General features: G+C 35.7%; 2 protein-coding genes, 1 long non-coding RNA gene and 2 pseudogenes across 9 annotated transcripts; 1 reads left to right on the top strand and 4 right to left on the bottom strand.

Annotated features, from left to right (window-relative positions):
• The window catches only part of LOC120127767, a 15570-nt pseudogene extending 9185 nt beyond the window's left edge, over positions 1-6385 (bottom strand).
• Positions 6386-27854: 21469 nt separating this feature from the next.
• Positions 27855-29733, top strand: LOC120127940 (annotated as a pseudogene).
• LOC120127941 lies at positions 29639-29848 on the bottom strand. The gene is made up of 2 exons (XR_005516581.1): positions 29781-29848; positions 29639-29744 (listed from the first exon to the last, which is right to left on the bottom strand). It is a non-coding gene; the product is annotated as an uncharacterized LOC120127941 (long non-coding RNA).
• A 363-nt stretch (positions 29849-30211) lies between these two features.
• LOC120127766 lies at positions 30212-43661 on the bottom strand. The gene is made up of 5 exons (XM_039145598.1): positions 43338-43661; positions 43086-43184; positions 33699-33911; positions 32943-33120; positions 30212-30315 (listed from the first exon to the last, which is right to left on the bottom strand). The coding sequence occupies exons 1-5, from the start codon at positions 43659-43661 to the stop codon at positions 30242-30244; spliced, it is 888 nt and encodes a 295-aa protein (XP_039001529.1). The 3' UTR covers positions 30212-30241.
• Positions 43662-47945: 4284 nt separating this feature from the next.
• Positions 47946-62579, bottom strand: LOC120127876 (alpha,alpha-trehalose-phosphate synthase [UDP-forming] 1-like). 7 transcript variants are annotated; one of them, XM_039145682.1, is made up of 19 exons: positions 62436-62579; positions 59580-59656; positions 56174-56573; positions 55984-56081; positions 55504-55892; positions 54809-54923; positions 54532-54633; positions 53721-53871; positions 52734-52822; positions 51746-51794; positions 51018-51118; positions 50630-50817; positions 50138-50255; positions 49647-49823; positions 49443-49565; positions 49274-49361; positions 49042-49172; positions 48831-48929; positions 47946-48668 (listed from the first exon to the last, which is right to left on the bottom strand). In XM_039145682.1, the coding sequence occupies exons 3-19, from the start codon at positions 56562-56564 to the stop codon at positions 48273-48275; spliced, it is 2805 nt and encodes a 934-aa protein (XP_039001613.1). In that variant the 5' UTR covers positions 56565-56573; positions 59580-59656; positions 62436-62579; the 3' UTR covers positions 47946-48272. The 7 variants fall into 7 exon arrangements, with proteins under 7 accessions (XP_039001613.1, XP_039001616.1, XP_039001615.1 ...); XM_039145685.1 differs by lacking the exon at positions 59580-59656; XM_039145684.1 differs by lacking the exon at positions 62436-62579 and having other exon boundaries at positions 59580-59714.
• Positions 62580-72089: the final 9510 nt, after the last annotated feature.

Raw genomic sequence — 72089 nt, 5'->3', positions numbered from 1 at the left:
TAGAAGATACATCGGGCTCTTCACGAGCCATTAGAGAAACCACCTTTGTTGGTTCTTCTTTCTTCTTTCTTCTTTCCATGGATTTCCTCAAGCTTATTCCAAAGCTCCTTGGCACTTGAACATGAAGAAACCTTCATAGATTTCATGACCAAATGCATAAAACAACATGTGCATGGCCTTGGCATTAAGTTGAGCTTTCTTCCGTTCTTTGTCACTCTTCTTCTTCTCCTTATTCTTTGGAGAAGAGTAGTCGTTCTCGATTATCTCCCATGTATCAAGATCATTGGATTGGACGAATACCTTCATTAATTTCTTTCAATGACTATAGTTGACTCCATTGAAGTGTGGAGGCTTGTCCGTTGGTAGGGAGTCTTTCATGTGGAACGAGCCGGACGTGGAAGCCATCTTCTCGGTTGTGTCGGGAATTGGTAGAGCTTCTTTGAGGATCGTCTCAAGGTGGTTAAACCTTTTTAACGAGTTAGGCTCTGATGTCAATTGTTGAGTTAATCGATTGACGGAATTGGCCAAGAGGGGGGTGAATTGGCAATAAATATTTTGGTGGAAGCTTTTGTAGAAAATTGAAAATAATTGTACATCGATTTAGAGTGGTTCGACTTTCTCAACCAAAGTCTACATCCACTACCTTAGCTATCCACACTAAGAATTTTCCACAAATTCACTAATTTGTCTTTCTTTTGAGGACAAAGAGTAACCTTACAAACCCTCAAGAATTATACCCCAAATTCTTGAGAACACTCTCTCCCAAAGAGAACAATACAAATTTGCAAACTTACAAGGAAATCCTCACAAGGTAGATTGTTTGCACAATTCTAGAACAAAGAAAAGAACACTAAAAATGAATACAATTGAGCACAATAAGTGTTCTTGAAAGCAAGATGAATATTGAATGAAAAAATAGGCTTAAAATGCTCAAACTTGAGGTTTGATGCTTTCTCTTTGATTCTCTCTTGATTATAGTTGCTTGGTATTTCTTGTTGTTGATCAATGGCTTCTAAGCTTGCTTAAATACACCTTGAATCACTTCTGAACGTTGGGGATCATTAATGAAGATAATATAGCCGTTTTAGTGTGAAAACAATTAATTAAAATAGTTGGGAGTGTCAGTGCATCGATGCATACCCATGGTGCATCGGTGCATCAGTGTAAAATTCAAATATTTTGACCGTTGGATCCTTAGTGCATCGGTGCACTAAGAGTGCACCGATGTATCAAGTGCATTCGATGTTTCAAAATAGCCAGAGTGCATCGATGCATGGCTGGTGCATCGATGCATCAAATGCATTCGATGTTTTCATAAAATCCTCAGTGCATCGGTGCATGTTATGTGCATTGATGCATGACATGCAATCAATGTTCAATTTAATTCATGGTGCATCGATGCATGGATCGGTGCATCGGTGCATCACTCTGAAAAATTGATTTTAAGCTTGATTTTGGTTCAAAATACTTTGTGAAAATTGTTTCAAAAATACATTAAGTATAAAACACAATTTTACACATTTAGTAAGGTTTGAAATTTATCTTGGAGTAATAATTTGATATTCAATTAATTAAATCGAATATACTTAGAAAATTATTTGTAAAATCTTAAAATTCATTTAAATTTAATTTGTTATATCGAAACACAAAATGTTTTCAACATTACCATTAATCAAAACCATCACAGGTGAGAGATTTCAGAAGCTAGCTAAAAAAGACGCTTAATTTAGTGGGGAGATTTATTTGCTGAGTGCTGAAGTTGAAGAAAGTGTAACTCCTCTACAACTACAGAACTTATTGGAAGAGCCAAAAGGAATGCCTCCTAGAAGAAAACATGATCATGCAATTGTCCTCAAACAAGGAACACAACCAGTAAATCTTAGACCTTATAGATTTGCTCATCATCATAAGGCTGAAGTTGAGAAGAAAATTGCTGAAATATTGTCCTCTTCTATTATTCAAGTGAGTAAAATTCCTTTTGCTTCTCCATGTTTACTTATTATAAAGAAATATGGAAGTTGGAGATTTTGTGTGGATTATAGGACACTTAATTCTGCTACAGAAAAAAATAAGTTTCCTATTTCTATAGTGGAGGATTTGTTAGATGAATTGAATGGGGCTGCTTTCTTTTCAAAAATTGACTTGAGGTCTGGATATTGGCAAATTAGAATTAAAGATGAAGATATTCCTAAAACTGCTTTTAGGACTCACCAAGGTCATTATGAATTTTAAGTAATGCCTTTTGGCCTTACTAATGCTCCAGCTACTTTTCAAGCTTTGATTAATGATTTGTTTGGAGTCTATATAAGGAAGTTTGTCCTTGTATTTTTTGATGATATCTTGGTCTATAGTCCTAGTTTGACAGAGCATAAACAACACTTAAGAACTGTGTTGGAGATTTTGTGGAAAAACAGGTTATATGTCAAAAGAAGTAAGTGTTTCTTTGGACAACAGCAAGTGGAATATTTGGGGCATTTGATTTCAGCCTATGGTGTAGCAATTGATCCTGCTAAGATTAAAGCCATGAAACAGTGGCCTTTACCTAAAAATCTGAAAGCTTTGAGAGGATTTTTGGGTTTAACAAGGTACTACAGAAAATTCATAAGAGGATATGGGGAGTTGAGTAAGCCCTTAACAAATATGTTGAAAAAGAATGGGTTTCATTGGTTTCAAGAAGCTATATCAGCTTTTGAAAAATTAAAGGAAGTTATGTGCAGTGCTCCAGTTTTGGCTTTGCCTAATTTTGAGCAGAAATTGTTTTTGGAAACTAATGCTAGTTTCAAAGGTATTGGGGCTGTTCTTTCTCAAGCTGGGATACCTATAGCTTATTTGAGTATAGCTTTGGGCCCTAAACATACAGATATTTCTATTTATGAGAAGGAATATTTGGTTATTTTGATGACAGTTTCTCATTGGAGACATTATTTGGAGAGTGGTACTTTTGTCATTAAAACAGATCATGAGCCTTTGAAACATTTACTAGACCAGAAGCTGACTACAACTATACAAAAGAAAGGACTTACAATGTTATTGGGGCTGGACTATACTATTCAGTACAGGAAAGATAAGTCTAATAAAGCTGCAGATGCACTCTCTAGGCAACAGACAGATTCTGGAGAATTTCTACAGTTGGGGGTTACACTTATAACTCCTACTTGGGTATATGACATTGAAAAAAGTTATGAAGCTGATGACCTAGCTCAAGAAAAAAAATTCCTATTCTGGTTCTTCAACCAGACAGTATGGAAGATTGGAAGTTAACTAAAGGAGTTTTATATTTTAGACACAGAATTTATGTTGGCAGTACAGGAGACCTTAGACAGAAGATAGTTGTGGCTTTACATGATTCCCCACAAAGAGGACACTCAGGTATTCAAGCTACCTACTAGAGAATTAAATCTTATTTTTTCTGGCCAAGAATGAAGATTATGACTCAAGAACATATTAAGCAGTGTGATATTTGTCAAAGGACTAAAATTGAGCATATTCCTAAGCCTGGGTTATTACAACCTATTCCAGTTCCAAATAATGCTTGGGAGGTAATAACAATGGACTTTATTGAAGGGTTACCACCTTCAACAAAGTACAAGTGTATCCTGGTGGTGATTGACAAATTTACTAAATATGCTCATTTTTTGCCTTTATCTCATCCCTACACAGTGGTAGAGGTTGCTAAAGTGTATCTCGATCAGGTTTATAAATTGCATGGCCCTCCTAAGGTTGCTATTTCTGACAGAGATAGGTCTTTCACCAGTTTATTTTGGCAAGAATTACTAAAGCAACTGGGGATAACTACTTATTTTAGTACTGCCTATCATCCAGAAACAGATGGTCAGACAGAAAGACTCAACCAGTGTTTGGAGCAGTATCTAAGGAGTATGTGTTTTCTAAAGCCAAGTTCTTGGTCAAAGTGGCTACCACAGGCTGAGTTGTGGTATAACACTAATTATCATACAGCTTTACAAATGACCCCATTTGAAGCATTATATGGGTATAAACCTCCTAATTTAAATTGGTCAGGAGAGTCAAGGGTAGATGTAGTACAGGACATGATGCAACATAGGGATCAATTGAATCTATTTCTACGAGATCAACTACTCAAGGCAAGCAATCGAATGAAGCAAATGGTGGATAAAAATCGCACTGACAGAGAATTTCAGGTAGGAGATGAGGTTTACCTGAAACTTCAACCGTATCGACAGACATCTTTGGAGTTGAGGAAGAATCTGAAACTTGCTGCTCGGTTTTTTTGTCCTTACAAGATACAAAAGAGAATCGGTCAAGTTTCATATAAACTTGAACTACCACCAGAGTCAAAGTTACATCCGGTGTTTCATGTCAGTTTACTTAAGAAAAAAGTAGGGACACGGGAGTTTACCTCGATAAATCCTTCGGAGGTTACATCGGACAGCCAACTAAAAGTTTACCCAGCCATGGTTTTGAATCGACGAGTGGTACAACGGCAAAATCAGGCAGTCCAACAGTTTCTTATCCAGTGGATGAACATAGCTTCCACTGATGCCACTTGGGAGGATGCCACAGTATTGAAGAATCAGTTTCTCGATTTTGATTCTTGGGGACAAGGATCGTCTGATGGAGGGGGTATTGTTACGATAGAAGGTATGTTAAGGTTTGAAGGCATGGATTTAGGGAAAGTATCAAAGAGAGGAATTGAGGATAAAGCAGCAGAATTTAGGGAGGATCGTGTGAATTTAGGGATTAGAAAGGGGTTAGTGATTGATAAGTCATCTGATGAATTGGGAATTGAAGGAAGACAAGTGGGTAGATTAAAATAGTGGGCTTAGCCAGACTTAACTAATTTAAGTTACATATGGGCTTAAACGTGGGTCTTGAGTCTGCTAAAATTCAGGACAGAGGGTAGGAGGGTAATTCAGTACCTAGACAGTTATTTTGTTAGCCAGCTGGTATGTGTTTATATATAATTGTACCAGAACCCTTAAGGGGTATCTTATGAATGAAATTGCAAGTTTTCTGTATCTATTTCTCTCTAATTTTCTGAAATCCCTAAAAAAATTCTTCTATTTGATCCTAAAACATAACACATCCCCATGAATCGGAAGAACCTTCCCCCTCATTGCTAAGAGGATAAACTTCGGAATTAGTTTATCGGGGAACTGGTTCCGACCATAAACATTGTTTCGCCGAGTTGTAATCACAGACAATCCATACGATCTACCATATGCCATAACAAGCATTTCAGCACCGGCTTTTGCAACAGAGTATGGGTTTGAGGGGAGAAGTTGGGAAGCCTCATAGCTCCCCACAACAGCATCCTCATATGTTTCCCCGTAAACCTCGTCAGTGCTCACATGAATGAACCCCCTGATCTGGCCAGTGACTTTACAAGCTTCAAGTAAGGCTTGAGTGCCATAGATATTGTTCTTGGTGAACTCAAAGCTATTCCCGAACGAGTTATCGACATGAGTTTGGGCCGCAAAGTGCATTATCATGTCGATAGACTTGGTGAAGATGAGGTAATTAACAAGATCAACACTGCCAATGTCCCCTTCCACAAACTTAAAGTTTGGATATGACCTGGATGTGTTGAGGTTTTTCAAGTTTGAGCAATAATCAAGCTTATCCAGAATGACAATTTTGTAATCCGGATAGTTTCGAACGAGTCGGTTCGCAATATGTATCCAATAAATCCAGCAGCCCCAGTAATCAGGATGTTCCTAGGCTTGTAAGTAGCCATACCAAAACCAATACTACAAATGAAAACAAGAAATATGCAACCAAAGTTCAGAAACTATGGAAAATACAATAAACATCAGCATCAACATGTGGATTTAAACAAATACACGAAAAGTAATCATTCAACACACTTGTTGCAATCAAAATCCTGGAGATTACGGATTTAATAGTGTTTAAACAATAAAGCTGTCATTTTCCTTCCCTCAAGTCGTTAAAGGTTTTCGAGAGAAAACATAAAACCGACGTCAACCATAAATTCGATACAAATGTTTTACATCTCCATCTATGATACAATTGACTCACTCGAGTCAATGTTCAATGAACATAGAAATGGTCCATGAGTTCATCTAGGGATTGACCTTTGATTTTATGATAGGTGAACTTATCAAATTTTAAGGGTGACAACATATAATCCATAGAAAATATAAAAACTATCTAAAATATATGATAATTTAAAATTTTTAAGAACAACTAATTGTCGCCTCGGTTTATCCATGAGTTTATCAACAAGTACTACCCCAATACCAGATCATTAAATTGCATCAATTAATTATAAAAAAAACCATAATCTTCCAACAAATGACACCGAAGAATGCGAAACCTTTTAACTGACAGGAAGTATATATCTATAAAAAGAAAATACCTGAGAGGGAAAGTGAAACAGACAGATATAGAGATGGATGATGAAAATTGTAGGATCAACAAATATTGTTACTAAACAACCACCGATAAAATTTAAAATGAAATTATAAATAAAAAATTAATATATTTAACCTAAAAATTATAAAAATTTATTATTTTAATTCGTTATACGATTAATAAACACTTAAAACATTCCATACGTTGTTGATCGCATCCTACATGAGTTTTCGTTATCAGTACTTGAACCACTAGAATAAAATACTCCATCGTATACAGCTGAAATTCTTTAAAATTAAATTCGAGATTTAAGTCAGAATTAAACTAATAATAAATTAAAATATTAAAAATTTAAAGTTTCATAATTTGTATTTTCAATTACAAGTCATGGTCTTTTTCAATTGTATTTTCTTTAACACAATTTGTAGTACATTATCTAGCTACTTGTATACTAATTTGACTTTTCCATTTCAGTTTACAAACTTGTAGTCAGAAAGATGTGGAGGGACAAAGCTGTTGGTCTAGATCAAATTTCTATCACTGTGAGGTTGGCCCTAGGAGAAGAGGTAGTTAAGTGGTTGACCAACATCTTTAATATTATTCTAGAGACTGGCAAGATACCAGAAGAGTGGAGAGAGTCTACGGTGATACCAATTTATAAGAATAAAGGAGATCTCCAACGTTGTGACAACTACAGATGTATTAAACTACTCAGCCATACCATGAAGCTATGGGAAAGGGTGATAGAGGCTAGGTTGAGACATGTTACTAGGGTTTCAGAAAACCAATTTGGCTTTATGCCAAGCAGGTCCACTACGAAGGCGATTCATCTACTTCGACGGCTTATGGAGAAATATAGGGAAAAAATATAGATCTTCACATGACGTTCGTTGACCTTGAGAAGGCGTATGATAGCATTCCACGCGATACGATCTGGAAGACCTTGAAAACGAGACGGATCCCATCTGCTTATATTTGGGCGATTCGTGATGTGTACTGTAGATCTACTACATATGTTTGGACCACGGTTGGCGACACCGAGGCATTCCCGGTGGAAATCGAACTCCACCAGGGATCGGCTCTTAGCCCTTACATATTCGCCTTGATTGTGGACGACATCTATTGTGCGACACCAGACAGTGTTCCATGGTGCATGCTTTTCGCTGACGACATTGTCCTAGTTGCTGAAACAAAAACTGAACTGAATAGTAGATTGGCTACATGAAATACTGTTTTGGAAGAAAAATGTCTAAGGATCAATATTGAAAAGACAGAAGTATGCATAGAATGACACATTCTCCCCTAAAAGGATTGTTTCAAGTACCTAGGGTCTATGATACATAAAGATGGGGTGTAGATGATGACGTTACACACCGTATAAAGGCGAGATAGATAAAGTGGAGGGTTGCTACTAGAGTTTTGTGTGACAAGAATATGCCTCTAAAACTTAAATGGCAATAAGACCAACGTTGTTGTATGGATCAGAATGTTAGGCAATCAAGAAGGATCACTTAAGAAGGATGGAGGCCGCAGAAATGAGAATGCTTCGATGGACATGTGGTAGGATTCTGTGGGACATGACACCAAGCTATGCTATTAGGATGTTCTTAGGGGTGGTGCCTGTATCCGAAAAATTGAGGGAGGAAAGACTACGGTGGTTTGGGCATGTCCTTAGGCGACAACCGTCGGATACGGTCAGGAGAGTAGAGTCCATTACAGTCGCCAGTGCCAGAAGGAGAGGACGACCAAGGCGGAAGTGAAAGGACTGTTTGAGATCTAATTTGAAGGATTTAACCCTTACCGAGGACATAACCTCTGATAGGAAGGTATGAAAATTTAAGACCAGAGTAGTGGAGTAATGCGTGTCACATCCATAAGGTGTATCATCTCTGTCTTCTTTTAATGTTTTTGTAGTAATTTTCATGACTTCGACTTTTATACGTTTCTGTCATTGGATTTTATGAAAGCTTAGAATTATGGTCTCGGAATAATATTATCTTAGATTTAAGTTTTAACTCATTTAACTTTATTCCTCATTGTAGCTAGTTATTCGTTGACTTCTGCTTATCCTTCTCTTTATGTTTCTCTTTTTAAATTTAGTTAGATCTTACGTTTCTCTCAACCTGACAACCTAACGTTGCCTCCCCTTATTTCATTGTATATGAGAATAGAATTTTGTTGTTTTTCACGCTCGCATGTTATTTAGAACCATATATATTAGAGCTACACGTATATGCGGAGTCTCTGCAATTTCCCTCTCCTTCAAAGCTGTTTCTCTTCTCCTCTGAAATATCGTTATATATTTCTACGTTTTTATCTTTCTCCGTCAGGAGTTTGATTGATTTCTCTTCATAATGTAAGTCAAAGTCTTCTCATTTTTCTTTTTTCTTCCAGTTTAATTTGGTGGAAGATCAAATGTGATCGATCCAAGCCATTTTAGGATCTGGGTATCTCTTAATTTTTGTTAGATCTGTTCTAAAATGTGAGAAATTTCATGTCTTGTTTTTCTCTTTTATCTGTTACTTTGGCTGCGTTTTTTTGTTTTGTTTATTAATTGGATCCGGATCTCTTTCTGCTAATATATGAATGAAATAGGATTTAAAAGATCTGGATTTTTTTATTTTACATTTGATCGGGTAATTGAGATGGATCTTGTTGCTGAAGTAATTAACTTATGGATCACTTCATTCGTTGCTTGTTTAGCTACGATTGCAATAGTGAAATGACAATTTTAGAATGTTTTCTGCTAATATAACGTGATTTGTTTGCATTGGATGGCCTGATCCACCTATTTGCTGTCAGATCTGTTTTTAAGGTCGCTTATTTCTTCTTCCTTATATTGTTTATATAGAATGAGATCCGATGGAATATTCTGTACATATAGAATTTTGTTAACTCTACCTGATGGTGATCTACTGTTAATTTTTGTCTTTATTTTCTTTTGTATTTTTACATTATTACATTAGGTTTGGTAATTGAATTCTATGTTTAGATTTTTATGCATTTGTTTATGCAAGTTGGTGTTAATTTTGTTAGGCATACTTTTGCAGAATTGGTTCAACTATGGCTAACTATACCCCTAAGAACATCCTCATAACTGGGGCTGCTGGTTTTATTGCGTTTTGCAGAATTGGTTCAACAATGGCTAACTATACCCCTAAGAACATCCTCATAACTGGGGCTGCTGGTTTTATTGCGTCGCATGTTTCTAATCGCCTCATACGAAACTACCCAGACTACAAGATTGTTGTGCTCGACAAGCTTGATTACTGCTCGAACTTGAAAAACCTCCTTCCCTCCAAGTCATCTCCAAACTTTAAGTTTGTGAAGGGGGATATCGGCAGTGCTGACCTTGTCAACTACCTCCTCATCACCGAATCTATTGACACAATAAATGTAACCCCCTAGATCCGGCCTATGCGTTTCGACTAAGTCTAGTGGATCACATTATGATTATTAAAGACATTTTCCGAAATCGTTATTCTATCAATATAAAATCACATTATAAATAACATGAAATTATAAACAAATTATACTATCAAAATCCAACTCGTAAATATAGTACCAATAAATAATAATTTAATTTAAAACATGTCTTCAAATTCAAAATCACAATAAACCGAGCAGTACTAGCAAAAGAGTCATCATTATAAAATCCGATATTTAAAATAAGGTCCATGTCACCAAAATAAATCAACTTGCAAGATAAAAACATTACAATCTGATTCACTTCAAGATATATGTTGATCCTCCAAGTGCTCGAACCGAGGTATCTAACCAACAGTATCTGAAAGGGGGAAAACATTTTCAAAAGGTGAGCTAGGCTCAGTGTGTCCCAACATTTCCATAAAATGTCAATAGGTACAAATCATAGTCCAGTAATCTTACAAATTCGTAAAAAAAAAGTTTAACTTTTGAAAATCATAGTTTAAACCCTTTTCTGGTACACCATCAGTAGTTCTCAAAATTATTTTCCATATAGCTTACTTTATGCACATAGCAAAAAGAAAGCCGACTTAAGGATAGGCTCTGAAGCTTGTATCCTTAAGCCCAAGTCAATAAGTCCATATAGCTTACCCAAAGCACATAGCAAAGGAAAGCCGACCTAATGAAACATCTTGGGGCCCTTAAGAGTCACATTAGGCCCATTTAGCTTGATCAGAGCTATTCCATCGTAATTCAATTCCAAAATTCAATTGTACCGTGACATAAATTCCATAAATCCAAAAACATGGTAATCATATACCATTTCAAAACAAAAATTAGATAGCAGCCAGATTCCATAAATTGTCACATTAAATTGGTGCATCCATAAAACAATAACCAATGAATTCGGTGTACCACATATTAAAACCAATGAAACAGTTCAGTAATAAGTAGGGAACACACCTCGATAATAGGTTCAAATAGCAAATCTACTGATTGCTGGTTTCACCACGCTCTGCTACAGTTTTCAAACCTATTTAAAAATAACACTATATTACCTATGAGTAATATAAATAGATCCCTAAAATCATAAAATTTACGGTCTTACGGGTGAATACTGGCACACGTGGTTTAACTGATATAGAAGAGCTGGGTCGAGCTGTCGAACGATCCGGAAAGTCTCTTGTACCTTCAAACAATAGTAATTGATCAGCCTCAAATCTTATTTAATTGTTCAAAGCTAGAATTCTTAAATATTTAAGCATTTTTCGGTTTTGACTATCAATTTGGGGTATTTCGAGTCCGAAATTGGCCAAACGAATTGCGGAAACGGAATCAGGACGTTGAAAAATATAAAGTATGATTTTTCGAAAATTCAAATTCTTGGTCAAAGTCAAAGTCAACCACTTTGACCGTCGATTTGGAGTCCTTCGGGTTTGAATTTGACAAAACGGACAGCGGAAACGGATTTGGCACGTCGAAAACTATCAGGATAGGTATACTCGGAAAAGATTAACGGTCGTTTAATGCTCGGTCAAAGCCATTTTAAGTTTTGGTCAAAGAAAGTCAACGGTCAACGGTCAACGGTTGGGTCAGGTCGGGTCAACGGTCGGGTCGGGTCAGACCGGTCAAACCGATTCAGACCGGTCAAACCGGTCAGAACCGGTTGAAAACCGGTTAAACCGGTTTCCAGCAGCCACTCGCCCTGCGGCGGCGCGTGTGGCGTCCTTCGGGGCCTTAAAAATCCCGGAAAATTTTCTAAAAATTATTTTGAGCGATTTCGAGATACTTACAACGATCGGTTCAAATTTTTGAACGGCGGAGAGCTCGATTTCAAATCGGCCGAATCTTTGACTACACCACCTCCTCACGCGCCGCCGTCTACGGCGGACAAGGTTGACACTGGTGAACTCGGAACGGCACAAGGAACACGATGGTGCGGGAGGTGTCGTAAACGGAGCAACGATCAGCGGTGAATTTAAGATTTTCTCGGCGATAGAGCTAACAAAACTGTCGCTACTTTGACTGGAAATTCCCGACGTTTGGCCGCGTTTCGCTTCAATTAATTTAAAGGGTTTGTTCCTCGCTCGATGATGAACACAACGGTGGTTTCAAAACAACGATCGGAATTCGGACGGCGTTTGGATCGGACTTGAAAGTGGAGGTGTGAGAGGAAGAAAATTGAAGGAATAGCATTTGTGATTTCTGATTGTAAATCAGAAATCACACTTAAATCATCAAGCCTACCGACAGTTTTAGGGGAAATTCAAGGCTTGGTCCCTGAATTTCCTTTACTTCGAAAATGGCATACAAGTTTCCATAAATTTTAATTTAGTCACTTAATTTCACCCATTTTCACAATTTACCTCCAATTTCAATTAATATTATTTTGTAAATATTCGGGTTGTTACAATTCTCCCCCTCTACAAGAAATTTCGTCCTCGAAATTTACCTTATGAGAATAGTTGAGGAAACTGAGCCTCCATTGACTCCAATATCTCCCAAGTAGCTTCTGAGGGGCCTCGATTACTCCATTGAACTTTGACCATTGGAATTCGCCTATTCCGAAGAACTCGTTCATCTCTCTCTAAAATCTGAATTGGCTCCTCTTCATATGACAAATCCGGTCTCAGCTCTACCTCTTCAACCTGAATAATGTGACTTGGATCTAGACGGTATCTCCTCAACATTGATACATGAAATACATCATGAATACGACTTAGCTCAAACGGCAACTCAAGCTGATATGCAAGAGGTCCTACCCTCTTCAAGATACGAAATGGTCCAATAAATCTTGGACTGAATTTACCCTTACGCCCGAATCTCAATACTTTCTTCCAGGGTGAAACTTTAAAAAAGACCTGATCTCCAACCTCAAACTGTATATCCTTCCTCCTTTGATCTGCATAAGATTTCTGCCTATTAAATGCCTCTTTCAGACGGTCACGGATTAATCTGACTGTGTCCTCCGTCTCTCGCACTAACTCAGGTCCCAACGTTTTCCTATCACGCAACTCAGTCCAACAGATCGGAGTGCGACATTTACGCCCATAGAGCGCTTCATAGGGTGTCATACGAATGCTGGTCTGATAACTGTTATTGTAAGCAAATTCAGCCAACGGTAAAAAGTTATCCCAACTACCATGAAAATCGATTACGCAACCCCGCAACATATCCTCCAGAATCTGAATTACTCTCTCAGATTGACCATCAGTTTGTGGATGAAAGGATGTACTATAATCCAATCTTGTTCCCAAAGCCGTATGTAACGCCTTCCAAAATCTCGAAGTAAATCTCGGATCTCGATCAGAAATAATAGACAATGGAACACCATGCAATCTGACAATCTCTGAAATATACAATCTTGCCAGCTTATCCCAGCTTATCCAAAGTATAATTTACTCGCACAGGAATGAAGTGAGATGACTTTGTAAGTCTGTCAACAATCACCCAAACTGAATCTTTTTTCGAAGGAGTCATAGGCAAGCCAGTAACAAAATCCATAGTAATACGCTCCCATTTCCATTCAGGAATCTTGATAGGCTGTAACAAACCTGATGGATGTTGATGTTCTGCCTTAACTTGCTGACAAGTCAAACACCTAGCCACAAAGTCAGATATGTCTTTCTTCATACCAATCCAATAATACCTCTCTCTCAAATTCCGGTACATCTTATCTCCTCCGGGGTGCATAGCATATGGACTACTATGAGCCTCAGTAAAGATAGTCTGCCTCAACTCAGCATCATCAGGCACACAATATCTACCTTTAAAGCATAAAACTTCATCCTGATCAATTACGTAATCTGAGGTTGTCCCCTGCTCTACTTGCTCAAAGATGGAAAGCAAGGATCTATCAAGGGGCTGCTTAGCTTTGATCTCATCAACCAAGGTCGGCTTAACTTGCAATTCTGCTAACAAAGTGCCATCGTCATATAAATTCATCTTGGCCATTAAAGACCTCAACTCCGATACCGTCTTTCGACTCAAAGCATCTGCTACAATGTTAGCTTTACCAGGGTGGTAATCAATCACGCAATCATAATCCTTTAGAAGCTCTAACCAGCGACGTTGTCTCAAATTAAGTTCCTTCTGGGTCAGAAGATACTTTAAGCTCTTATGATCTATGAAAATGTAACACTTCTCTCCATAAAGATAGTGTCTCCAAATCTTCAAGGCAAAAATTACTGCTGCCAACTCTAAATCGTGAGTAGGATAGTTACTCTCATGCGGCCGCAGCTGACGGGATGCATAAGCCACCACCTTACTTTCCTGCATTAAAACACAACCAAGTCCTGAATGTGAAGCATCACTATACACTGTAAAATCCTTCCCGGACTCTGGTTGAATCAACACCGGTGCTTGAGTCAAAACCGCCTTTAATTTCTCAAAGCTCTCCTGTTGTGCCTCGCCCCAATCAAACAGCACATTCTTCCTTAACAACTTTGTCAAAGGAGAAGCAATGATCGAGAAGCCCTCAACAAAACGTCGATAATAACCAGCCAAACCCAAGAAACTACGGATTTCAGATACGTTCTTAGGTCATTTCCAATTCATAATAGCCTCTATCTTGCTGGGATCAACCTGAACACCTCGCGCAGAAATAATATGCCCTAGAAATGACACTTCTTGAAGCCAAAACTCACACTTGCTTAGTTTGGCATATAGACGATGCTCTCTCAAAGTCCGCAGAACGATCTTCAAATGCTCGTCATGCTCTGCCTCAGTACGAGAATAGATCAGAATATCGTCAATGAAGACCGCCACAAATTGATCCAAATATGGTCGGAACACCCGATTCATCAAATCCATAAAAGCTGCAGGAGCGTTCGTCAAACCAAAAGGCATCACTAAAAATTCATAATGACCATATCTAGTGCGAATGGTCGTTTTTGCAACATCAGATCCTTTAACTTTCAATTGATAATACCCCGAACGAAGATCAATCTTAGAGAATACAATAGCTCCTCGTAATTGATCAAATAAGTCATCAATCCTGGGTAATGGGTATTTATTTTTGACCGTCATCTTGTTCAATTTCCGATAGTCAATACATAATCTTAGCGACCCATCCTTCTTTTTCACGAATAGAACTGGAGCTCCCCATGGTGAAGTACTATGTCGGATAAATCCTCGATCGAATAATTCTTGCAATTGGACTTTCAACTCCTTAAGTTCCTTTGGAGCCATACGATAAGGTGCCATAGAAATAGGTGAAGATCCCGGATAAGTCTCAATCTCGAACTCTACCTCTCAATTAGGAGGTAACCCAGGCAACTCCTCCGGAAAAACATCAGGAAACTCGCTAACTGTATGAATCTCCTCGATCGTGGACAATGCACCTTTGGTGTTCAAAATACAAGCAATGAAGGTCTCATATCCCTTCCGGATCATATGATCAATTTCCATCGCTGAAACTATATTGGAGAGATAACCACGCCGTTCACCAATTAACACAACAGTCCGACCATCTGAAGTCTTCAGAGTAGCCCGCTTGTATTCGCAATCCAGCTTTACCTTGTGTTTATTCAACTAATCCATTCCAAGAATTAGATCGAACTCCCCTAAAGGAAGTTCCATAAGATCAGCGAGAAAAATTTCTCCCTGAACCTCGAGAGGACAACGCCGAAATACTTTATTCACTAATACCGCTTGTCCTACTGGACTTGTAACTGTAACAGTATTTTCAGTGTTCTCGATCGAAATCTGAAGGTTTCGAGATACTGAGCTCGATACATAGGAGTGAGTGGAGCCATTGTCCAATAATGTAAAGTATGGGGTTGAATAAATAGTAAATGTACCTGCAATAACCTCAGGCTCATCTCTGTCATCACGACGTCTAGTTGCATAAACTAAAGCTGGCTGTCTAGCCTCAGAAGCTGTTGGCCCTCTATTTTGCTGAGGTCAGGCTCTACTGTCTGTCCTGGACGCTGATCCTCGAGTCTTTCCTTGACTACGATCTCTAATTGGGGTATGTACTGTAGTCTGCGAACGTACAGGAGTTTGGGTAGTGGTCTGCTCAAACGAAACTAACTGAGGACAATCCCTCCGATAATGACCACTAGATCCACACTGATAGCAAATACCCATCTTCTTACGACACTCTCCTGAGTGTTGTTTACCACAATACTCACAAAGGGGCCCATTATAATACGACGAGGAACCGCCTCGACTGACAGCTAAAGGCGAGGATGTTGCAGGCCTGAAACGTGTATTGCTTCTCTGAGGGGCTGAAGTACGAGTCCTCTTCTCGGACTGTGCTGATGACTCCATCGGGCCTGAAAATTTCTTAGATCGATCTTGATCAACACGCTCTCTACCAGAAGCTAAAACCTCCACCTCTTCCGCATCTTTGGCTCTGCCCACCAGCACATCAAATATCTCATCCTGATGGGTTACAACTTGCCTACGCAGCTCGTATCTGAGTCTAAGGGCAAATTTATGACATCGATCTCTCTCCGTAGGTACCATATTGAATCCATACTTCAGCAACTTCAGGAACTCGATCTCATATTCAGAAACAGTCATGTCTCCCTGAACCAGGTCTTGAAACTGTTATCGTCTCTGAGCTAAGTAGCGCTCTCCCATAAAACGGCTCCGAAAGCGATCCTTAAAGAAATTCCAGGTCAAACGATCGGTAGGAACACTACTGATCACTGACTCCCACCAAGTGTAGGCATTGCCATCTAACATCGCCACAGCACCCTGATATCTCTTAGTTGAGTCCAAACCCAACTGATCCATGCGTCTCTCTGTATCCTGGAGCCAATCCTCAGCTTCAGTAGGAGCTCCACCTATCTGTCCCCCAAAAGTTCTAACTCCATTGGCAATCAAAGTCTGCGAAATAGGAACCTCAGATACAACACCAGTAGCTCTGACTGCTCCCTGTATTAACTGCAGAAATTGTCTACCAAAATTCTCATCCAAAGCAACTCCGGTAGACTCTGACTCAATATCGGTCGCTCCTATTATCGGTGTAGTCATGCCAATACCAGCGGCAAGAGGCAGATCCGTTGGGGTCGTAGGAGCATGATCACCTATCAGAGGTGGGGGATCTACCCGTATCTCATCGATCGGATCTGCGAATCTAGCCACTCGACCTCGTCCACGGCTAGTTCGACGACCACGTCTAGCACTCATTTTGATAGATCTCAAGTTTACTACAGAAGATAAAACTTAGGGTTAGATAAGCACTTGGAGTCTCAAACATAGTTAAAATCTTAATAACTTTGTGACATGGCCTTAGTAACTCGTTTTGTAAAATATTTCAAAACCGTATTTTCAATGTGAACTCATACACAGTCCGAGGGTTAAAAACCAAAAGCTCTGATACCAATAAATGTAACCCCCTAGACCCGGCCTATGCGTTTCGACTAAGTCTAGTGGATCACATTATGATTATTAAAGACATTTTCTGAAATCGTTATTCTATCAATATAAAATCACATTATAAATAACATGAAATTATAAACAAATTATACTATCAAAATCCAACTCGTAAATATAGTACCAATAAATAATAATTTAATTTAAAACATGTCTTCAAATTCAAAATCACAATAAACCGAGCAGTACTAGCAAAAGAGTCATCATTATAAAATCCGATATTTAAAATTTAAAACATTACAATCTGATTCACTTCAAGAGATATGTTGATCCTCCAAGTGCTCGAACCGAGGTATCTAACCAACAGTATCTGAAAGGGGGAAAACATTTTCAAAAGGTGAGCTAGGCTCAGTGTAACACCCCCAACCCGTATCCGACCCGGATACGAGTCCGAAGTGTCACATTGACTTTTCAAACATTTATTCTTATAGAATAGTGAGTAATTTAAAAACTTTGATAACATTTAAATTATTCAAAACGTTTACAAAATATATCAGAGTTCATACCATTTATATCTTTAGATTACATGCCAACTACACTCTATAAACAGTACATATATTTTCTGATCTGACATTTGGTAAGGAAAACTGACCTGTCTTGCTCCGTATTACTCTTTACTCTTCTCAAAACCTACGTATGAAACAATCACACGCTAAGTCGAAGACTTAGTGAGGCATAACGACTTATAATGCACTTCATAACATATATCAATACATGCATGTTCTGTTCTATCATGTTATACCAATTCCATGCATTCTTCGTATCATATAAAATCATATCAAATTAATTACAGTAAATACATACATACACATAATTCATCATTAACAGTTTATCATGTAATCACATACTTTTATGGTTAACCTTTTCAATCAAACACTATACACACACAACATCATATCATTTCTATAACATTTATCATACCACTAACATATATTTGTTCATATCTCTGGATTAGCCCATGTACATATGTGAGAACTATCGATCTGTGAGTCTATAGAGGTTGTGCACTAATGTTGTCACCACAGCTCGTATAATTACACCGAAGTGCCGCGTAGAATTGCACCGTAGTGCCATATAATGATGTCCATAAGGACCACATAGAATTCCTTAAGAATCATATACATATGCTAGGGATCAAGTATGTGTCTCTCAAGACTTCACACATGTTCCACAGAATATATATATATCCCGAAGGACCGCGTAGAATTGCACCGTAGTGCCATATAATAATGTCCATAAGGACCATATAGAATTCCTTAAGAATCATATACATATGCTAGGGATCATATTTGTGTCTTTCAAGACTTCACACATGTTCCAAAGAATATACATATGTCCCGAAGGACCGCGTAGACCCTCGACTCTTGGCATGCCAACTATACCCCTAGCTCTCATGACACATAACATGGGCGTTATCATTTATTTCATTTCAAATATTCACATAAACTTGTAATTCGCTTTCACATATCACGTATCACATAGCTTCTTTTCATATTATCACATAGTCACGTAGTTCACTTACACGTAGATCATTTCCATATAATTCACATGTCACATATGTCATGTTTTCATATAATTTCTATCATTTCTCACCCAATCACCTTTATTCATGTAAACATACTTATCATATCTTGTTCACATAAGATCATATACTTCATGTAATATATAAAAACACCTAGAACACTTTCACGTAGCTTATAGTCATAGGTCTTATCTCATAACATATACTTGTTTTCACATATATATTTCATATCATTTCTTATACCATCACATAATTCATTTAACATACATAACATATTATGTAACATTATAATAGAAATACCTATAAGTCATATCACTTAGAGCACATATATACTTATAGTCACATTGCTTATATCTTAATCTTATGCCTTCTCTTAGACATATATATATATATATTCACATGTTCAGGTAATCCACCATTTCATCACATAATTAGGTATTCATATAACTCATTTCATTTCATATCCATCTATATATATATATATATATATATATATATTCTCAAGATTTATCCTAATATAAATCATATAGCACTCTTATAATTCATATTCATATTCATCTATGTCAGACTTATAAACACATCTCACTTCTATTATTTCTTTATATATATATAATCTAATATGTTTACTTAATTCAATTTCATATAACTCTTATAATCTTCTCATATAGCTTCATAAATTTTTATCATACAACCCATGTGTTATAGTTTTATTTAAACATATGAATCTTTCCCATCTAGCTTATCTTATATGTTCATATTATTATTTATGTTCAAATCTCCCAGTTAGTGTACTATTCTCACATCATCCTATAGATCAATATTATCTAGCTTATTTCACTTCTCATTTAATAATATAATTCTATTTTACTATGATCACATAGTTTATAACTCATATAATTCATAACCTTTCTTATGTAATCACTTATACTTTATCACTTAACACATAAAAGAACAGATCAATCCATATAATCAAGCATACATACATGCATATTCAACTCATGCCTTTAATCATGAATTCATATGTAACACTTCAAGAAATAGACTCATCGCAAGTCTTATTCCCATAGCACATCATATACTATTGAATATGCACTCACCTGGCCTCACTAGTCAATTCCAATCTCTTATCTTTCCCTTGATCGATCTTACTTGCCAAACGTTCCGGAATTGCTTTATGCGTAGAATCTACATAAATGTACATTTCGAGGCAATCATTAGATACCTACACCTTGTAATTGGATACTAGCAACTTAAACGAACTTATTAAATCCATATTCACAATTTCCTTTAGGGGGAATCGGTTCCCTACTATGGGGGTATCGATTCCCTACAGACATTCTGGAAATGTTGTTCGTCTGAAGGGGTATCGGTTCCCCTTGAATGGGTATCGATTCCCCTTGCCCAGAAATCATATTTTCAACCCGAAAATTACTTCATTTCCACTCAAACACTTCATATATCATCCCCTTTTCATTCTTAACTCTAGTACACATACTTAAACCAATCTATATTCATTTATTTCATCTTAAACCTCAAAATCCTATCTTCCATATGAGATTCAAAAATCATACCAAATTTTCAATGTGTTCTAATTCCAATTCTAACACTTCATACTTCTTAATTAGATTGATGACAAGTCAAATTCATCCCTAAAACTTCAACAACCATACCATATCAAAATTTCATCTTAAAACTCATATTGCAAATTCCTTCATAATTCCTTTATCTTATTGTTTAAATCCCATATAAGCTTTCCTTAAGCTTATTTAATACCCAAAGAATCAAAACTAAGCTTAAAACTTAAGAATTAACCAACTGAAATTAAACTTACCTTTGCCTTGCTCTCCCACGTATGAAGAAGAAGAAAGGAGCAGAGAACTCTGGATGCTTCTCAAATGTCCCACGTTTATATTACCTTAAAAAAATTATAAAAGTCTTTCTGGTCAAATGACCATAATACCCTTAATTTCCTTTAATAATTACCAAATAACCTTCAATATATATATTCAAATAATCATTGAATTCTTTCATTCTTCTACTTTAGTCACCAAATTCTAAAACTTTACAATTTGGTCACTAACCCGGTATTGCGGATGTTACAAATCTCCCCTCCTTTTAAAAAAATTCGTCCTCAAATTTTCACTGCACATCTTAATAAGAACATATCTTCTAATGTTCTTATGTTGCTTCCCTGACTTATTCTTTCTTGTCATCATCAGAAACTTACTTTTCAATCCTTTAGTCTTCCGACTATCTTTTTCGTTTATACATTCATCCTCTGTTGCTTATCATATCAACAATAACCAGTAATACCAATCCATTGTTGTCTTTTCTCTCATTCGATTATGCACTTTTCCTTTGACCTTTCTAAAATTCAATATAATGTCACTCATCATGTTGACAGTAACATCCATTTCTATATCATAAATCCATCTATTTCTTCATAACTTTCTAATTACCTTATAACCATACCAAACTTGTATTTTGTCATCATTTGACCAAAACACAACTTTAAATCTTCTTCAATGTGATTAAACATATACTTTAAGGAGTCAAACAATATTTTCACATCACCTTGCACACTTGTCTTATTTCTATATCAAAATTGTCCTCTGTACTTCCATATTTATCGTATCTGATTCTTTTAAATCAATTCCTTTCATTTTCTTTATTCCTTCTTCCTTATACCTAACTTCATTCTTTATCATTTCTTATACTTGTATTTTCCTTCCTGAAGGTTCCATGCAAATACTTATCTCTGTTTCTACATCATAGCTATCTGCTCAGAATATACAACTATATTCAAATTCACGTCATAATCAATTAACTCCACTTTATCTTTCCTCCAATCTTATAACTCTAGCACCTTTACTCTGACAGCTAGATAATAACATTCGTTCAATCTAGGGCACAAGCCCTATTATACCAATCATATACATCCTTTCCAGTCTAAATTATCTCAACATTCGCTTACTCAACTTATCAATTACACATCTATTCTCATTCATCCTGAAATTTCTTTTGCTCAAACTCAACATTCTGACTTCCTGTGTCCTATAATCTGATCATCGATATACACATTCTCAAACTCTTCTTATCAATCCTCAGCTTTACTTAAATATACAAATTCTTACTTCCTTTTCCTTTACTATACCACATTACTATGATCCAAATATGCAACTATATCCAGATCCATTGCAGATCTGGTTATCATATCCTGACAATATCTTATAATCTTATAATTCCAGTACATTTTTATCACATACTCTAGTTAGCCAACGCTAACTTTTCCGTCTTAACTGCAAACCCTTATCATATAAACGCTCTGGCTTATACACAATGTTATCCCTTCATTTCGAACTCATAAGCTCTGACTTTATACATCTTATACAATTGTCACTGATGCACTTATCCTTGAGTTCTTCAATACGTAATCATCACGTCATTAGATCTTTTTAACATTCTTATGGTGACACCCGTTCACCATCTTCTATCTTATTCACATAATAGCAAAACTACTCTACATCGTTTTTCCGATTCCAAACGATGAAAATTTTCTATCATTATTCAGATATGATTTCAGCTTTCTGAAATCAACTTTTGATCTTACTAGGCATTTCCTGAGGTGTCCGCTCTTCATCCTGCCTGGCCAGGGCAGGTGAATAGCTATCACAATCAGGAATATCACCTTTCACTTACTTCGAAATTATCACGATCGGATTTCTACTGTATTAAACTATTCTTATTCTATTAGCAAGAAAACATATTCCTTACACTATCAGATCAGAAATTTTTCAATCTATGTTGGCATGTACATCTTTTATGACACTTTGGACTTCGGTTTATGCCGAGAATCGGCTAAACCATAGCTCTGATACCATTAAATGTAACACCCCCAACCCGTATACGACCCGGATACGAGTCCGAAGTGTCACATTGACTTTTCAAACATTTATTCTTATAGAATAGTGAGTAATTTAAAAACTTTGATAACATTTAAATTATTCAAAACGTTTACAAAATATATCAGAGTTCATACCATTTATATCTTTAGATTACATGCCAACTACACTCTATAAACAGTACATATATTTTCTGATCTGACATTTGGTAAGGAAAACTGACCTGTCTTGCTCCGTATTACTCTTTACTCTTCTCAAAACCTACGTATGAAACAATCACACGCTAAGTCGAAGACTTAGTGAGGCATAACGACTTATAATGCACTTCATAACATATATCAATACATGCATGTTTTGTTCTATCATGTTATACCAATTCCATGCATTCTTCGTATCATATAAAATCATATCAAATTAATTACAGTAAATACATACATACACATAATTCATCATTAACAGTTTATCATGTAATCACATACTTTTATGGTTAACCTTTTCAATCAAACACTATACACACACAACATCATATCATTTCTATAACATTTATCATACCACTAACATATATTTGTTCATATCTCTGGATTAGCCCATGTACATATGTGAGAACTATCGATATGTGAGTCTATAGAGGTTGTCCACTAATGCTGTCACCACAGCTCGTATAATTGCACCGAAGTGCCGCGTAGAATTGCACCGTAGTGCCATATAATGATGTCCATAAGGACCACATAGAATTCCTTAAGAATCATATACATATGCTAGGGATCAAGTATGTGTCTCTCAAGACTTCACACATGTTCCACAGAATATATATATATCCCGAAGGACCGCGTAGAATTGCACCGTAGTGCCATATAATAATGTCCATAAGGACCACATAGAATTCCTTAAGAATCATATACATATGCTAGGGATCATATTTGTGTCTTTCAAGACTTCACACATGTTCCAAAGAATATACATATGTCCCGAAGGACCGCGTAGACCCTCGACTCTTGGCATGCCAACTATACCCCTAGCTCTCATGACACATAACATGGGCGTTATCATTTATTTCATTTCAAATATTCACATAAACTTGTAATTCACTTTCACATATCACGTATCACATAGCTTCTTTTCATATTATCACATAGTCACGTAGTTCACTTACACGTAAATCATTTCCATATAATTCACATGTCACATATGTCATGTTTTCATATAATTTCTATCATTTCTCACCCAATCACCTTTATTCATGTAAACATACTTATCATATCTTGTTCACATAAGATCATATACTTCATGTAATATATAAAAACACCTAGAACACTTTCACGTAGCTTATAGTCATAGGTCTTATCTCATAACATATACTTGTTTTCACATATATATTTCATATCATTTCTTATACCATCACATAATTCATTTAACATACATAACATATTATGTAACATTATAATAGAAATACCTATAAGTCATATCACTTAGAGCACATATATACTTATAGTCACATTGCTTATATCTTAATCTTATGCCTTCTCTTAGACATATATATATATATTCACATGTTCAGGTAATCCACCATTTCATCACATAATTAGGTATTCATATAACTCATTTCATTTCATATCCATATATATATATATATATATATATATATATATATATATTCTCAAGATTTATCCTAATATAAATCATATAGCACTCTTATAATTCATATTCATATTCATCTATGTCAGACTTATAAACACATCTCACTTCTATTATTTCTTTATATATATATATAATCTAATCTGTTTACTTAATTCAATTTCATATAACTCTTATAATCTTCTCATATAGCTTCATAAATTTTTATCATACAACCCATGTGTTATAGTTTTATTTAAACATATGAATCTTTCCCATCTAGCTTATCTTATATGTTCATATTATTATTTATGTTCAAATCTCCCAGTTAGTGTACTATTCTCACATCATCCTATAGATCAATATTATCTAGCTTATTTCACTTCTCATTTAATAATATAATTCTATTTTACTATGATCACATAGTTTATAACTCATATAATTCATAACCTTTCTTATGTAATCACTTATACTTTATCACTTAACACATAAAAGAATAGATCAATCCATATAATCAAGCATACATACATGCATATTCAACTCATGCCTTTAATCATGAATTCATATGTAACACTTCAAGAAATAGACTCATCGCAAGTCTTATTCCCATCGCACATCATATACTATTGAATATGCACTCACCTGGCCTCACTAGTCAATTCCGATCTCTTATCTTTCCCTTGATCGATCTTACTTGCCAAACGTTCCGGAATTGCTTTATGCGTAGAATCTACATAAATGTACATTTCGAGGCAATCATTAGATACCTACACCTTGTAATTGGATACTAGCAACTTAAACGAACTTATTAAATCCATATTCACAATTTCCTTTAGGGGGAATCGGTTCCCTACTATGGGGGTATCGATTCCCTACAGACATTCTGGAAATGTTGTTCGTTTGAAGGGGTATCGGTTCCCCTTGAATGGGTACCGATTCCCCTTGCCCAAAAATCATATTTTCAACCCGAAAATTACTTCATTTCCACTCAAACACTTCATATATCATCCCCTTTTCATTCTTAACTCTAGTACACATACTTAAACCAATCTATATTCATTTATTTCATCTTAAACCTCAAATCCTATCTTCCATATGAGATTCAAAAATCATACCAAATTTTCAATGTGTTCTAATTCCAATTCTAACACTTCATACTTCTTAATTAGATTGATGACAAGTCAAATTCATCCCTAAAACTTCAACAACCATACCATATCAAAATTTCATCTTAAAACTCATATTGCAAATTCCTTCATAATTCCTTTATCTTATTGTTTAAATCCCATATAAGCTTTCCTTAAGCTTATTTAATACCCAAAGAATCAAAACTAAGCTTAAAACTTAAGAATTAACCAACTGAAATTAAACTTACCTTTGCCTTGCTCTCCCACATATGAAGAAGAAGAAAGGAGCAGAGAACTCTGGATGCTTCTCAAATGTCCCACGTTTATATTACCTTAAAAAAAATTATAAAAATCTTTCTGGTCAAATGACCATAATACCCTTAATTTCCTTTAATAATTACCAAATAACCTTCAATATATATATTCAAATAATCATTGAATTCTTTCATTCTTCTACTTTAGTCACCAAATTCTGAAACTTTACAATTTGGTCACTAACCCGGTATTGCGGATGTTACACTCAGTGTGTCCCAACATTTCCATAAAATGTCAATAGGTACAAATCATAGTCCAGTAATCTTACAAATTCGTAAAAAAGTTTAACTTTTGAAAATCATAGTTTAAACCCTTTTCTGGTACACCATCAGTAGTTCTCAAAATTATTTTCCATATAGCTTACTTTATGCACATAGCAAAAAGAAAGCCGACTTAAGGATAGGCTCTGAAGCTTGTATCCTTAAGCCCAAGTCAATAAGTCCATATAGCTTACCCAAAGCACATAGCAAAGGAAAGCCGACCTAATGAAACATCTTGGGGCCCTCAAGAGTCACATTAGGCCCATTTAGCTTGATCAGAGCTATTCCATCGTAATTCAATTCCAAAATTCAATTGCACCGTGACATAAATTCCATAAATCCAAAAACATGGTAATCATATACCATTTCAAAACAAAAATTAGATAGCAACCATATTCCATAAATTGTCACATTAAATTGGTGCATCCATAAAACAAAAACCAATGAATTCGGTGTACCACATATTAAAACCAATGAAACAGTTCAGTAATAAGTAGGGAACACACCTCGATAATAGGTTCAAATAGCAAATCTACTGATTGCTGGTTTCACCACGCTCTGCTACAGTTTTCAAACCTATTTAACAATAACACTATATTACCTATGAGTAATATAAATAGATCCCTAAAATCATAAAATTTACGGTCTTACGGGTGAATACTGGCACACGTGGTTTAACTGATATAGAAGAGCTGGGTCGAGCTGTCGAACGATCCGGAAAGTCTCTTGTACCTTTAAACAATAATAATTGATCAGCCTCAAATCTTATTTAATTGTTCAAAGCTAGAATTCTTAAATATCTAAGCATTTTTCGGTTTTGACTATCAATTTGGGGTATTTTGAGTCCTAATTTGGCCAAACGGATTGCGGAAACGGAATCAGGACGTCGAAAAATATAAAGTATGATTTTTCGAAAATTCAAATTCTTGGTCAAAGTCAAAGTCAACCACTTTGACCGTCGATTTGGAGTCCTTCGGGTTCGAATTTGACAAAACGGACAGCGGAAACGGATTTGGCACGTCGAAAACTATCAGGATAGGTATACTCGGAAAAGATTAACGGTCGTTTAATGCTCGGTCAAAGCCATTTTAAGTTTTGGTCAAAGAAAGTCAACGGTCAACGGTCAACGGTCAACGGTCGGGTCGGGTCGGGTCAACGGTCGGGTCGGGTCGGGTCAACGGTCGGGTCGGGTCAGACCGGTCAAACCGGTTCAGACCGGTTAAACCGGTTTCCAGCAGCCACTCGCCCTGCGGCGGCGCGTGAGGCGTCCTCCGGGGCCCTAAAAATCCCGGATTTCTAAAAATTATTTTGAGCGATTTCGAGATACTTACAACGATCGGTTCAAATTTTTGAACGGTGGAGAGCTCGATTTCAAATCGGCCGAATCTTTGAATGCACCACCTCCTCACGCGCCGCCGTCTACGGCGGACAAGGTTGACACCGGTGAACTCGGAACGGCACAAGGAACACGATGGTGCGGGAGGTGTCGTAAACGGAGCAACGATCAGCGGTGAATTTAAGATTTTCTCGGCGATAGAGCTAACAAAACCGTCGCTACTTTGACTGGAAATTCCCGACGTTTGGCCGCGTTTCGCTTCAATTAATTTGAAGGGTTTGTTCCTCGCTCGATGATGAACACAACGGTGGTTTCAAAACAACGATCGGAATTCGGACGGCGTTTAGATCGGACTTGAAAGTGGAGGTGTGAGAGGAAGAAAATTGAAGGAATAGCATTTGTGATTTCTGATTGTAAATCAGAAATCACGCTTAAATCATCAAGCCTACCGACAGTTTTAGGGGAAATTCAAGGCTTGGTCCCTGAATTTCTTTTACTTCGAAAATGGCATACAAGTTTCTATAAATTTTAATTTAGTCACTTAATTTCACCCATTTTCACAATTTACCTCCAATTTCAATTAATATTATTTTGTAAATATTCGGGTTGTTACAATCATGCACTTTGCAGCCCAAACTCATGTTGATAACTCATTTGGGAACAGCTTTGAGTTTACCAAGAACAATAACTATGGAACTCATGTCCTGCTTGAAGCTTGCAAAGTCACTGGCCAAATCAGGAAGTTCATCCATGTCTGCACAGATGAGGATTATGGGGAGACAGAAGAGGATGCTGTTGTAGGAAACCACGAGGCTTCCCAACTTCTGCCAACAAATCCATACTCTGCAACAAAAGCTGGTGCTGAAATGCTTGTAATGGCATATGGTAGGTCGTATGGATTACCCGTGATTACGACCCGTGGAAACAATGTTTACGGTCCCAACCAGTTCCCTGAAAAATTAATTCCAAAGTTTATTCTCATAGCAATGAGGGGGAAGACTCTTCCAATTCATGGGGATGGTTCTAATGTGAGGAGTTATTTGTACTGTGAGGATGTGCCAGAGGCATTTGAAGTCATTCTTCACAAGGGTGAAATTGGCCATGTTTATAATATTAGAACAAAGGAGAGGAGAGTGATTGATGTGGCCAAAGATATATGTACACTTTTTTCTATGGATCCGGAGACTAGCATCCAGTTTGTTGAAACAGACCATTCAATGACCAGAGGTATTTTCTTGATGATCAGAAACTGAAGAACTTGGGATGGTCTGAACGAACAGTATGGGAAGAGGGGTTGAAGAAGACCATAGAATGGTACACTCAGAATCCTGACTGGTGGGGTGATGTGTCCGGTGCACTGCTTCCACATCCAAGAATGCTGATGATGCCCGGTGGTAGACACTTAGAATCTGAAGAAGGAAAAGATTCATCATATGAAACTGGTCCTAATCAGACCCGAATGGTGGTTCCAACCTCCAAAACTAGCAGCTCTCCCTAAAACCAGGCTTGAAGTTCTTGATCTATGGCAGGACTGGCTGGATTGGAGATCTACTTGGTCAGTTATGTGAGAAACAAGGTATTCCTTTTGAATATGGAAGAGGGCGCTTGGAAGATCGTTCATCACTGATGGCAGATATTCAGAATATAAAGCCAACCCACGTTTTTAATGCTGCTGGTGTGACTGGTAGGCCCAATGTTGATTGGTGTGAATCTCACAAAACCGAAACAATACGCACCAATGTGGCTGGAGCCTTGACCTTGGCAGATATTTGCAGAGAACATGGGCTTTTGATGATGAATTTTGCTACTGGTGTATAATCGAGTATGATGCAGGACATCCTGAGGGCTCTGGCATGGGGTATAAAGAGGAAGACACAAAGACCAAAGCTATGGTAACTATGTTGTATATCTTTAATCTGATTCATTTTCTGTTAGTTTATGTCTTACGATCTCATAAATATCATCCATTTTTTTAGGTTGAAGAGTTGTTGAAAGAATACGACAATGTTTGCACTCTCAGAGTTCGAATGCCGATTTCTTCTGACCTAAACAACCCTAGCAACTTCATCACCAAGATTTTACGCTACAACAAGGTGGTCAACATTCCTAACAGCATGACAGTCTTGGATGAACTCCTGCCAATTTCAATTCGGATGGCGAAAAGGAACTTGAAGGGTATCTGGAACTTCACAAACCCCGGTGTTGTGAGCCACAACGAGATCCTGGAGATGTACAAAGCATACATTGACCCCAAGTTTCAGTGGGTGAACTTCACATTGGAAGAACAAGCCAAGGTGATTGTTGCCCCTCGAAGCAATAACGAGATGGACTCATCCAAGTTGAAGAAAGAGTTCCCTGATCTGTTATCAATCAAGGAATCACTGGTTAAGTATGTCTTTGAACCCAACAAGAGAAGCTGAGCCTATTAAAAGCAGGTTTCGGGTTTAGAACCGAGTATTGTCCTCTGCTTGCTGCTTCATTTTGTTATTTCCGGGAATATCACTTCAGTTTCATTCATTTGTTAATGTTGTCTTCTACCACATTAATTTTACTAAAAAAAACTATAAGGTATTACTATTAGATATTTCAATCATTCATCCTTACTAGCTTATGCTTCGGCCGTATCCTAGTAATTTTCAAGAAACCTTTCTATAGGTACTTTACAACTTGTCATGGCTTACAGGTGTGTATTATTTTGGCATTTCATTAGTTGAATATTATTACATAATACAAATCCATGTTACACATTATTTTAGGGGGGAAAAGATATCCTAACATGTTACACATTATATGCTTCAATAAATCGGCTAAAGATCCAATCATTCACCAACTACAGTTAAATCCCATGCAAATCCATCTGACCCATTTCCCCATAGGCATCTAGCATAATTACTCGCACTACGCAATCAGAATCACTAGTGGTTCTCAATTCCATCGAATAATTGTGTTTCTACTCGAGGGGAAAAGATATGGCGAAGTCGTCTCACATGATATCGGTTTTACCTGTATTTCAAACAGTTTTCAGCTCGCGTAACTGCGTCTGTTAGAACATCGATTGTCCAATCTTCAAGTCCTCCTGCATACAACAAGAAAATCTGAACAAGTTATTTGATATTACCAATTTACCATCAAATAGAAAAGAGAATAGATTCATATAATCATTCATCAAACACAATTGAGTACCAGATATGTGGCAAAGTCTTCTCGTATGATATTGGTTTTATTTTTTGTAGACACTCATTTCCGTCCGAATTTTTTTATTATATATATATATATATATATTAATATAGTGTAATTTTTGAATATTTTTATTAAAAAAACACTTTTTGAAAATATATATAATATATATATTTTGAAAACATTTTAAAATATATATATAATATATAGTTTTTGAAAACATTTTAAAAAACTTATATAATATATATAGTTTTGAAATCATTTTGAAAAACTTATATAATATATAATTTTGAAATCATTTTGAAAACTTATATAATATATAGTTTTGAAAACATTTTTGAAAATATATATAATATATAGTTTTGAAAATATTTTTGAAAACTATATAATATATAGTTTTGAAAACATTTTTTAAATATATAATATATAGTTTTAAAATATTTTTTGAAAAAATATATTATATATTTTTTGGAAATATATATTTTATATAATATTATTATTATTATTATTATTTATTATATATATATATTTTTTTTGTCCAGGGGTCCAAAGTGGGCAAGAGCCCAAGTCAATGTTCGGGTCTAACAGATACCCAATCGGATTTGGGCTCGACCCAACCCAATCCCAAATAGGGTTTACACGTTCAGCATCACGCCGCATGGGGGATAACAGGTCACACGCGTGAAGGCCATGCGCCAGCACGTTTCAACGGCGCCAAGATTTTCGGCCAAGGAAATCGGGACTGACCCATCCTGAAATCCTTGGCCAACAACGAGCATATAACCATGATAATCGGAAACGACCACCGGTGGAGGGGGTATAAATACCCCCACCAAACCACGACAAAAGGGGACACAGATCGAAACCATCGAAACACAGCAAAGCCAAACAACCAATAGTGGAACAACACAATCGAAACATCAAACCAAGATCGGAAAGACACCATCAACAACGGAACCAACATCACGAAAAACAAAGCCGAAAAATAATAACATCGAACCACAAAAAACCCACAAATACAAACACACAAACACAACATCAAAATACCCAGTCGTATACAAAATAACGAAGGAAACAAGCACAAGAAGCCCCGATCTGAGCGTCGGAAGGAGAGGGGACACCGGAAGTCGAAAGGTTCGCCGGGAAAAGGTAAAAAGCCGATGACTTAAACCTATATCTATGTCGATTCGTGGAGGTTTTGGGGATTTGGTCTTTGGTTTTGAGTTCACGGGGTCGTGAGGAATATTTGGGGAGAAGCAAAATGTGAAAATGAGAGGGGGATGGCCATTTAGGGCCGAATGTGGGATATTTATATCCCTCCCTAAATGATGTCGTTTTGGGGAGGGATCTCTGTGTAATTTTGAGAATGGGCAAATTACACCCTCGGTCCTTGTAAGTTGTATTCTCTACAATTTAGCCACTGAATTTAATTTTCAGTATTTTAATTTGGATTTCGAATTTATTATGTTTACATTTTAATCCTTAATTTATGTTTTATTCGAAAATGGCCTAGGAATTTATGCATGTTTTAATTTAGCCACTATTTTTTTCCTTTTTTGATTTAGCCACTATTTTTTTAATTTTTGTGTTTTGATCCTTATTTATTTATTTATTTTTCATTTTTTTGTTAATATTTATTTTCTTAACACTTTTCCATTTTTATTTTTTTATTTCAATATTTAACCTTTTTTAATTTTTAAATTTTATTTCGTTTTTTATCTTTTTTTTGTTTATTTTATTTTTATTATTTTTTTACTAAATTTTATTTATCTCTATTTATTTTATTTTATTATTATTATTATATTTTTATTTTATATTTTTTTTATATTTTTATTTATTTTATTTTTCCTTTGACTTATTTTTTTATTATTATTTTTTCCTTTAATTTTTATTTAGTTTTTTCTTTGACTTTTTTATTTTTATTTTTTTCTCTTTTTTTTCCTTTGATTTATTATTTTTATTTGTTTTTATTTGTTTTTTTTCTTTGATTTATTCAATATTTATTTATTATTTTTTTATCTAACATTTTTTGACTTTTTTAGAAGAATTTCAACTAATCAAAGGTAAGTAATTTGAATTGAATATTTTAATTTTTAATTTTTAATTTTTCGCAATTAAGACAACCGACAACTTAATTGGTACTGAAATGGTAGTACAAGGGTGTTTATCATTCATTGACTGTAACCGACTCCCGAACCCGACACATCTCTAGTAAAACGCATATCAGGTAATATGGTGTCCGATCAGCCCAAATATTTTTTTTTAAATGATCAGTGGCGACTCTAACCCATTATTTTCAAGTCGAAGTCTAACTCCGAGCCCAACCGAAAGACGGTCGTGACACTTATGTTTCATACAGTTTTCAGCTCTCGTAACTGCATCAATTATCCAATTCTTCAGGTCCTCCTGCATAAAAGAAGAAAATCAGGATAAGGTATTTGATATTATCATAAAAAGGAATGGATTATATATTCGTCCATCAAACAAAATGGAGTACCAGATATGTGGCTTACCATATGCAGCGGTTCTTTGTTCTAGTTTTTGCATTTGGACGAGCAAGCTCGGATTCGAAAGGAGTTCTTGGTCTGACTTCTCTAATTTCTTCCCACTCCTCACGAGTAAGCATCCTGACCGCGCCTTGACCAGGAGGAGCATTCTTTATCTTCTGCTCAATCATTTCCTGGGATCTAGATTCATCATGCTGCCAATGCACAAAATATCAACATGAAAATTTCTCCACATTCGTTTGTAAATGCTAAACAAGAGCGCTCAATGAGACATGCAATTGTCAGAAGACAATCCATAAAGCCTCAAAACAGAACAAATTAAGGTGTAACGATGAGTATTTTGGGAGGTCCATATCCTGTTTCATTCGGGCAAGAAGATTATGTGACTGAAGACAGAACATGAAAAACAATAAAAAATCACCAAGCTCATTCTATAACTACTGTCGAATTCCTAGTTCGAATCATGTTTTCCTCCCGATTCCGGTATTGAGTCATTGTGTAGAATGTTGAAACGAAGTCTGGTGCGTTAACCAGAGTGAACATTATCAATAAGGATTTCTAAAAACTGATTGAACCATGAGCTAAGAATAAAGTTCCAGTTCTTTTAGCAGTGATTATTCCACTCTACATTGCATTATCCATACATGACAATATAAGATATCGAGCTTTGCACGCTCGATACACCGTTCTCAAACTGACCAGCAAGGGGCAATAATCAAACGACGTAAATGACAGAGAATTCCTAGTAAAAACATGGATCAAAAGAAAGAACCATCATGAGCAGCTTCGCAAAAACTGCAATTCCAGCTACGGCCGAAAGAACCATCGACAGTGTCACCGTATCTAGAAAGGATCTCGATTCGGGAACCTCCACAAACAACTGATCCTTTCTGGTATTCCGCCTTTTCCTCGTCTTCCCAACTTCAGCAACCTTTATCTTCAAGGTTTCGGAAGGACCATTGCGGGATAAAGCATGAAAAATCTCCTAAACAAGTATGAGTTTAGACTAACCCTATTCATGTCACAACCCCATTTTAAATTAAAAATTAATTTTAGTTAATGTAGGGACTAAATTTCAAGTTTTCCTTGGTTTTGAATATGTAAAAAGTTTAGAGACTTAATCCTAAATATTCTCATTTTTTCTAATCAGTGGAAAAATAAAAAAATTGAATTATGTGACTAAGGTTTCAAACTCGTATCCCGGTTGCCCCATGCCTTAGCCATTTGGGCTAGGACACTATTAACATGGAAAATAAGTAATATATATTTTATTTGTTTAAAGCATGGTGTATAACCTGAAATTTTCCCTCATTTTCATAAATCAAAAACCTCAAATTCTTAAATTTCCCAACCCCAATCCTTAGCTGCCGCTCCTTCACCGATTCCTCGCCGTCCGATCATCTTTGGAGTGCACCGCCGCTAACATTTGATTCACCGCCGTCCGACGACCAAAACCCTTCTAATCCGGCTCTGAAATTTGTCGTCGTTCGTTGTGGGGGAGCTCACCAAGGAACTGTCAAAACCCCCTCGGTCGCTCAATTTTTCCTCAATTATGGCCGTTTAAGGTGTTGGTTCGCCTCACCGCCGCCACCATTGAACTCCCCACCTCTGTGCGCTCAAACCCCAACTTGTGTGTCACGTCAACGTCACCGGTTTTGTCCGTCCGCCGTCTGGGTAAGTGTTTCAGCCTTTTGCTTTTGATTCTGATGGTTTTAGCTGGTTTTGAGTGTTGATACAGCTTGGTATTGATGTTTTGGTGATCTCGGAGTGCTCGACTGCTACCCCGACAATGTCACTACAGCCTCGTGCGCGTGGGGCTCTTTTGTAGGTCCATTCAGACTGAACCAGATCAAGCTGAGTCAACTCGTTAAACCAACTCTTTGAGTCAAACAGTTGAGTCAACTCAAATAGAGTCAACTCGTTGACTTTGACTGATCATTGACTTACCATTAACCTGACTGTTTACTTTGTCCAAAAAGTCAAATTTTCTGAAAAGTCATATTTTATGTTTTTCGATGTTCTGACCGTCAAATTTGAATTTCGTTTTGTCAAATGCGAACCCGAAAGCCTCCAAATTGACCGTCAAACACGAGCATGCATATGTACTTAAGTATTTTGTTTAAGGAATAATCAAATTAAGGTTAATAATTGATCTAAGATATTGTTATTTGAAGGTACACGAGACTCTCCCGACCGTTCGACAGCACGACGTAGTTCCTCTCGATCCATTCGACCTCGTGAGCCAGTGATTACTCGTATGACCCGTGAATCCTATTAATACGTAGATTAAAATTTTACTTCGATATTAACTCGGTTATTTATGAATTAGGTTTAAGCACTGCTGTAGAGAGTGGTGAGACATGTGCTGAGTAGACTGCTAACTGATTTGTTTTGCTAGGTGTGTTTCTTATGTGCTATATGATTGTTTTATCTGTTTTGAAATGTGATTTTTCCAAAATTACTGAATCTTTTATCAAATCGACGTTACAATTTACATATTTACTCGTTGACTGTTTATGAACTATGATTATTTGATATATGTTATCTGGCTACTTGCTCTTACTGGAAATATGATTTTGCCGATTATGGATCATGGAATTTACTGCTTACTGTGTGAATTGTTCTATTGAGATTTTATTTTGGGTAGGATACTGGAGTACAGAGGTTTAGATCTGATCAAACTGGTAATTCCTTACGGACCTAAGGCGACCCTAGGGTAGGCTCTATGGCCCCAAGAACTTTCTTAGGTAGGCTCTCAGGCCCCAATGTGCTCCCTTAGGTTTGCTCCTATACCCAATGGGTATAGGGTAAGTCCTTATGGATTATTTTTGGGGACTGCATTTCAATGTACTAGAGGAGAGTAGATATGAATTTTAAACTATAAAATCTCACTGAATACCTTATGCTACATTACTAAATCATTTTCTGACTACTTTAAAACAACGTTTTATTTGCACTATTGGGACATACTGAGCTCCCTAACTCACTCTCCAAACTCTTCCTCTTTCAGATAATTTTGGATAGACACCCCTGACTTGGCATTTGGAAGATCGACACATTACTTACAGTAATTTTTGTCGTAATGTTTCTATTTTTCAAAACTGCCCTTATTCGGTGACATGTGCCTTTTTTATTTTGTGTTACATGTTTTATATCGTATTTTAATTTACTACTGATGTATGGGTTATTGGGATATTCAGTTTATGGTTTACTTTCGACATTCTATACTTTGTTATACACTTAATATTTTATGTCTTATATTATTTATTCTAACTTATTTAGTATTACTATGACTTAAGTTATTTTAATATCGTTAGCGTAAATTGCTAGATCTAGTCATAACGTATAGGCTGGGCTAGGTCTAGGGGTTACAATTCATGTTACCTACAAAATGATATAATCTATTCATTGCCTTGGGAAATTATGTTTCTATCGGTAAAAACCACCTGCTATTAAAAAGAAAGCAAAGAATTTGAGTAAAATCAAGCTTATGAATTTGGATCTTAAACTGTTAGAAGTGAAGAGAATGAGGTCCAGTCGAGAATCAATAGAGAACGAAAATTTAAGTAAAAGTTGATTTTTTTCCAATCTTTGGAAGCGATATAAAGAAACTAGTTTAGCTAATGAATCGAACAATCAAAATATCAATGCAATTGCTAAAGAGTACTGACAAATGCAACAGTGGGAAATCAGGCAAAATACAATAACAAGAAGAAGAAGATGATGATGATTACCTGCAGCAACCGGAGATCTTCGCTAGCTGAGCCTAGGGAAAATGAGAAGAGGACGATTAGTGGCCCATGGGGCCCAACAACATTGGGTAAAGCTTGGGTATTTTAGTCCATTAGATGGGGCATGAATTATTTTTTATTTTTTATTTTTGATTAAACTTGTCGGAACTGTCTTTCGGTTGAGCCCCATAATTGGGCTTCGACTTAGGAAAATGAATTGGAGTCACCACCGATTTTTTATTTTACAGCAAATGGGTAGATCGGATACCTTATTTCTTACATGATCTGTGTCTTACCAAAGATGTGTCGGATTCGGGAGTCGGTTACAGTCAAGGAAGTGTTAGCACCCTTGAACTGCCCTTTCGGTACTACGTAATTTCCAGTTGTCTTAAGTTATGAAAATTATAAGTCTAAATTAAAAGGTAAAATAACGATCCAAATTACTTACCTCTAATATTTTTAAAAGTGTACCCTTACAAAAGTCAAGAAATGTGTTAAAGAAAAATTGAAAATAAATAAAATTGAGAGAGAGAAAGGAAATGCAGAATTCAACATGAAAATAAAAGATAAAGAAAATAAAAAGGAATAAAAACAAAGACAAAAATAAAAATAAAAAACATAAAATAATAAATAAAATACTAAAAATCTATATACAATCAACAAATAAAAACAAGAAGAAAAGAAATAACATGAACATCAAAAAAATAAATAAAAAAAATAAAAAAATAAAAAATGAAAATAAAGTAAAAAAGAAATAAAAATATACATATATACAATATAATGTAAAAAAAATCAAATAACTAATATATATATAGTAACAAAAATATTAAAAGTATATATACACTACGATAAAATATAGTAATGGTATAATATATATATATATATATATATATATATATATAGTAGTGATATAATATATATATACATATATTAAAATACCAAAAGAAGTGATAATAAATAAAAAAATGAAAACAAAATAATAAAAACAATAAATAATAAAAATATAGATAATTAAATATAGATAATAATAAATATTGTTTAAATAAAATAATAATAATAATAAAATATGAAGGGGCCAAATTGAATAAAAAAAGAATTGGGGATCGATTTTAGGAGACATTAGGGGTGATAATGGAAGAATTAAAATAAGCGGGGTCAAAAAAATAGGATTTACCCATTTTGCTTACAAAACACGCGGATCCCAGGGTATATGGGTCGGGTCGGTGGGTTGGATCGGGTCCAGCATAAAAGCCACTTTTTTTTTGCTTAATTTCTCATTTTCCTCTTCAAAAAAACCGAAACCCCCTCCCCTATTCTCAAATTCTCTCAAATGTTCTTCAAAAATAAAGAACATGGTGGGGTTCTTCAAGAACCCAGAAATCGGCCAACATGCGTCGCCTTGTCGCCGCCGTTGACCGACGCACCACCGTCATCGGAAACGAAAAAATTATTATTTTTTAAAAAAAACCTCGAAAACTCCTTTTGTTCCCACTTCAAAAAATCAAAAACTATTTTTAAAAAAAATAGCCTCGGGGTAGATCTAGGTTTGAAATTTCGAAACCCACCCCTTTCTTGGTCACCGACCGAATGATTTCAGGGTTTTACAGATCGAAAGCAATAGCAATCGAAGCATGCAAATGGACCAAATCGAAAAAAGGTAAAAGAGATACCTTTATATTTATTCTTCTTTCGAATACAAATCTTAAAAATAGCCTAGTTTCTCACTGCTTTTGCTTTCGTAACACTTGCAACTTCTCTGAAATTTGCTTGTATATTTCGTGTCACCATCCGTGTGTTTACAATGCTTTATTTATAGGAGAAAAAAAATCTATTTTTAGTCTCCTAATATGACTGATCTACTGTTGTTGGTTGCGTTTGTTGTGGGTGTCGAGATCTCCGGCGTGGGACTCGAGTTGTTAGAGGCGTGAGGAAGGCGTGCGAAAAGAAGACTGCGACGCTGGTGGAGAGACGAGTGGACTAGGGTTGCTTGGAGGCTGGTTTGGGTAGGGTTCTACGCGGGCTGCTCTAGCGGGTTCGGTTTAGGCACACCGGGTCGCGTCTTGGACTAGGTCACATGTAGCTGGACCACACGTTTTGGTCTTTGGGTTGTTGCTGGACCATTGTTGTATTTGGGCAACCTTGTAATGGGCCTTAATTGTGACATTGGACCTGTGATATGTAATGAATCAATTAATAAATATAAATGCATATATTATATAATATAATTTACAATGTAAATACATTATATAATATAATAAAAGTTATAGACGAAATTAAGTGTATTCAACTACCCCTATTTGCTCATTATCGTGTAACGAAAATAGACCAAAGATAAAAAGACACAAATTTTGGCCATATCGAATATCCTCTGTCGTAGAGTTAAAATCTGATATTAAGACCGATTTGCCAATCCGAACTGAAGTATGAAATGACTTCCTCGCCGTGAGGTTGAGTTGGATTGGAAACTTCTAAGCACGATATCCTTCCTCGTAAAATTGAAATCGAACTCAAAGCTTTGACCAGTAGTTTCTGGATTGTCTTCTTACTCAAGATACTTCGTCGTGAAGGTGAACCTTGTCCTGAAGACTTCGGTGTTGCTGTGTTACAGATGACTCATTCGTCGTGAAGTTGGGTCAATCTGTTGGGGTACGATACCCTTTGTTGTGAAGCTGTAATTGTATATAGCCCTTTCGTCGTGAAGTTAAGCCTTGGAATTTGATATCCTTCATCATGAAGTTGAAATCCAATGTAAGTTGTGCTATTTCAAGGCCAATATTCTTCGATGTGAAGTTGAAATTGACTCTGAATTTGGAAAGTTTGTTGACAGACACTCCTTCTTTAAGTTGGATATCATTCGTCGTGAAGTTGAAATCGTGGATGGCCCATTCGTTGTGAAGTTGAGCATCGAATTGGATATCCTTCGTTGTGAATTTGAAATCTAGTGTGATGCGTTGTATTGTTTTGAGTCCAATATCCTTCGCCGTGAAGTTGAAATTGACATTGAATGAAACTGGGAAGCCCCTTCGCTATGAAGTTAAGCTTTGAATTTGATATCCTTCGTATTGAAGTTGAAATCCAATCTAGAGATGTGCACGATATCCTTTGTCGTGAAGTTGAAATCGTGGATTTGTGGGTACGATATCCTCCGTTGTGGAGTTGAAATCGTGGATTTGTGTGTACGATATCCTCAGTCGTGGAGTTAAAATCGTGGATGACCCATTCGTCGTGAAGTTGAGCTTCGAATTGGATATCATTTGTCGTGAAGTTGAAATCCAATCTTGTGTAGTTCCGATTCTAATATCCTTCGTTGTGAAGTTGAAATTGAATCTGAATGAAACTTGAAAGTTGTTTGTTGACAGATAACCCTTCTAGTCTTTAGTTATGCTGTAAATGAGGCGCCTTGGAGCTGGGTGTAATCGAACTCGAAGGTCTTTGGCAGATAGCCCTTCTTGCCTTGAGCTACGCTGCAAATGATGTGCCTTGGAGCTGAGCGTAGTCAAACTCGAAGGTCTTTGGTTGGCACATAACCCTTCTAGCCATGAGTTATGCTGCAAATGATATGCCTTAGAGCTGAGCGTAGTCGAACTCGAAGGTCTTTTGGTGGCAGATAACCCTTCTAGCCTTGAGTTATGATGTAAATGATATGCCTTGGAGCTGAGCGTAGTCGAACTCGAAGGTCTTTTGGTGGCAGATAGCCCTTCTAGCCTTGAGTTATGCTGCCAATAGTTTCTTTAAAAAATGGCTTCCCTTCACAGGTCTAAGCCGATCATAATTCTTCAGGTTGTTCCTCTGAGTGAGTCTGAGCCATGTAATATGATTTTTGGATGACTCCCCTTCACGGGAAAGCCCACTGATAAATTATGTCAACTGGATATCTTCCCGTCGTGGAATTGAAATATGGCTTGAAAATATTAACTGGAAACCTGCTACTTGTTATTGAGTTTAGCTGATCTGGATTCGTTCTGAATTGGCTCTCGAACCCATTTGAAATTGATTCTGAGATCTGTAGATATGTCAAGTCGGTTGAGGTGTAGTTTCTCACTATTGAGTCAAGCAACCACCATCGATCTTTAAATGAGCTTTCGAATCGAGTATCTTTCGTTATGAAGTCGAAACTTGACTCTGAAAGCTGTAAAAAATTATGTATGCTAAAAATGATAGATGTGATGCTGTTAAGTATGTCTAAGATGCATGCAATATGAATTAATTCTATTTTATCTCTTGGATGGAGCCTCATTTTGTCTTCTGGTCTTGTCTTTGGAATCGACCATGCCCCATTTGTTTTTCAGGATGTTGACGATGTCACAAGGTCTCTTGAATTGATTGTTTTTAAGAGCATTGTTCGTTATTTCTTTAATAGAGACAAAATGAGCCTCAACAGCTTCCAAGACTTTTCACATTTGAGACTGTCCTGTTTGAAAATGTTTTTCTCCTTTCTCTTATTTTAAGAGGGAAAATATATGAGAATATATAAATTCTATAAAACATTGCTCCCAAATTCAGGCTTGCAATCGAATCAAATCATAAACATGAGTTCAAAGTATATCAAAGGCATCAATAGCTCTTTTAATGCTTTCAGAGTTATAGCTCTTTGACAAATGTTCAAATGGATGAGTTAGCTTTAGGTTGGCCTCCTATTTTCTAATGTTTCAGCCATAAAAAATATCATTTTTTCGGTCATTGCAACATGCCTTTCTCTTGGCCTGGCATTTTAATTGGATGCGGACAAAATGACGCAAGTAGCATGATCAATTACTAGACCTTCTATTTCGATTCTGTGAAATCTTCCATTTATTCAAGGTTTGTAAGCTCCTCTAACAAAGGTAGTGCATAAATATCGGTCTAAAATGAAATTCTTGAGTGCTCGTGTGAATTTGACTATAACAGGTGTTCCTTAACTCCTTTAGTCCATTTTTACTGAAACTCCTTATTTAAACTTGCCATTGTCTGGCTAGTTGAATCCATAAAGTCGGGGCGTTTAACCAATTTCTTTAGAGGGACAGCTTAATATCATTGTATATATATTATAATTACCTTTATCAGGCTAGCTGAATATTATCCATGAAGCCGAGGCGTTTAACCAATTGCTCTAGAGGGACAACTCAAGTTTTATCGTATATTATAATCACCTTTATCAGGCTAGCTGAATCTTATCCATAAAGCTGGGGCGTTTAACCAATTGCTCTAGAGGGACAACTCAAGCTTTATTATATTTATAATAGTATAATCTAGGTATACGGATCCAATTTCTTAAGTTTGTCAAGAAAAACCTGTTATAGTCTAGGTGTTGTTAAAAGTCAAGGAATATCGTCTTTATAGTTCAATTTCCAAGAAACTAACCTAAACTAGATTTGCTAACTCGACTATTACATCTGTGAAGATCATTATCATCATTGAATGTCTTAAACAAAAAGTATAGTAATGTCAAATGTAAAAGATGCCCCATGTTGTCGCACCTATGCACATCTAAATACCAAGCCTTATGAAGTGAGAATGTTATATTGGTTATTTGCAAGAGAAGGGTAAGGTGTTTGAGTGTATCTTTCTGAAGTAAGGTCAAAAGTCCTTGTTGTATCCATTTTTTATCGTATTACTTTGTCAAAGATCTATAACTCTGATCACTTACAGAGTTTTTTAATCCATTTGATATTCAAAGAATTTCAAGTTGTAAAGTTGATTCAATGCTCCACATAAATTCATTTAAATATCCATATAAAAAGAAAGTTCACAAATAAGTTCCAAATATGAGAAAGTTCAAAAATAAATTCAAACAGGATGCCACGAAATGGAATAAGGCCTCATTTGGATGCCCCACTAGATGGATTAGAGCTTTCATCTGCACTTGTTCCCCAATTCTCAATTGTTTCACTTGCTGGGACTCTTTTTGATGTACCCCCAGACGTACAAACTTATGCTTCCTCTCGAGCAACTTCTTGGGAATATCCTACTTCCTTGGGATATATCAACTTTTCTTTTCCTGATTGCTGGAAATTGGGCCCAAATTTAAATCCAAAACGATTTTCCTCGGTGGTGATAGTTTTGGTCGGATCTTGAACGCATATTGCAACTGTGATTGGCATAATATTCGTCAAGCCTCCTGAGCTGCCCAAAATCCCTATTGCCTTCAGGAAATCTGATATAGGTGTTTAAGGTGTTTTCGAAGCTGCATCTGCCCCACTAATTCTTAAACCCATGGGCCAGTCTCTGACTACATCCACAAAAGCTTTTTTACTCGGATTTCTTTTTCGATCATCTTACGCCTTAGTTTTTTCGCATGAATCTTCTGTTGAAGTAGTTTGAGGTGTCTTATTGGTTATATCTGCCCCATCCATTCTCAAACCCATGGGCCAGTCTCGGATTACATTTTTTTTCCTTTTATGTTCTTCACATGCATTCTCCGTTGAATTGACGACTCCCGAGTTTTAGACCTTTATCCCTTTCTCTTCTACCTTGCACTCCTGTATTTCTTGTTCTAAAGGATCCTCAGGGTTGCCAGAAACTTTAGCTGAACAAACTGGGGTTCTATCCTGGTTTACCCAAGGAATCTCTGTGTAGGTCTATTTCTTATTCGGGGGCCACTATGGCTAGATATATCCCGGTGTAGTCAAATCGACTGTGAGCATTTCTGAACGTAATTTTTCAAGTGCAAAGTGGAAGGGAGGGAACTAAAAACCCTGCACTTTGTTTTTCTTCTCATTTAGTCCCCATGACAAGAGACTATTTGGCAATGACTTTATAGATAGAACTTGAGTGACATGTCTTGATGATTGAAAAAGGGTAGAACCTCTAATCATGAGAGGTTGATCTTTCTTGGTCAATATTCGATCATATTCTATGACATTCTTCTTAGAGTGAAGCTTATCTCTCACAAGGGAAAACTCCTCCATGGTTGGCCCAGTGGAACCTTCTATAACCACATTTGGTTTTTGGGCCAGACCTGAAATATCTGGTTCCTTAATAGGTCCTCTGGTCATTATCGTTTCAGTTTCAGTACCAGCATTCATTAGTCTCATCCAAAATGGGATCCACTAATGGCTTTTCTCCATGGATTACAACATTTATCATATCCATTAACTTGGTCATTTGTTCTTTGGATTCATCCTAAAATCTTCTTGCTTGATCAATCATCTCTCGTTGGGTTTTTATAAGTTGCTCTTGAATTTTCTCGATCTTACTAACACGCTCTAGTATCTCATTCATTGCTGTGGATCTTCAGACATGCTTCAGGAAATCTTCAATTTTCTTTCAAAGCTTGTTTGTTCATTTTTATTAGACACCTCTTGTTAGTTAATGTGGATGAAATCAAAAAACGGAAAAGAAAATAAAAATAATGTGGAATATACAAGAATGCATGATGCATGAAATGATCGAGGCATTGATCAAAAAAATGTGTCTGTTATTATAAATAATCCTTATTGGGGGAAAAAGTGTTACATCTTTAAGAGACAAAAAACATTTTGATGGTATAGATCTCGAACAAATTCGAACTGGTTGATTCATCTTCAATCTTTTCCTATCACTGGTTGAATGCCCTGTTGAACTGTTCGACTCCTCGGTATAAGCCGTGCAAGTGACGAGCTGCTTGCCCAAAAAAAGTCTCGAAGGACTACATCTCCGGCTTTCACTTTCTGTTGAGTCTATTCCCAACGAAAGTGCCACTGGAGCCCTCCATCGATGAGAACTATCTGAAGCTTGCTTCTTGAATTTGTTAACAATAGCCTCTAATTTTAGCTATCGTTTTGTCATTTTGTTCTTGTTGTCTTTGAAAGGACTCTCCAGGTCAGCAACCTTTTCCTCGTCTTGCCCCTGCAACCTTTACAGCTCAAAAAGTTGACGTTTGATGTGCACAATGGAAATCCCGGTTCATCCTGAGTATTCTCTGACCATGGCTGGACTTCTGAGCTTTTCATCTCCTGTATTATAACCCTTTTGTCCATTAATACAAATTATTTATGTTTAAAAAACATGTTTTTAGTGGACCAACACCTCTTTTAAATGATTGAAATGCTAGAAAAAGACAAACACTAAAACAAAAAGTTAGTAAAAATAATAAAAGAAATATATATGATGAAATAAAGGAAGAAAAGTGAAAAGACAAGCAAACAACATGATTAGGGGTAAAAATATCCTAGGGTTTGTAATAGGGTTTTGGGGTAGGCTTTATTTCTCCATAGTCTCCCGGTTTAGGTTCTAAAACCGGTACCCGAGTTATCCTTACTGGTGCCCTCTTGGGCCTGCTAGACCCTTAGTCATAAGCTCATTACAAGCTTATGTGGACTAAGTTAAACTCGAGAGGAAACATTTCTTTATACTCATACGGAGAATAAATTCACACGAAAGCATAAGGTATATGAATCCCGAAGGTTACTTGCTAGGCCCATACGGAGAATAAATTCTCACGGGAGCGTCGCTTTCACCCCTACTTAAATAGGGTTTGGAGCTCGGTTATACAGCCTTAGATGAAAAACAAGTTTGGAAGGCTGAAATCATTAGAAAACGATTAGTACAACTATTTACTTGAAAATATAATCAAAAGTAAACAATAAGGATCGAAATGTTACCTTAAAATTTAAATTTACCATTTTCGTTAAAAAGACAACTGGAAATTACCTTAGCCTGACTCACTTACTTGTCCCCAGCGGAGTCGCCAAGCTGTCGGAATCGTCTTTCGGTTGGGCCCCGGAATTGGGCTTCGACTTAGGAAAATGAATTGGAGTCGCCACCGATCTTTTATTTTAGAGCAAATGGGTAGATCGGATACCTTATTTCTTACCTGATCTGCGTCTTACCAAAGATGTGTCGGATTCGGGAGTCGGGTACAGTCAAGGAAGGGTTAGCACCCTTGAACTGCCCTCTGATAGTTTTAAAAGTGTACCCTTACAAAAGTCAAGAAATGTGTTAAAGAAAAAGTGAAAATAAATAAAATTGAGAGAGAGAAAGGAAATACAGAATTCAGCATGAAGATAAAAGATAAAGAAAATAAAAAGGAATAAAAACAAAAATAAAATAAAAACATAAAATAATAAATAAAATAGTAAAAATCTATATACAATCAACAAATAAAAACAAGAAGAAAAGAAATAACATGAACATCAAAAAAATAAAGTAAAAAGAATAAAAAATTAAAAGAAAGTAAAAAGAAAGAAAAATATACATATATACAATATAATGTAAAAAAAATAACAAATAACTAATAAATATATATATAGTAACAAAAATATTAAAAGTATATATACATAACGATAAAATATAGTAGTGGTATAAATATATATATATATTAGTGATATAATATATATATATATATATATATATACATAGATTAAAATACCGAAAGAAGTGATAATAAATAAAAAATGAAAACAAAATAATAAAAACAATAAATAATAAAAATATAGATAATAATAAATACATTGTTTAAATAAAAAATAAATAATAATAATAAAATATGAAGGGGTCGAATTGAATAAAAAATAGAATTGGGGATCGATTTTAGGAGATATTAGGGATGATAATGGAAGAATTAAAACAAGCGGGGTCAAAAAATGGGATTTACCCATTTTTCTTAAAAAACTCGCAGATCCCAAGGTATATGGGTCGGGTCGGTGGGCTGGATTGGGTCCAGCATAAAAGCCATTTTTTTGCTTAATTTCTCATTTTCCTCTTCAAAAAACCGAAACCCCCTCCCTATTCTCAAATTCTCTCCAATGTTCTTCAAAAATGAAGAACATGGTCGGGTTCTTCAAGAACCCAGAAATTGGCCACCATGCACCGACTCGTCGCTGCCGTTGACCGGCGTCAGCCACCGTCATCGGCGGCGAAAAAAAATTATTATTATTTTTTTAAAAACCTCGAAAACTCCTTTTGTTCCCACTTCAAAAAAAATATTTTAAAAAAGAAATAGCCTCGGGGGTAGATCTAGGTTTAAAATTTTGAAACCCACCCTTTTCTTGGTCATCGGTCGAACGATTTCGGGGTTTTACAAATCGAAAACAATAGCAATCGAAGCATGCAAATGGACCAAATTGAAAAAAGGTAAAAGAGATACCTTTATATTTATTCTTCTTTCGAATACAAATCTAAAAAAATAGCCTAGTTTCTCACTGTTTTTGCTCTCGTAACACTTGCAACTTCTCTGAAATTTGCTTGTATATTTTGTGTCGCCATCCGTGTGTTTACAATGCTTTATTTATAGGAGAAAAGAAATATTTTTAAACTCCTAATATGATTGATCTACTGTTGTTGGTTGCGTTTGTTGTGGGTGTCGAGATCTTCGGCGTGGGACTCGGGTTGTTGGAGGCGTGATGAAGGCGTGCGATAGGAGACTACGACGCTGGTGGAGAGACGAGTGAACTAGGGTTGCTTGGAGGCTGGTTTGGGTAGGGTTCCACGCGGGCTACTCCAGATGGTTCGGTTTAAGCACACGAGCTCGCGTTTTGGACTGGGTCACTTGTAGCTGGACCGCACATTTTGGTCTTTGGGTTGTTGTTGGACCATTATTGTATTTGGGCAGCCTTGTAATGGGCCTTAATTATGACATTGGACTTGTGATATGTAATGAAACAATTAATAAATATAAATGCATATATTATATAATATAATTTACAATGTAAATACATTATATAATATAATAAAAGTTATGGACGAAATTAAGTTTCTTCAAAACTAAAAGTGATTATAAATTAAAATATGTTTCAATTACTCTCAATTCATTTGACGATTATTTTAATCACTGAAATAAGAGAGAAAGATAATTTTTCCTTTATGTTATTTTTTATTATTTTAATTGAGTTTTGTTACAATAAAAAATAATAAAAATAAAATATTTCTTGCACGATTCCTTATATCCTCATATATATATATATATATATATATATATATATATATACAGTTACAGTTTATATTCATTAATAATATAAGCATAATTATTTAGTATATTCGTACCGGAATTTTAAACCCCAAAATAAAGTGTTAAAAGATATTACATGTTATTTTTTTTAACCATAAACATGTGCATCTACAAACGTAATTTTAAAAATACTTTTTTTAACCTTTGAGGTCACTTAATAAGTTTAAACTTATAAATAGAGTTAAAAGTATAGTCACTTGTCATAATTTTATCATTTTGTTTTTAAATATCAATTAAGAATTTCAATTTTAAATATCAATTATGGTTATGAAAGAATTTGTTATTTCGCTAGAAAAAAAATTAGAAACAACAGTTTCAACAATATATATAGATGTATATCCGCCTTTAATACTATAGGGCATGTTTTGATGAAGTTGCAGAGTGAAGAGAAACTGAAACCATAATTTTTAACATTCATACAGGTGTAAAAGCAATTGTAGCTGTTGTAAAAATGGCTGCAACAATGAAGCCAAAATTTTGTCGCCGTATATTGTTTTCCTTCCTAATATATATAGAGAGACCAATACAAACTATGCGGCGGTTTATTCATGTGCCGAAAACTTGAGTTTGCTCTCGGAAGGATGGGAGAATCGATGGAAGAAGGGCCAATAAACAGCGGTCTATCTGTCTCGAACATTAAAATACGCTTTTAGTTTGTTGTGTTCTGTCAGTTTCCGGTCATGCCAGAGAGATGGATTATTGCGCATGATCAAGAGCCATTTCCTAGTCTGTTCAGAAATGCGACCACATAATCAGATGAACCAAGCATATATCGAGCACTTGTACGAGTCCGTCCAACGGCACAGGAGAAGTAGTTATCTCCTTTGAGATCAAGCACGCTCCAGGCCATCTTTTCCTTTTCCGGTGATGCACGTCGTACGTTCCCACCACTATGGTTATTATTGCTGATTCTTCTATCAGGGGCAGGAGATGGACAGAGCGTCTTTGTCTGCGATGATTTTGCCCCATTTTTGTTTGCCGGAAGCTTCGAAGGAACCTTTCTCTCTGTAGGTAACCTTGATCCATCATTTGGTGGCTTGCTTCTTGGCGCACTTATTGCATCAGAAGGCAGCTCCGGCTCAAAAAACGTATAAACATCTTCGTCCTGGTGAAGCCATGAAAATTATCTCATCGTTAAAGGACATCAAACGGAGTTTTAATACCATGCATGTTTTGTTCAACAATATACGCGAGTATGAAACATCTCAAAGTAGTAAAAATGGTTTAAATAAGGATTTTTTTAATGCAAGATTGATGAGAATATTACCTTCTGCAGGAAATGTCCAACACAAAGGACATAATCAATTGGCGTCATCATCGATTTCTTGTGAACTATCTCTCCCAAAATACGATCGATAGCTGCCCCCTGGATTTAAATGAAATTATCAAATATGCAAGCAAGCATCTCCATTGCCACTATACCAAAAGTATTCAAAATAGATTTAAACAAAATCCATGTATGGTGAACAGGCAGTTACCTTTGTAACACCAACTGGTCGCACTTCAACTGATCGACTTCCCTGAACAACATCAAGAGATGCATTAGAAATTGGGCCGGTCCAGAGATGCTGCAGCATATCTCTTGCCTGAAGTCTTCCAAATTCGACATCTATAGACAAATAACACGAAAGGAAATACAAGACAGGTTCAGACAAGCAGGAGTGGTATCAATCAAGAGAAAACTCAAAATTCGAAGATCAAACGAAGTACCTGCATACTTGTAATTCCATACAAGTGACGTCTCACGGAAATCGAAATGTGATCTTGGTGTTCTGTCTCTGAAATACTCGAAAACATGCTGCCATCATGTCATCGGCATAATTAGGCAAAGCAAGAAAGACAAATTGGATGTAGAATACATTATGTACAATTTAGTTACCGTCACACTATCAACCCATTCCATATTCAAGTGTTCTGGCATGGTTGTCATCCAATCTCCCTTTGTATGACGTAGAAACATCCCATTTTCCGCAGCCAACCACATGTCATACTCCCCAAAGTCCTGCGAGAGCAATCAGTTGGTTTTGATAGAGGACAAACAAAGAATATAACAGAAAGAAAGCAAAAAAGTTCCCAGGAGTACCTCATCCAAGACATCTCTCTTGCTCCCACTAAGGACAACTATCGTTGTCTTTGGATCATTACAAAGAGCCGTTAAGGGCTCTTTTAAATGGGGGTGCAATTTAAGGTCCATTTCTTTGAATTGATCACCTCTACTCCCAGGAGTATCCACTGGTTCGGTTAATGTTGCATTAAGACCCTGAGTTTTGGGCCATCCCCAAGATGAGGTCAACAACATAGGAAGCATATGGAACATTAATAGTATGCCTCCGGTAAAAGAAGAGGGGAAAGGAACCGTAGAGCTAACAATCACATTATCATAGACAGTAATGGTTATATCACATAAAAATGTTTAAAGAAAGGGCAAATATCACTTGCTTTTAGTTGACACAAGAACAATCATACAGGCTATGGGCTTGATGTGTATCTTATACTTTCAGGCCTTGGATTAAAGCCTTTACTGGTAAAGGGGAATTTTAAAATAACAGAGATTATTGGTAAAAACAACCATACCAGTATCAGCAATCGGTTGCTAGACTGCAAGTAACGTTCCACTGCATCATTTTGAGGAAGCTCAGGAGGCTTTTTGCTTGTCCTTAGTTTTGCTTCAACAACAGTATCATTCAGTTCACTGCAAAGTATTTATAGGAAAATCAAATCTCTGTGAATTCTGGTAATTTTTCCATGACATGGTTAGAACAACAGAGACACATTAGTTTTAATGAGGGGGAGAAATTTCCACGTCATTATATTATTATTGGGTAATAAAATGTACTTATCTCGAGAGTGAACACAAAGAATTGGTACTGATGATCATCTCTAGCATTCACATGCTAAGGCACCTAAAGCTAAAAGCAAATGGGTGAGGTCCGATGCCCCAACTTGCCTACGCCCAGTTAGCCTAGTCTATATGATCAACATGTTCCAGAGGGTTTTGAAACTCTAAAGCAATAAAGAACAAGCCAAAAGATATATTTCAGAATTGGACACAAATTGAATGCATACCTTACAAATGTTTCAGCCCATTCTTGAGCAGTGTGCGATGTCACATGATGGAAATTGTGCTGATGTCGCTTCTCCCTTTCTTCAGCTGACATGTTCAGAGCCTGGCTAATAGAAGCAGCCACTTCAGAGATATTCCAAGGATTTACTAGAATTGCTCCAGCACCAAGAGATTGTGCAGCACCAGCAAACTGTAATATACATCAAGGGTATTAAGGTTGGAAAGAACTACTTTCACAAAAATCTGAGTACAGAACTGTAAACACTACGTGAAAAAAAGAATGTTGAATAACATAAAGGTCTTCAGTTTAGAATGAAAATCAAGTACAGAAAGAAACAGTTTTTTCAAAGAAAAAACATTCAAAGAATACTTTAAGTAGTAAATAATTACTTCACTGAGAACGAGAACCCCTTTCTTTGCATCCTGGCAAGCAACAAACTCATAGCTGACAAGGTTCATGCCATCCCTTAAGGACGTGACTAGCGCAACATCTGAAGAAAGGAGGAAATTCATCCATTATGATAGACATCAATCCACAACTAAATAACAGTGTAATGAAAATTTTAGTACTGAGAATCATATCTTGAATCAATCATGACCAAAAGGTTATCATTATATGAGCTTTGCATGGTGCAAAAGAAATATATTCTAAAACAGATTTTCACTAATCCCATGGATACTAATAAATATTTAAAAGGAATTGAGGGAACCAATTCTCGAGATTGCTACTTCTGTGACAATCGAAATTACAGGTTACAATGACAACTTCATAGTAAAGTCTCTAAACGTGGTTTTTTTTGCACAAAATTATTGGATTTTTCCAGATAAGATAAGATCTTTAGAAGTCTCAACTTTGTGAAAAGTTGCAATCCTTCAAAGTGCCAAAAGACAATAAAAACAACTTTATTGCATTTCACAGAAACACACATGAACTAATCATGCTTTCCATAGAATATTAATGGAAAGAAGTGAAATCAGGGTCTTTGTTTGTGTCTTGAGTACTAGCTGTAATTGCAACTACAGAAAAGAGGACTAATTTCAAAAAGTTCAGTGGTAAAACAATTAAGGATCAAACAAATAAACTGAAGAATGAAAAGAAAAAACAATTGAACAAGTACCAGTAACAGCGTATAATGCACATAGCGCAAGAAAGTCGAGAGAACGATCCTGTTCAGATGAAAAAAAGCATTGGAAGATACCCCGGTGATTAAAAATCCATGACAACAAACAATAACTTAAAATATGTTTTATCTTGCTTGTAGGAACACATTATCACAAACATGTTCAATTATTAAAAAAAAATTACAAAACATTCAGGAAAAAAAATACAAACCCTGAAATTTGACCTATTATGACTATTATAATTCATTCTATAGTTCAGACAATATATCACTCTCCTGTACATTAATATTTCTATTCTAGTCTAGCAAGTTCATAAAAGTAAAAGTTTTGTATAACTCACAGAATCCACAGAAGGCAAGTACTTCCTTTGCATTTAAAACTTTAGTCAATTTAGTGGACCTATCTTCCTAAGGCAATAAATCGCATGATCAAACTACAAGTATAGAGAATGTACCAGCAAAATCTCATGGTAAACTTTTCTAACTTTTTTGAAAGGGGAGGACAAAAGGAAAATAGAATGAAAGATATCCCATGTTTTTGAGTTCTTCGGTAGAGGATGTCGAGGCAAAATTACAACACAAAATTCTACTTTAGTAATGCTTTGAATCTGGGACATACTGTTAATTCTGAGAAAACCCCATTATGATAAATTCTCAACTCTACTCTAATTTCAAAACAAGAAAAGGGGAACTGTTTCTTCTACTCAATTCTACTCTCTCTTCCATTCAAAGTCCAACAGAAATGGCTAATTTTTAACATTTAACTTTCTGCAAGATGTTTCATATTTCACTACTACTTGAATAATAGCAGCCCAGCTGTTTTCAATCATCTTTAATACATGCACATTATGTTCAAAATAGGATGATAAAAAGATAAATACTAGTATGCCAAAATGACAGGCAACATGGTTCAAATAAAAGTATTCATGAAGCTAGCAGATAAAATACAAGCAAAGTATATAAAGCATGAAACTCAAAGACAGACCAGGTGATGAATTGGTACTGCAGTCAATGATCCAAACCGACCATTAATACGCCCAACAATTTCATGAACTTGGCTTGTAAGTTTCTGGTCTGTGGACAGTAAGTAAAATTAAGAGTAACAGTCAGCAAAACACACTAATCAGGAATTTCCCACATAATTTCATTAATGATCACATTAAGAATAAAAAATGACATGATCAAATTGAGTATGCACGATGAACCCAAGAAATAAGTAAGACAAAGTTGAAAACATTATCACCCAGCGTTTTCCATTTACTTCTAGAGTTCTTTAGTGAACAATATCAAATTCTTTTTCATTGGACAAAGAAACTGAAGCAAAGTTTGTGGAGTCAGGATCACTGTAAAGAGAAGAATGTTGATTGTCTTCAACTTCTCTCAGGAAGCAAAACATACTTCAGGTAAGCAATTGACGAATTAGAACAGCATATTTATATGTCAAAACCTGACACTATGCAGAAGCACGTAGAAGGGCAGTATGGTTTGAAGCCATCTTACACCATGTTCTAGTTCAGACTTCACAAGTAAGGTCCGGGAAAACTAAATCCTTTATAAACTAATTAACACTTTTTAACATATTTAGGCATACAAATGACGATATCATATTAAGTACAAAAGGAGAGTGAAAATTTCAGGCTCATTTTGTAGCTGCACTTTTCACTTTAAAGCTTCTAACTGCCAACTGATATTCCTGGTCTAACATGGTCAGTCAGCAACATCTGGAGGCTCTCTATGTCCAATGGCTAGTAATACACAATTGACAGTTCCAAAACAGATTTCAAAAACACCTACGCAACCGCTGCCCAAGATCCGACTCAAGATTACTAAAATATAACAAAAACAGAAAATCATATTTTATGGGTTAGCTTTCTTATAAAGGAAAACTAACTCCAGAAATATACTATACCTGGCAAACACATAAATAGTATTGGAGCACATATCTACAAACAAGAGAAAGGAAGAAGCATACATTCAGGAACATCAGTTCTCGTTGGCACTGCAATTTGCAGTAAAACAACTTTATCGCCCCAGTAAGGATTTTCCTCAAGGAACTTTTCAAATGCCAATATCTTTTGGGGAATTCCTTTAATCATATCAAGACGATCAACACCAAGCATTACCTGCCAAGTTTGGACAGTTAACAATAAGCACACAGGCAACAAATAAAATAATGCAATCACAACAAAATAAGGCCGCATGAGACTTATACTAAAACATAAAAAAAGGTATATAAGAAGTTTTTTTTTTTCTTTCTACATGGATTTACAAACATGTATGATGAGTTGGAAAATATTTCTAAATCTATTGCCTTGACTGGTGAAATAGAAATAAAACTGAAAAGAAAGAATTCAATCTAAAAAGTACATATAGCTACAATTGTTAGGTGATGTTATCCTACATTCATTAAATATAGGGTTTCTATAGTCTTATAAAGTTGGGCCTCTCCATTTAGTGCCAATTATTTTTAGGTTAGATGCTTAACGAGTACAGGTATGTATTCTGGTATCTCATTAAAATATTATAAACTATAAACACATATCACATTTCTATATATAGAATCAAAAATCAGTGATATTCATTAGTAATTAAAGCATGGCCTGACCAATGATCAGGGTAGAACTTTATATTTAACAAACACTGAATTCAGTCAAAACAATCACACAAAATGTTGATCCAATACTTGCAAAGCCAGAAATCACAGGATTCAAATTTAGAAACAAGCAAGCAGATGAAGAAATTGAAGAATATAAATAATGACAAAAGGTAAGTAAAGCATCTACCTTACGGCCAGAAAACCTTTCTTTCAAGTCTTTTATGTGTTCCTGGACCTTAGGAAGCTCAAGTGCGCGAATGAAACGCTCTGAGTCTATCCCAATAGGAAACTGATGTCTCAAGCAAGTAAAGAACCACAAAAACAAGAATAAGAATCCATTGCAACATGTTCAAAGAAAAAACATGTTTAAAACTAATATTCCTGGTACAACACAGGAAGCAACAAGGAAAAAAAATTGAAGGCATAAGAACAATCCAGTGAAAAAAAATAGGAATCCAACATACCGCAGCAACACGGGTCAGCCTCCCTTGATCCTCAACTCCTTCAGGTGTCCCCTCAAATCCAAGAATTCGAGTACACGCGCTAACAAAATGCCTGGCATAGTCATAGGTATGAAAACTGGAACATGTAAAAAAAATTGTTAAGTGCACATTAAGCAAACAGGTATACAAGTCTGAGATACACATTCTCAGAAGAGCTAGAATCAAAGGGAATTAACCACTTCAAAGTATTAAAACCTTTAGACCTATCAGAATCAAGTGCAATCCAGTCCATCTTAAATCCAAACATCTACACAAATAAGGATTTTTTTTTTCATTTTGCCAACTTTTCTTCAATAATGAATCACCTTTCCCTGAAAAGTTTCAGAAAGTTCGATTGCAAAAGGTTATGCCAAAACCACATAATTCTGTTTGTTTGGTTTAAACTATTGCACATGGTAGTTACATTAAGTGAAATCAACAAATTCCCACAACTAAACTAAGATAAGGGCTGAGAAAATGTCAGTGCAACAGAACTGCCAATGGACCTGGTATAAGTAGAAAGAAATACCAACTGCAAAAAATTGAGGGGTAAATAGGCTAAGAGTAAAAATATGAAGCTATACTATGCATATACAGATTTCATCCTTTGAGATGGATCGATAACTTATGTCTGAAAAGTAAAATATATCAATCATGTTAAATCAGCAGAAACCTACCCAACCAAGTCAGCAGCAAGAACTGAACGCAAAAGCTCAGATCTGGATGGCAGTGTCCTATGAATTTCAGAAGAAGGGAATGGTGTATGTAGAAACCAACCAACTTTCATATTGGTGTTATGTTTCTTCAGGCATTCTGGAAGATACATGAGGTGGTAATCATGGCACCAGACGACATCCCCCTCTTCATAGTGCATATTTACAACATCGGCAAACATTTGATTTGCTTTCTTGTATGCAGCAAACTGGGACTGGAAACTTCTTGTGGTAGCAAGGCGATCTTCTTGTGGAAGTCCAAGGTAGTGAAAAAGAGGCCACAAAATATTGTTGCAATAACCATTGTAGTACTGATGAACAATCTCTTCATCGAGGAATACAGGGATACACCTCTGCAATGATAAGTGCCATTAAAATAAGTCTCCTATACCGCATATAACCGGATTGCATTCCAAATAGAATGCTTCAAATGCAACTAAATACCTTTTCAGCTAAAGCCTTGGTAAGTGCCTTTTGTCCAATCTCGTCTGGAACGTTTACACCAGCCCATCCAATCCACCTTGCTTCAAATTCCTTGACTCCTGGAAAGTTCATCAAAATTATTATAGTCATGTAGTGGAAAATGTAGAAGCGTTGAAACATGAACAAAGTAAAAAGGGAGTCGATATCTTACCCAAGAGAGCAGTTACAAGACCTCCAGCACTTATTTCCAGTGACCACGAGTCTTCACCTCTCCTCACAGCAGAAACTGGAAGCCTGTTGGCCACTACCAACAGTCGCTGCCTGAAAGGCTTTCCATCTTGTCTTTCACATCCCTCTATCAATGCCCTTGCAGCTGCCGCATCTTCCAAGTATTTTTCGACCAAAGCAACCCTAGAGTTGTCACCTTCTCCAAAACGTGGGCCATTCTCAGATATTTCAGCTGCTTTATGAATATCATTGACTTCATTTGAATGGGAAGCTCTACTGCTTTTCCTTTGCTCCCTTAGCTCTCTCTCCCGCAAGAGGCGTTCCACACGAGTTGGTATATGGGTAGAATTACCATTGTACTTGTTTCCAGGCATACGCTCAATCTAGAAACCAACAACCAATAGCAATTTTATAAGCTCTCAGAATAATTTTATGTGCTGCATTTTTGATTTAGTAGATTAAGTGTAGTAATCAGAATAATTCACAGAAAGCTCAGTGCCTTCCGAAATTAGGTGGTATAAAAACAAGACTCAGCTGCCAATTATTTTGTACAAACAGTTATTAAGAATTCCATTGCCATTATAAACTTCTAATTGCTTGAATTTCACAAAAAAAGAAGTATCAAACAACATATAAACAAAAGGACAGAAAAAAAGGAAAAGATAACAAATCAAATGGGATCCACAGAATTTGATGCATAAATGGGGTCCAACCGTGAATTGTTAATAATTGAAGCCCAAGATTTCTTTCAGAGATAAAAGGAGCAGGTATGGCACATTAGTTGAGCAGAAACAAAGACAACATCCACACGGCTATCTAGTTCCGTTCATTTTTCAAAGATTCCACAAGAACCCGCCATCCAGTTTAAAATCCAATTCATTGCACGCAAACCATCAAAATTTTTTTTAATTAAAACATTAGTTCGTTAAACTAGAAGAATCTACCTTAAACTTAGTCTTAACACGTTTAAAATAGCAAAAATAAGAGAAAAGCGAAAAAGAAATCAATTCCCACCTTCAAGACCAAATCCTTAAAAACAAAAAAACCCAATATTTCCAATACGAAAATTTAACCTGCATATGCTTTTCTACAACACGTGAACTTCTGTATTAGGTACAGTTGAAGCAGCAAAGGATTAGATGAGAAAGGTAAAGAAATGAAACAGGAAATTTCCAGCAGAGTCTAGTTGTGGGTGGTAGAGATTTATGATAGCAGGAAAATAAGTAAGGCTGGAACACAATTCTTGTGAAATATTTATACGGGCACTTAAAGCCAGCCATGCAACTATAGGTGACACCAGAAAGAAAATAAAAGATCGAGTTGAAACGGGGAAGAAAAAGTTTTACCAACAAAAAACCCAGAAAATTAGTATAGTAAAATACTAATCCAAAACCTCGGAAGACGTAAGAAAATGGGACCATATCAATCAAGTAATTTAGTACGGTGTTTAAATTATTATTACTAAAAAATATTCAATGACGAAAGCACTTAGGGGATATCTTCAGCTTTGTTTTTCTACACGTTCCTCGGTGGGTCCTCATCGGATAAGACCACATGAGCATTATTCCAGCTCTTATCGGGAATTTAAACCCATTCTAAATAAATCTGAACCGCTTCAATTTTTGTTTATTTTAATTTTGTTAGTGATAGAACAAATAAAGCTTGTCCTATTTTCTAAAAACATCAAGAAAAAAATTTTAAACCATTTTTTCCTTTCAGTTAAAGGAAAGACAAGTTCATATTTTAGCATTAGCCAATGTCGTCAGCTGGTTTTGTCAAAAGGCTCGAGATATCAATGTACTACCCTTGAAAACCATGGCACACTCTAGAACGTAAAATAGGAGAAAACAAGAGCCGTCACCATTAATAAATTAATGCGAGAAGTACATAACTGTTTGGAGATGCTGTAAAATGGAAGAATGCGACTAAACAATAGTCTAAAAGCTAAAACAATAGTAACATCGTGGACACTTTCTCAGAAGTTGCAGGTATAAGAATACATAAAATTGATAAATAAGTCCACTCAGATTGCTATCATTAGTTGACTTGTTCATTACATTGTAATTGACCAAAGAAGAAAATTACTAAACAGTATTGAAAATTCTGGGCAATGCAACAATTAATCAGATCTTTAGAAGCAATTCAAATATGAATTTTTTTTCTTACATAGGAGAATATCTAAAAAAAAAGGCGTGGGAACTGCTAAGGTCCAACTTTTGGTAAGAGAAGATACTAGTAAATCGAAATCGATTTGGTCAAATTAGGTATACTCTTGCTAAACATAGGTATAAAATGTGATATATAGTGTAAATATATGTGTAACATGTAGAAAGATTTCAATACATTAATAGTTCAAAAGGAAAATAAGATTACCAGCCATGAATCAAAATTAAAGTTTTGGACTTTATATCTTAATTTTGAGTTTCACTATGTTTCGGCTCTTGGTCTAAATTTTATTTTATTTCAATCTCACCACGTGTGATCTTTTCAATTATTAGTCTAACTATATTTTGTGATAATTAATTATTGTGATAGTTATTTGGATGTGTAAAAGTTATAATTTATGAGGAATACTATTCTATATCTTCAATACCTAATTTTGATTTAAAATTTTAAAATAAATAATAAAAAATAATATTTAACTTAGGTTGTCGTCTAAGTTAAGAAGAAAATGTCTTAAAGGAAGGGCGCAAGCATGTGTGGCATGAGCCGCATTCTAGGCAAGAAAAAGAGCCATGTGTTAATCATGATTCATGAATTGTTTCAACTTTGACGAAACTTTTATTGTCCTCATTATGTTTTACGCTTCGAACCCCTCTTCACCTTCAAAAAGAATACATAAAACGTTTCTAGGTATTTTCAAATGTGTTTTTCATTTGGAAATAATTTATAAAAATTTACCATCTATACCAATCTTGTAAGAACTGGATCAGTGGCCAATGAACAATGTTCGTTGCGATGACATGTTAACCTACCCTAATGAGTGGGGAGCTATAGTACTTGCTAGAGGAAATTTCTGAACATCGGCTTGTGGAGAACAATCAAATGGGGCAACCGTTTCCCTGATGAGTGGGGAGCCACTAGTACACTTTTGCTGGAGGAAATTTCAGAATAAAAGGCAATTTTTCGACCTGTGGAGAACAACCAAATGGGGCAACGGTTTCTCTATTTTACTAGAGGAAATTTTGAAGTAACAGACATTTTCCCACCTTGGGAAATTGACGCAACTGAGAACAGACATGTTTTTTAAGTAGAGCACCGAAAAGACAAATCAAAATGCTTGGCCCTGACGTATTCCTAAATTGATTCCTTGAAAGAAAACCTGAATGATAATTGCTTTAACCAAATTAAACAGAGAGAACATATTAGGAATCCCCGTGGTACCTAACCTGATGTTTGAAAATGATTTGCCACCAACTTGTACTGTACGAGTAGACGAGTCGGGCACCTAACCTTGTAACACGCTCTGCACATTGCAAGCAAACTTTCCAAGTCAAAAAACAATGAGATTCCAAAGCATAAAGCTTGTAGACTAGTTAGAAAACAATTGACCAAAATCAATTCAAGTCGAGGAATAGCAACCAAAGAAACAAGAAAGAAAGATGAACAAAGACAGAAAAGAAAAGTGTATCCATGAAATTCGGCAAAAATGGATAAATTAAGCATTTTGGTGCTAAAAATGTCGAAGATTAATGGTACAGATGGGCAAGTAAAATGCTGCTACTTACGGTCTAAGAGGAAATGGGGATTGGGGAAGACCTGAATGAACTTATAGGCGAAGGGGGAAACTTTTGCTCTTCAAAAGTGTGATGATAATAAGCAAACAGAAATATCTTGTTTAAATGTCTTTTTGAAAGATGGCTATTATCGAAAGACAATACCGGAAAAGAACCATAAATCATGTGACTAAATCGATTGAAGGGAAGAAAAGGAAATGAGGGAAGACCAGAAAATTGACAGAAAGGACTTTGCATGCTGCTTTGTTCTTTCTTTGTGCTAAACGAAGGCAAGTGGGGTAGGGTTGGTATCATTGCTTGTGGTCAGAGATAGAAAGGAAGATACGGGGGATCCTAGAGCGTGAGTGCCCGTGAAAAGATACACATTGCGCGCCACTCGCCAGGGAATTTTCAGTGAAGGCATATAAATCTGTCACTCATTCACGAAAGGTTGGTACCCACAATTTGTGGGTCCCGAAAAAAAATTATGTCACAGACTCCTTGTCTGGACCTGGACTGGGGTTTGGACCTTGGCCTGGCCAAATCACCTGATGAGAAGATATTAATCATCCAGCCTGGCAAACACTTTCGTGGAAGCAAGAATGACCTCACAGCAATGTGAAAACACTGTAAAAAAAAACTCTGAATTTTATGTTGTGGCCTACGAAAGTATTTTTTAATGTGGCCTCAAGGAAATGTCACATCTAAAAACGTCTAAAACATGAACCTTGGAGCCTCAAAGGGAAAGTAATGGTTAGCTGTTGGCTAGTGGCTAGTCTAGCATAAAAAATCCTCGTTTTCATCTAATGAGATTAACGGAGAAAGTACTACGCTCTGGTTTTCCTCGTGATTTTCCTTGAAACTCAAATTACAATACAAGTATCATACAGAGAAATATAGCATACCTCGATTACGATTTGGTAAGAGCAAGAATGTACTCTTTTCTCAATATACAGATGAATCTGATTTTCAAATTCTACGTGTGACTTGTAAGTGGGGGAATATCTACATACGAAATGAAGACACGTAAATGCCCAGTTCCAATGGAGTTCTCACTCCCTCTTTCGCAATCAAAACAACTAAAATTAGAGTCATCCTATCCACTCTCTGTTTTTTTTAAGACCATCCTATACACTCTCAGAATAGCAAGATGGGCAGCAAGTTGGCCAGTTTGCTAAAAGAAATTGTCATTTTCTTCACTAATGATTTTGGCCCTTTTTCCTTCTAGTGTATAATCCTTGAACTACAACTATTGAACTTATTTCCAAAAGTTAAACACACTGCTGTCTACAAGGGTAGCTGAGACTTAACATATCAATCTCCTGGGTCTCACAGAGAAATATCCTCCGGCAAATTATGATATTTGAAAGTTCCAGATGCAATTGGCTGTAAAGCCAGCTATATGATTTAACTGCTCGAAAATGCAGCCTCCTCCAAAGCCATATTAATGACAAATCTGAGAACAACTTTCGCAGGGACCAAAATGTGCTTAACCTCAATTTTAATGGAATACTTGTAGCACAAGTTCTACGGTGCCTCATTAAAGGAACCTATTTCGTGCTTTTTCGAAGTCTAAGAACCAAAGAAAGTCTATGCAGCTCTGTCAGCCTCTAAACTCGGCTTCCACTAGAAGTAGCACCCTACCAATTGGCTACATACACTAGAATCTAACACACGTAAAAAAAACTTCAAAGACAAATATCGTATTTTAAAAACTAAAAGGAATCACAATATTTTAAAAAAATAAGAAGCAGCTTTTTATTGAATAATTATTTCTAAAAACTAATTACTTCAGTATTTTAATCTATTTTGTCAATAGAATTTTAGAATAATAAGTTATAATTAACTCTCATAATACCAATTTAGTGAAACCTTTCTAATTAATATATAATCTTATTGGAAAATGAAGCAATATAATTAGGGACTTTCCTAAAAACTAAAATAGTAAAATGTCTACAGATTATAATTTTCAATATCACCATATGAATCTAACAACTTTCCTATAACCGAATTTCATCCAAAGGATCAAATAAGTAAACGATGCCGGTTACTGTTTCCAAGTTCCAACTCGCAGCTGGAATTTACTTTCAGAGGAGTAAATTAGCCTTTTATATAAACCAAAAAACAGTATTGTCCTACGTTCAAAAAACAACAAAAAATCCTGATATGGACAGAGTCACTTAGAGAAAATAAATAGTAAAGTAATTATCATTATTGGAAAACCAATAAAATCTCGATATTACAAAACAAAGAAACAAAAGCTTTCTTTCTATATACTCCCAAATCTCCTCTCTCGTTTAACAGCAACCAAACAGAGTAGCCTCGAAAGTATGAAACTCATTTCTCAAGAAGAATTCTTAAACGGAATCACGAAAAACAACGATGAGAATCAACAATACCTCTAGTTATCGGAATTCCAAACAAGAATAAATAACAATAATAATCAATATTTTAATATTCAAACTCAAACAAAACAAATAAGAAAAACATAAAAGAAGCGGAAAAGAATAAGAAAGGAGAAAAACTAACCTCGAGAAAATGTAGGAGTAGATCTGGCAGTTGAAGAAACCGCTCAAGTGATAAGGAATTTCAATATAACAAGCCTCAAATTATTGGAGATCAAATTCGATTTAATTAAAAATGAAAATAAAAACAGAGTAAGCGATTTTTCTGGAGAGAAAAAGATGAGGGTATATATAGGAGAGAATCCAGAGGGTTTTTCTTTTTGGCGGGGGAGAGAGAGAGAGAGGAGAGACTGACTAAGTAATGGCGTATTGGCTTTGCTTCGGTTGTGCCCAATCATTTGGAGGGAATTTGTTGTCTCTCGCTTTTCAAATTTTCCTTTTTTTATATGGGTAAATTATTTTAAATTCGTTAAAATTTCGCTTCTTTATATAATTTAAAAAATATATAACAAAAGTAAAAAAATAATATAAATAATGAATTTTATTTGCCTCAATATATTTCACTAACGTAATCCAAAGTTATAGTTAATTGCATCACAAGTAACAACTGCAGCAATACAATCTGAAATTACAGACTAAAAACTAAAGGTACATACATAAATTATTGTCTTCATTTTCAATTAATTTTAACATTTTTAAATATTTTAATGTCATCCTTAAATGATGATTCTCATTCTAAATTAATTCTTAAACTTTTAATTATTTCAATTTCATCCTTAAATTGTAACTCTCATTCTAAATTGCTCCCTAAACTTTTGAATCTTCCAATTTTATCCCATAATTCATCCAAATATGTATTTAGATTCAGCCATAATTTAACTTAACTTTTATTATTTTTCAAATATATAATAATATAGCTTGGCCTAATGTTTTTATTAACATGATATGTGATAAATATATATCAAAGGTTTTTGATGAAATTGAAATGTTCTAAAGTTTCAGGACTAATTTAAAGTGGGGTTACAGTTTGAGGATGAAATTATAATGTCCAAGAGTTTAAGGAATAATTTAGAACATTATTCGTAGTTTAGGGATGAAAATAAAATATTCAAAAATTTAAGGATCAATTTAAAATACGGGTCATAATTTAAGGTGGTCTGATGCAATTAACTCCTAAAAGCATGGTATATATCTTTATTAGGTAAACTACACCCATGACCACTTAACTATAAAGATTCTAATTTAACCACATATCTTTCAATTTTGTAAATCACGCCACTTAATATTTAAATGCTGACAATCAAGTCGCCTACTGTTAACATTTAACAGTGAGGATAAAATGATAGCTAAAATATTTAGTATAATTATATATTTGGTATATGTTACTTACGCATTTTATCAATCTGGTCATAGATTTAATTTAATTCAACAAATCTAATTTTATAATCATATGTTAACACGTATCATCAATGACAAATGCTACAACATGTGTCATATTTTTTCCTTAATTTTAATTTGATTGAATGTAAATAAATTGAAGAAGAATGACATTGAAATGAATCAAAACTAGGAGGTTGGAACGTAAGTTGGGGTGCCCTAATTATTGGGCCAATTCCTTCATTTAGTATTTGATTACTACATTTTATATATCTTATAATATAATTAATGGTAAAAAAATCAAGTGATGCCTTGAGTATTTAGTGTCTCATCCTACTAAGTCAATTAGTAGTCAATAAGAAAAAATTATTATTATTATTTATTTCTCGTATATTTCCTTCGTCCCATTAAAATTATTCTTTATTAATTTTCAGTGATAAAAACTTTGAAATAATATATTTTAAAATAAATCAATTAAATATTTTTTAAATATATTTTATAAGATTTAATTATTTACGATGGAAAATCAAAAATTAATAAAACTAATCAATAAAGCTAATAAGGAAAAGTTTTAATTCAACAAAAGAAATACATATTTTTTATATTTCTTCAAACTATTCATGTTTTAAAAAATAAATTAAATAACTTAATTAGTCATTATATCATAAAGTCTTAACCATTATAATACTTTGTAATTGGAAAGGTGAGGCCGAAAATCAAATACCCATTTTTTGTTCATGAATTTCACTTCCCTCAACACAATAGTTTAGCTTACCAATTAACAACTTTTAATCTTTACACAAAAGTTGCTCATAAAGTTATAGAGGCCACTACTTTCCTAAGCCACAAAGGAAAAGGAAAATCAATAATACTTTAATTAAATGCTTGAAAGTTGAAAAAAAATATAACCCATGCAATTTTCTAAATTTTCTAAATTATGTATTAATTATAAAAAAAATTAAAATAATATTTTAACTAGACTTTTTAAGAGTTAAGTTATTTATCTAAGACTAAACTATTATAGTTTCACTATAGCATTCGATGATTACGAGAAGAACCAAATGAAATAACAAAAGAATAAGGAACAAGATTAGTGAATTGCATTGTATTGATCGTGCTCCTCTTAACTACAGAAGCTGTATTTATACAATTGATTTGAGCAGTTCTAGAAACTATAACAGTTTCAACAGTTTTACAACAACCTCAACTAATCCACAACAAACTATGAGACGCCAGCTAAGCAACATCTCACTACAGCTCGCACACACTAACATTCCCCCTACTGCAAACCTTCCTTGTTTTAATAATACCAACTCCACGTGAGACAACTCACTCCAGTTCATACACACTAACATTCCCTATACTGCAACCACCTCCTTGTTTTAATAACACCAATTCCACGAGTTTGAAGCACTGACTGGAAAAAAAAAGATTACACGCACATGCAAGCCATGAGTCAACACTCCCCGTACTACAAACTCCACTTTACTCATTCTTCTACCCCAAAACCAGAAACTTATATGGAATTTGAGACACAAGCATTCGTTGCCTATGTTTAAGGAACATAGGAGCAGACAACGACTTAGTCAGAATATCAGCCACTTGTTCAACAGCAGGAACCTCCTGAACTGAGAGTTTACCAGCAGCTACCATCTCTCTGACAAAGAACAAGTCCAGCTCAACATGTTTAAATTTTGAATGAATAATTGGATTTGCACAACTGCAACAGCACTAGAGTTACCACACCACGAGACAGGCTTGCCATGAACAGTCACATGTAGTTCACTCAAAAGCGACTCAAGCCACACCATCTCCGCAACAGCACATGTAACACTCTTATACTCAGCCTCTGTAGTGGAGCGAGTAACCACCTGCTGTTTGCGAGAACCCCAGGAAACTAAATTTCCAGCAAAATAGATGCAGTAAACCGAGGTCGAACGCATGTCATCTACATCTGATCCCCAGTTTGCATCAGCAAACCCTGCCAAGGACAAGTGAGACGACGTTGAAAATCGAAGACCAAAATCGACAGTGGCCTGTAAGTACCTCAATATGTGCTTCACTGCCTGAAAATGGACATCGCACGGAGGCTGCATAAACTGACACACCCTATTTACTGCAAAGGCAATATCAAGACGTGTGATAACAACATATTGTAATGCACCAACCACACTCCGATAGTGAGTAGCATCCTTAACCGGTGTCCCTGTGTCATTAGTCAACTTGCAACTAGTGGTCATAGGCGTGGGAAGTCCTTTAGCATCTTCCAGACCACTATTGCACAAAAGATCACGTATGTACTTTTGCTGACTCAGAATAATTTCATCACCTGATTGACACACCTCAATTCCCAAAAAAATCAAACACTCTAGATCATTTAGGGCAAACTGACTATTGAGCTTGTTAATCACACCCTGAACTTCTTTTTCACAGCTTCCAGTCACAATGATGTCATCTACATATACGAGCAAGTATATGACACTGCCATCAGTTTCCAACATAAAAAACGATGTATCTGACCTCTACAACACAAACCTTTGATCCTCTAAATAATCCTTGAGTTTTTCGAACCACGCTCGAGGAGCCTGTTTCAACCCGTAAATAGCTTTGTTGAGTTTGCAGACCAAGCTTCCATCACCATGCTCGTAGCCTAGCGGTTGCACCATATACACCTCCTCCGCTAAGACTCCATTTAGAAATGCGTTATTAACATCAACTTGCCTTAACAACCACCCCTTCGACAATGCAAGTGACAGAACGACACGCACAGTTGCTGGTTTGACCACATGACTGAAGACTTCGTGATAGTCAATTCCAGGCTGCTGCTGAAAACCCTTGGCCACAAGTCGAGCTTTGTGCTTGCTATAGAACCATCAGCATTCCTTTTGACTTTAAAAATCCACTTGCAACTTACTGGTTTCCTACCACTTGGGAGAGGAACGAGCGTCAATGTATTGTTCTTCATTAGTGCATCGTATTCGACTTAAGCTGCAGCCTTCCATTCCAGCTTTTCATGGCTTCTCGAATCGCCTTTGGTTCTTTATCTGAGCGAGACACTTGAAAAATTTTTGGTTTCCGAATTTCATTATTACTTCTGGTTACCATAGGATGAACATTGCATTGCTCTTCAGTAGGTTGTGATGCTTCACAAACCCCTAACTCGTGTTCAAGAGCATTACTACTTGAGTTGGCAGACGTATGAGACTCATGCTCTCATGGACCAGTTTCCACAGCAGGTGCTATTAAGTCACCGCATGCATATGTATTATCCTCTACAATAACAATTGCTCGTGATGAACCAGGTAGACACGTGCCAGGATTTTGCCCATAGTCATGGGCTAGAGTTGGTGCTACTGTAACAGTCTGACTTAAGCCTTTAGTCGGCTGTATTACAGGTAAAACACTGACCGAGGAACCAGTGTCACCACGGCTTCAATCAACCACCTGTCACTCAGAATAAGGAAATACTTCTTCATCAAACACAACATATCGTGAAATAAAGATCTTCCCATTATCATCTAAACACTTGTACCCTTTGTAAGAAGGACTGTAACCAAGAAACACGCATTGTTTCGACCTGAAATTAAGATTGTGCTGATTAAAGGGTCTCAAAAAAGGAAAACAAGCACACCCAAGGACTTTAATCATGGAATAATCATGGATTTGTTGGTAAAGAACCTCAAAGGGGGATTTATCATTTAACACTTCAGTTGGTAGCCGATTTATCAAGTGTACTACTGACACAAAGGCATGACTCCAGAACTTCAAAGATAGAGCAGCCCCAGCTAGTAAGGCTAAACCTATTTCAACAACATGTTTGTGCTTCCTTTCAGCCTTCCCGTTCTGTTCAGAGGTACTCAGACACGAGACCTTGTGTTGAACACCTTTTACAAGAAACCATGTTCTAAGTGATTGATACTCTCCACCTCCATCAAACTGTAAAACTTTAATTTTAGAGTCAAATTGAACTTCAATCATCTTGAAGAAGTTAAGAAAACACTGCATAACCTCAGACTTTCTTTTAAGTAGGTATACCCAAGTATGCCTACTGTAAATATCTATGAAAGAGACATAATATGCAAAACCATCAACAGAAACAATTGGTGCTGGACCCCATATATATGAGACAACCAATTGAAACAGTTTCTTATATTCAGTTAAAGATGTACAAAACGATAGTTTATGAGCTTTGCTTTGTAAGCAAGCTGTACAAACACGAGACATCTTATTTTCACTATGAACGACTTTACACGCCTTCATTACAGCTCGAACAACAGCTATAGAAGAATGACCAAGACGTTTATGCCACAAATCCAGTGAGTTATATGCTTTCAAGAAATAATTCAACTGCCAGCTTGAATTCTTTGAAGCGTGTGGCTGCAGTTGATATAGTCCATCAGGCGTGAGCCTCCCTTTCAACAGAACCTCCTGAGTTTGTGTGTCCTTCACAAAGCACTCAAACGGGTGAAAGTCGATAAACACCATATTGTCACGAGTGAACTGTGACACATACAACAAATTCTTCTTTATACTCGGCACATGGAGCATATTTTGTAATAACAAAGGTTTTGAGTTACTTAATAACATGATTGTCCTATATGAGAGATCTTAACACTATCTCCATTTCCCATAAGCAATGTATTTTTACCTGTGTAAGCAGCACCAGAGTTAAACACAGACAGATCATTGGTGACATAGTGCGTCGCTCCTGTATCTGGATACCAAACCGCGTCAGCAACGTTAGTTGAGACATTACCAGAAGGTACTATAGAGACAAACGATGTTAGTGAAGAAGGCATTGAAGAACCAAAGGGATTCTTCCCAACACTAGGGCCAAAGGACGAGTCACCAAAAATTGCACTCATGGGAAGTATAGACATCGGATATGGTACCTGAGGAGGGAACACGTGACCACCCTGATAATAAGGTACTGATCCAAACGACTGCACACCAGGAAAAACTGAGTTAGCAACAGGATGATAGAGAACATAGGAGATTGAGGAAACCCATGACTCATTGAATGGCTATACGCATGCATGCTAGCAGCTGTTTGCTGCTTATCACCCGAGACACTGCGAGACTGTTTAAACCCATCACTAGTCAACACAGAAGAATCAGCCACTCCAGAGTAATCACGATCAAACATGTGATAGCATTTTGAACAACATGACCAAACTTTCCACACAGCTGACACTGTGGTCGATTAGAGTTATTGAAGCGACCACAACCTCTACCACGAAAGTTGTCACCTTGTTGGTTTCTTGCTGAATTAGACTGTGACTGAGACGAGGAATTGCCAGCAACGGATCTCGATTCTTGACAATCTTTGTCACCAGAATGAGTTGCTATATTGACAGAAGCACTCTCACACAAAAAATTCTGTCGAGTTTCACAGTCAAGAAGCATTTCAGTTAGAATATCTAATGACAAAGAATCACGCGAGGCTATAGCAGTGATATACTCAAATTCCATGGATAACCCAGCCAAGAGAACACTAACATGTTCTTATTCAGTTACTAAGCTTCCTGCAGCATTCAACATGTCACAAATGGATTTTACCTTGGCCAGATACTCGCTCACTGTCAACCTAGCCTTCCTTTGCGAATGAAGACTATGTCTAAGAGCAGACACTTTCGCACTAGACCTTGCACCAAAGAGTCTTGAGATGACACTCCAAATGGTGAGCGTGGATGTCAGACCAGTGAGGTGAGGAAGAACTTCTGTACTTACAGTGGTTAAGAGCCAAGACGTCAATAGTTTATCTTGTTGTCTATAAACCACAAAGGCAAGATTCTCTTCCTCTTATCCTGACTCGTTCACAACAGACTCACTAGGAGCAGAAGCATCATTAGACACATACTTCAACAATCCATACCCATCAATGATCAACAGTACTTGATGTTTCCACAAGAGATACATGGTTTCAGACAGTTTCACAATGTCATGTTTAAGAATGTGTTGAACTGTCAAATTAACCATAGAAGATGCCATAGAAGAGGTAACTAGCAAGAAAGTCAACAAGAAGTTGAGTAAAGAAACACACCTTACCACCTACTTACAGTGGTTAAAAAACTTACAACTACTGTTAGTGTACTTCGCACCCAGCAAAGGCAGCTATCGAGAAAAACCAATCTTCCATGCATGGCGTAAAGAAATATTCAAGAAATGTCGAGCAGCGGATAGCAAGATACCCCAGATCTTGGCAAATGATACCATGTTATAGTTTCACTATAGCATTCAATGATTACGAGAAGAACCAAATGAAATAACAAAAGAATAAGGAACAAGATTGGTGAATTGCATTGTATTGATCGTGCTCCTCTTAACTACAGAAGCTGTATTTATACAATTGATTTGAGCAGTTCTAGAAACTATAACAATTTCAACAGTTTTACAACAACCTCAACTAATCCACAACAAACTATGAGACGCCAGCTAAGCAACATCTCACTCCAGCTCACACACACTAACATAAACTATCACATGATATTTAATATGATTTAAATAAATATATTAGACTTTAAAAAAATAGACTTATATAAAATATGATCATGCTCGAGTTCCACCATTCAAAAGTTAATCTAAGCATTCTTTTCATTAATTTTATAATAGATTATTTTATTTTTATATATTATGAAATCTATATCTTATAAAAATATAGTTATATATATTATAATAATTATAAATACTAGAAAATATGTTAATATTATAATTAAAGTTGAATAAAAAAAAGTAATATATCTTCTAAATTAGATTGAGTATGATAAGACATTAAATATGTTAACACCATATATGAATTAGATTTGATATTTTCCATGAACACCACTAATCTTAATTATTTAGACCCGAAACTATATTTTAACTATCTTGAATCAGTGTTTATAAGCACGAATTAACAATATATATATATATATATATATATATATATATACAAATGTTGAAAGCTATGTGCTTCTTTTAACTTTTCAAAAAGTTAAAAATTCTGATAGCACTATGGATTTTGTCCCCCTAAACAAATATGCATGGTGATAGCAGCGGCAGCACAGTTGAAAGCTTTATGCCTTTCACGTTTCTTTTTTTTTTTTAATCAATTTTGTGTATATTTGGCTGTCACTTGAGCAAAGCCACTTTTTGTTATTGGTTTCCTACTTTCCTTTTGACTGCTAAATACAAATAGGGTTTTGCTTGCCTTTGCAGAAAGGGTTTTGTGAAATTCAGTAATTCACAACTTTAGTTGGGGCAGTTAATATACATCTAAAATAAAGTATTATCGGTTTTATTATTATTTTAAATAATAAAATTAGTAAAAAATTATCTAAAACATTATTATTTTTACCGATTCTAGTTACCTATATAGGTAAATGCGGTTGAAAAATTCGGTCTAAAAAATAATATTTTCGGTAAAGCGCTACCTAAAACATTATTTTTTGACCGAATTTTTTTACCGCGTTTACCTATATAGATAATTATAACCGGTAAAATAATAATAATTTCGGTTATTTTTTACTAATTTTATTATTTAAAATAATAACAAAACCGATAATATTATTTTAATTGTATATTAAGACATCGCACGTGAGCATTTCCCTTTAGTCACCACCTAAGCACTAGCTTTGTTAAAATCCCACAGATTCCAATTTCAATCCACTGTAAATTAAACAGGAAAAATATGCTTTCTTTTAGTGCATTATGCTGTAAAAATGAGACCCAGGAATTAAATTAACACGCTATTGGCTGCCGACAAAGAGCTGAGTGATCGCCTAGTGCAACTGATGGCGCATATCCCTCAGGTAGAGGCTATTAAGATTCAACACTAAGATAAGCCTAAGACACCTACGATTTGGGATCCCCACCCATACATAGGGGTTGGTCTGAGTCGGATAGATTGAGTTAGGTTTTTTTATCGATCCAAACATTATAACTTTCAATTTATCACCCAATTTGATCCAAATTTAGGGAGGATCCATCTGAATTAACATTGAGTAAAAAAATGTACTCGATCGAACACATATATATGAAAATTATATCTTTATAAGTAAAATATGGACCCAACTGAAAAATTATAGAATATACAGTATCATTATAATTATTCTTAAATATATAAGAGATAATTATATTATCTATCGAATTGGATCAGAGATTTTTCTTTCTAAATTCGAATTTGACCTAATCACAAATTTTAAAAAACTATTGATCTTATAAAAATAGATTGGACTGATTTCTGTTAGATCTGAATTCCATGTTCATCCTAATCTTACATCTCCAAATAACTATATATGCCCACAAAGAATAAGGATCATCGCATGGACTTTGTTATATAAAATTTATGATAATTTTTTATCACATAAATAAATATAAGATTTTACGTTAAAGATGTAATACAATTTAAAATTTATGAAAT

The sequence above is a fragment of the Hibiscus syriacus genome, unplaced genomic scaffold, assembly GCF_006381635.1.
Source record: "Hibiscus syriacus cultivar Baekdansim isolate YM2019G1 unplaced genomic scaffold, ASM638163v2 tig00110472_pilon, whole genome shotgun sequence".
NCBI classification, from domain to species: domain Eukaryota; kingdom Viridiplantae; phylum Streptophyta; class Magnoliopsida; order Malvales; family Malvaceae; genus Hibiscus; species Hibiscus syriacus.
The sequence above is the reverse complement of the archived record's forward strand: the minus strand, read 5'-3'. Positions and strand labels throughout refer to the sequence as shown.

Excerpts from the sequence above, each read along its gene's own strand:
- LOC120127766 (XM_039145598.1), bottom strand. The coding sequence starts at position 43,661 with ATGAATGCTGGTACTGAAACTGAAACGATAATGACCAGAGGACCTATT. Across the intron at positions 43,185-43,337 it reads TAAATGAGAAGAAAAACAAA|GATAGAACCCCAGTTTGTTC; the intron begins GTGCAGGGTTTT and ends TGGGTAAACCAG. Across the intron at positions 33,912-43,085 it reads TAGAAGAGAAAGGGATAAAG|GAGATTTTTCATGCTTTATC; the intron begins GTCTAAAACTCG and ends ATACTTGTTTAG.
- LOC120127876 (XM_039145681.1), bottom strand. Across the intron at positions 51,795-52,733 it reads CAGTACCAATTCATCACCTG|GATCGTTCTCTCGACTTTCT; the intron begins GTCTGTCTTTGA and ends TCATCTGAACAG. Across the intron at positions 51,119-51,745 it reads TGCATTATACGCTGTTACTG|ATGTTGCGCTAGTCACGTCC; the intron begins GTACTTGTTCAA and ends TCCTTTCTTCAG.